Raw genomic sequence first — 71,133 nt, forward strand, 5'->3', positions numbered from 1 at the left:
GAAAACTAAAGCATAAGAAACTACCAATGAGGAGGAATCAGACCTGGAATATATCAGACAAAGACATTTTAAAAATGGTCCTAAATATGCTCAAATAAATAAAGACAAAGAATTTTTTTAAAATCAGGAAAATGACAAATGAACACAAAGAATATCAATAGAGACATGGAAATAATTAAAAGGAATCAAACATAGCTGAAGACAACAGTAACAGAAATTTAAAATTTCCTAGAGTGGTCCAACAGCAAATTGCAGCTGGCAGAAGAAAAGGATCAATAAACTTAAAGATAGGACAATGGAAATCATCCCATTTGAACCAGAAGGAAGAAAGAATGAAGAAAAGTGAACAAAGCCTGAGGACCCTGTGACTCTCCATTAAGCATACCAGTATACATATTATAGGAGTCACAGAGGAGAAGAAGAAAAGGACCAGGCAGAAAATGCAAAGAAATAGTGATATCCTACACTCAGTGTTCAGAAAATGGATTGAAAATAGATAAACAGGCATACATAGATAGATGGATAGAGTGATAGATAAAAATGATATAGCAAATGCAACAAAATGCTAAAACAGGTAGATTTTGTTTTCTTGGGGTATAAGAGAGGGTTGGCATTCTTTGAGTGGGGTTTGTATTGTTTTTGTAACTGTCCTGTTGGTTTAAAAACATTTCAAACTAAAAAGCTCTTAAAAATAGATGATTGCAAAGAAAAAGGAAAATAATGGTTGTCTCTGAGTATGATTAAGAATGATCTTTAGTTGCTTTTTTATCTTGTTTATTTTCCTCACTGACTATAATAAGCCCATATTATTTTTATAAAATTATCAAAACTAAAAAATTTAAGAAACTTCCACCATGTGACTTCAAGTATAAATAATAGATGACTTTTCATTCCTCATTTTATTTACATCCATGTCTCCATTTTCAAATACTATCCTGTTTCTAATACTTTCCATTCCTCTCTGTTGTCTCCTTGGAATGTTCTGTGAGCACTTGGCTCTCTCTGATTGCCTACCAATGGGGAAAAATCCCTGGAAATGTTCACATGCATTACTAGATTAAGACTTTAGTAAGCCAAGTAAGAATTTGATCTCCCAGCTATACCTAGAAGATAGTAATAGCCAATATATGTCTCCGTTTTAAATATATGACCTTTTATGACTATTTAGCTTATCTTTCTGTGATCCAACAGCAAAGAAGCAACAGCTTTAATACAAACCAATTCTATAAAAATTACCATTCTATGAGAAAATAAACCTGAAACCACTTTTCTTCCACATTCTAAATCTCTAGGAACAGCATATCTGATTGTGGTAAATAAATATGCAATAGAGGATGCAAGAATTTAAAATGAAGTAGGGGTTAGAAATTTGCTTCATATCAACCACTGTTAAGTTTAAATTACGTTAATGTCACCTTTTATCTTATGTGTTAGAGAAGTTAACATAGATCACACCTTGCCTTATCCCTGAAGCACACCCTGAATGCTCACCCATGGTGACCTCTTTAAATTATTGTAACCCCATCTGCAGTTGATACTCGCCTGACTCATGTGGACTACTTTGCACCAGTGAAAAAAATGTATGTAAACTATTTTCCCAGTCAATTGTGGGTTCTTCTTGCCATTTTTCAACTGCCTCTTGACATGCATGTTGGGTATTCAGCAAATATCTCTTGGCTGATTGATTTAAAGGACTTTTTCCAGAAAGTCTTTGGCCACTTTATCAATCTACTAGCCATGTTTACCTATGTTTAGACCCAGCTCTGCTATCATAGGTGGGAAGTTAGCTTGGAGAGTTTGAAAGTCCACCAAGGTGAGAGACAGGACATCAAAAGGGAAGGTTCCAGCTCTGCTAATCATTATCCAGTGCCCTTGGACAAGGAATTTCCCCCTCCTGAACTTTAGTTTCCCCATTTTTAAAAACAAAGTGTGAGACTTAAGTTTAAGGTCTAATCTGGCTTAAATGCTATGATCGTACATGTTCAGAACCCACCAGAATTGTCTAGATCTTCACTGTCCCATATGGTAGTCACTAGCTCACATGTGGATAATTATATTCTAATTTAGATTAACTAAAGTTAAATAAAATCCAAAATCCAGTTCCTCATTTGTACTACCACCATTTCAAGCTGCTCAATAACCACGTGTGACTAGTGGCTACTGTACTAGATAGCACAGATATGGAATATTCCCATTATTATAAAAAGCTTAATTGGACAGCCCCAGTCTAGAGCAATATCTTAAATATCATAGTTCTCCTCCTACTGGTTTACCAACAGATCTAATTTAACTGGCTAGCTCAGTTTGCTATTATGAAGTATATTACTCTCATTCCATTGCCAATTTAAATATTCATAATTCGCACATCACAAATATAACACATACCTGTTTAAAATAATCACTTACCAATTTTCCTTTTTTCTTGGAAAAAGTATAGCATGAAAAGTGTTGTGACAAGTGGCATAATTAGAGCACCAAGCTGAAAAGCAGGAGCCCCTAATCCACCATGCCCATTCCAATTCCCCAGCTTTAGCCACTCAACTCTGTTTGCCCTCCCCTCACTCTTGGCGATTTCCTATGTGTACACCTTTGCTTCTCATGTTTCTTCCACTTTGAGTGATTTCCCTTTCCTCCCAGGCCCCTTCCTAGGTCTACATTCTTAAAGTCTTTTCCACAGTTGTTCTGTGGAAACTCTGGAGAGAACTTTTCCGGATGCACCCATGGTGGTTAGCGATGGAGGTCCGATGGGTGGTAAAGAGGTCGTGCAAGGGAAATGCCTAGGCAGCTCAGTGCCATGCTGCCTTGCCTCAGTTTACAACTTTCAAAAATGGCAAAGTTCCATGGTGGACTTGCTTGAGACTGGGACTTCCTGAGAAGAGAGAAGCTATGCTCACCAAAGCACCTGCTGAAATAAGGGAATAAAATCAACCACAAAGTAAAAGATCTTCTGTACCTAGCAACAGGTGAGGCAATAGGCCTTTCACATGCTTCTAGAGAAACGCCAAAATCCTCTGCCCAACAGTCCACCCAGCTCAGATGGACAATATGGGGCCAGATTTCAAAAAAGTGTGAAGTATCAGCCCTAGTCCTGAGAAAGGTGAGCAACTGATAAGGACAGTGTGTTCCTTCAACAGTCATCCAATTACCAACTCCCGTCAATGTAGCCTATCTACTTCCTTTTGTTTTTGTTACTCCAATTGTCTTGTACTCCAGGACAAATACCCCTTCTCTCTCTTATCAATGGAAAGTAATATCTTCCTCCTTAGAACTGCCATTGCACTTTAGCTCTATCATTCTTGAGGCACTTAAAGCGCAATCTTTTATTGTATCCCATCCATTTTTTAATTCCCTGACAAGACTTGCTATGTATTTCTTATATTTTCCACAGTTTTAGCACAATGATTAAACTCATGTCCAATAAATATTGATTCTGGCAGGAATAGCTGGATCAGTGAATGGATTTATGAATAAATGAATACTCTATAGTGAATCTGACTGCTACAGCCCCCAAAATAACCCAGGTCTTACAGTTTGGCAGTTCTTTAGATAGCTAATTATAAAACTTCCATATGATCTTGCAATCCCACTTCTCAGTATATACCCAAAAGAATTGAAAGCAGGGACTCAAACAGATATTTGCACACCAAGGTTCATAGCAACATTATTCACAAAAGCCTAAAGATGAAAGCAAGCCAAGTGTCCATCAACTGATGAATGGGTAATGGAATATTATTTAGCAATAAAAAGGAGTGAACATTTCATACATGCAACAACATAGATGAAACCTGAAGACATCATATCATGTGAAATAAGCCAGACACAAAAAGACAAATATTGTATGATCTCATTTATATGAAATAATCAGAATAAACAAACTCATAGAGTCAGAATCTAGAATATGGATTATCAGGGTACGAGGCAGAGGTAAGTAATGGGAAGTTAATTGTACAGTTTCTATGTGGGTTGATGGTAAAGATCTGTTAATGGATGGTGGTGATGATAGTACAACAGTGTGAAAGTCATTAACAACAATGAATTACACATGTGAATGCTGTGAAAAGGAGAAATTTTAGGCTATATAAATGTTATTAGAGTAAAAATGTGAAAAAGCACAGGACTGTACAACGGTGAACCCTGTTGTAAATGATAGACTATAGTTAATAGCACAATTATAAAAATGTTTTCATGAATTATAACAAATGTACAATGCTTATACAAGGTGTTAATCTAGATTGAATGAGTACAGCTGTTTCATTCAATCTAGAATTTTCGGTATATAGGAACTCTACATATACACTGGCACTGATATAAGGTAACATGTATAGTGTTATTCACCACACCATTGTTTGTAAAAGTAAAAGACTGGAAACTCAATGTCCGTCAACAGAGGACTAGATAAATAAATTCAAGAACTAGCCATTTAAAGGAATAATATGCAACTGTTAGGGGGAGAAAATAATACACTTTTAATAATAATGCACTACAAAGTAATTCATTGCATTGTCATCTGTAATCACAACTATTAGAAACTATCTCAAGTCCATTGACCCTGGCCTAGTTAAATAAATTTTAGTACATTCATTCAGTGGAAAAATATGTAACTGAAAAAATGAGGCTACTCTCCATATACTTGGAAAGATCTCTGAGACATTAAGAACAACATGTACAGGGAAGCAGATATGGCTCAAGTGGTAAGGCCTCTGCCTACCATATGGGAGGACCCAGGTTCCAGCCCTGGGGCCTCCTGGTGATAAAGAAGAGAAAGCATCCCAGTGCCCGTGTGGTGACCTAAGTGCCCATGCAGCAAGCCCAGTGCCCATGCGGTAAGCCAGTGCCCACACAAGTGAGTCATGCAGCAAGATGACGATGCAGCAAAAGGGAGATGAAGGGGAGAGTCGAGGTGAGGCACAGCAGAAACCAGGAACTGAGGTGGTGCAAATGACAGGGAACCTCTATCCATATCACAGGTCCCCAGGATCGAATCCCAGTGACTCCTAGAGGAGAAAGACAAGAAGAAAAGACAAAAAGAGAAATAGATGCAGAAGATCACACCCCAAATGGGCACAGGCAGCAAAAACAGCAGGGTCAGGGAGGGGACAGGGGAAGAGAGAAAAAAAAGACCACAAATTTTTTTAAAATTTTATTTTTTTTTTTTTTTTTTTTTAAAGATTTATTTATTTATTTAATTCCCACCCCCCCCTCCCCTGGTTGTCTGTTCTTGGTGTCTATTTGCTGCGTCTTGTTTCTTTGTCGGCTTCTGTTGTCGTCAGCGGCACGGGAAGTGTGGGCGGTGCCATTCCTGGGCAGGCTGCTCTTTCTTTTCACGCTGGGCGGCTCTCCTGACGGGGTGCACTCCTTGCGCGTGGGGCTCCCCCACGTGGGGGACACCCTTGCGTGGCACGGCACTCCTTGCGCGCATCAGCACTGCGCATGGCCAGCTCCACACAGGTCAAGGAGGCCCGGGGTTTGAACCGCGGACCTCCCATATGGTAGACGGACGCCCTAACCACTGGGCCAAAGTCCGTTTCCCTAAAAATTTTAAAAGAAGAACAATGTGTACAGTGTTGCTATCTTTTGTGTCAAGAGTGGAGGGAGTAAGATTTATTTGCGTAAAGAAATTATGAAGAGTATACAAGAAATTATGAAGAGCATACAAGAAACTAATAAAAAGTGGCTATACAAGGAAGGCAGATTTGAGTACATATGGGAAGGTAAGGGAGCAAAATTTTTCATAATATACTATTTTATTTTTAGTCTTAACCTTATGAATGTATTACCTATTAAAAAAATTAATATATTTATATATTTCCACTATTATTGCTATAATCTTTTTTAATAAATAAATTGTAAAAGTCCCCAATATATTCTCCATTGTACTTTTAACAAATTTCCCTTCAGCATTCTGCCCACCTCCCAACATCAAATGCCTTTTTCGTTGTTCACAAAGACCCAGAGGAAAGAAACCACTGAGGAAGAACACTTTGGAATGGAGTTGGTTTGGGTTCAACATGAAAGCTAACAAGACATATAGCAGAGTAGTTTGAGGAACATGTAAGCCTATAAATGAAAGATGGAATGGATGGGCTGGGTAATGGCCAAAAATTTGAAAACAGAATTAATTATACCTGCTTTTCGCTAATATTTTAATGATATAATTATCAGAAAGTTTATTAAAAATGGCTAATTCTTCAATAAAAGTAACAATTATCAGCCACTCCCACTCCTTATTTCACATGCCTAAACAGATGTCAAGGAAAATGGAAAGTAACTGAATAGCCATACCAAGCTTTCTTTTTTTTTAATACTAAACCAACTTTTTAAATATTTAAGTCATTTATCTATATTTGGGAACTTTAAATTTGGTGTTCAAAGGGCCCTCTCACAAGAGGTAATAAAATGTCGACCTCATTTAAATGAGACGTTATTGACCCCCATTAGCAGGACACGTGCTTGGGTTGGCTTTTTCTAATGGTGGTGATGGATTTGCTCTTGTCCATCTACACACTCCTGCCCTGTCCTCTGATGACCTGGGGCAGACATATGCTAGACAGCTGCCTGGACCAGGTCCGTGGCCATTGAACAAAGCAAACCTTCCTGGCCCACACAAAGATTGAACCTGTGACCTTGTTCTCATTAGCCCAGTGCCCTTACCACCTGACCACCTGAACTAACCAGCCATCAAAAAAAAATGTACATTAAATGCTGTGAAGATAGATGCCTTTGTGTGAGTGTCAAAGCCAGATATAAAATAGGATATAGTAATGGGCATTAAGCTGGTGCTTAGATGTTAAAGAAGTATATTGTGTCACTAGCTCCCCCATGCCCCAATGAAATTCTCTGAGCTGAGAAACAAAAAGCTTTTTATTTCAGTTTTGAACCATAATTCAGTATCAAGAAATTGACCATTCATAGTTAACCAAAATGTATTAGAAAATTCCAGAAAGCATTGGATTCTAGATCTCATTTGAACTATGTTCTACTAGGCTTTGGACTAAAAAGGGAAGTAGAGATAAGAACAGTAGTTGATAGAGATGAGAACAAGAGTAAAAAACTTGTGACTAAAGGATGAAGAAGCTGTTTTTCCAGGCTGAGGTTCATGGGGAAAAAAAAAAAACAGTTGGCCTCAGTCCTTTGTTCTAGAATTTGGGATGAGCATCCAGTGTGTGTACATCACAGGACCCCTGGTTATAGAGAATTGTCTAACAGGGAGAAGATCTCCACTCGTAGAACACACCGTCATGGAAAGAATCACTGAAGTCTGTATTTCCAAATTTCTACTTAGCCCTGAACTAACCATTATTCTGATGCCAACTTCTACTTCTGATGCCTACTCTGACTGTAGGCCCAAAACAATACTCACTGAGTGTGAAAAATCCCAGATGATATGAGAAATCTAACGACAGTGCAGGGTGAGCAATTTCAATGCCAAGGTTTTACTTCAATAAATGAAATTATGTTCCACCCACAAGCCCATCCTCCTCATTCATATATGGGCTGTCACAGGAATAAACTACAACAGGATCCTGGTCACACTCCCAGACACATGAACCCCAACCACTATGGACAACACTTGAACTCATATCTTGGATAACAGGTTAACGATCCAAAAAATACCACTTTCAATAAAGTTGCAATAACTTACCTTGACATCCAAGACTTTCCACCAATAGAAGCTCAATGATTAGTCTTCTTTGTGTTTGCATCCCTTACTTAGCAGAAGGCTTCCCACTTAAAGGTGTTTAATAACTTACTGAATGATGATGCAAATGAATAAGTGAATCAGATCCTAATTTATCTTTCCACTTTATCTCCACTTCTCTTACATAATTCTTCTCTCTACTCTTAATAGTCTCCTCATTGCTCCATGAATATGGCTGACTCTCTCCTTCCTCCATTCTTATTCAAGATGTTCTCTCCAACTGAAAGGACCACCATTTATAGAGTGCTTATTATGTACCGCTTCATAAATGTTGTCTCAATTAAAAAATCAAAGTAGTTCCTCTAATACCCATTTTATTGAAGGCACTCAGAAAAGCAAGTACCGTTCCATGATTTCATAGCTAGAGAGTAATGGAACCAAGATTTGAACCCTTATCTGTCTGGATCCAAAACAAACTCTTCTTCCTTCTAGACCACTCTCCTCCCTCCACGTCCCCAAATTCTGTTTTTCCAAAATTGGCCTCTTCCTCAAGGTTTAGTGCAAGCTGTAAGGAGAAGAATTTTTTCTGTTCATTCCATAATGGTCTTTCATTCTTTTAACTTAGCCTTATTAACTCAGTGTCTCCTAACAATTAATCATGGACTGCCTCTATTGTTCCTGTCTAGTTTTCCTTTTAACTTTTCATTAATCCATTTCTTTTTAGCCTAACTAAATTAAGGGCAGACTCTACTTATAATTTTCTGTATCCCTTAACAAACCTAGAAGAGATTTCTGCATGTGGTGAGCACTCAGTGAATACATACTGACTGATAAATGTCAACCCCTTCATCCTCTCACTGATGAGATGTTTGGACCAACATCCAAACATTGGACCAAATGTTTGGACCAATTCCTCTTGTTATGAAGAAACACTCCATGAAGTATTTCTTTCCTAAAGTTATTATAATAAAGAGAAAAACTGGGAAACTTTGAAAATTAAACTAGCTCTGTTTTAAAAGGTAATTTAAAGTCTTTGATTATTAACTTTCTGGAGCATCTCCATTTCTGAAAAGTCTACCACCCAGTGTTAGTGAGATCATCTTGTTAAGATTTTCCTTATTTCCTTCAAATACCCTCTTTTTCAAAGGTTAATTACCTGGTTGTAAAAGTGCACTCCAGAATGAAATTTAACCTAGGAGTTCTCCATCTTGAGGTGAATATTCTTAACAGCTTTTTTTTTTTCCAAAAAATAAAAAAGCCATCTGTTTAACCAATTTAAATACATACTTATAGAAGAATAAAAAATAGGAAGCATAGATTTTTATGTACTTGTGAGTATTTGTAAAACACATTGTGACTTTGATGCTTGGAAAAAATATGAAGTGGTGCTTTCAACTATAAATCAGTACCGGCAAAAAAAGCCAGTCTAGAAGAGGGAATATCTTTAGGATAAAATTTTTTTGTTCATCCAAAATGTTGATCATTTTGGGCCAGAGAAAAGGAAAATATTGCTTTCTAATAGTTCAGTTTTTAGTAAGATAAAACATATAATTTGCGGGAACATCAAATGGAATGTGGTTCTAATTAATGTCACATAAGCCATCCTACAAAACTTTACCTTCTCTAACCTAGCTCCTATTAGAACCAAACTAACTGGGCCGCTCGTTCAGTATCACCTGACTAGCTTTCTTCATGAGCCAAATACATGGAGACAGGCTCTAATCTGCAGGGTTTAATCACACACAAGTGGCCAAACCACAGAACCCAGGTCCTAACCATCCAAGCCTTTACTCACAGGACTCACTGCATGCATTTATCTCCCTCCTATTGTGATTAATATGAATAAAACTTTGACTTATTTTACAACTAAGAAGAGGTTTGTGTCTGTGGTTTGATAAGTTCTCATAAAAATTAGGGAAGCGGATGTGGCTCAAGTGATTGGGCTTCTGTCTACCATATGGGAAGACCAGGGTTCAATCCAATATGGGGCACCTCCTGGTATAGGCGTGCCCAAGCGCTGTAGCAAGATGATGTAGCAACAAAAGAGAGACACAGGAGAAACCAGGAACTGAGGTGGCACGAGTGACAGGGAACTTCTCTCCCACATCAGAGGTCCCCAGGATTGAATCCCAGTGAAGACTAGAGGAGAAAAGAAGAAGAAAAGACCAAAAAAAGAAACAGACACAGACGATCACACAGCAAATGGACACAGAAAGCAAAACAGCAGGGTGGGGGACTAGGGAGTGGGGGAGAAAAAAATTATATTGCTTTAGGAAGCAGATGTAGCTCAAGTGGCTGAGCACCTGCTTCCCATATATGAGGTCCTGGATTTGATCCCCAGTACCTCCTAAAAACAAACAAACACAAAAAAACCAAGTCTCACTGGAGAGCAGGTGTACATCGTGGTTGAGTGCGTGATCCCATGTATCACGTCCTGGGTTCAATCCTTGGTACCTCCTTAAAAAAAAATTTATATTGTCTCATTGCCAAATGTTTTTACACATATTTGATTGTTTTGTATGTTTTAGAATTGAATGTTCTCCTCCAGGCCAGAATAAATCATCAATGCTTTACTGAAAAATCTTCAAATTTATTTCCTCTTTCATCCTGAATATGCATATGATTCTTACATTAACATTTTTATATTTTTAATATTTAAGAAAATCATAGCCTCCTGAGATCTTCAAATTTATTTCCTCTTTCATCCTGAATATGCATATGATTCTTACATTAACATTTTTATATTTTTAATATTTAAGAAAATCATAGCCTCCTGAGATCCCAAGTTTGCTTTTATCAAGGTCTTATACACAGTAGGAATTCTGTAAATGTTTATTGGAGAATGAATGAATGAATACCAGTCACCTGAACACAACCTATAATCAAAGTGGATCAAGCAGTTGAGAGCCTGCTTCCCACATGGGAGGTCCCAAGTTCAGTCTGTGGTGCCTCCTAAAAACAAAGGAGCAAGCAAACAAATGAAGAAACCAACTCAGAGGAGCCGATATGGCTCCGTGATTGAACTCTGGCTTCCCACATAAGAGGTCCAGGGCTCAGTTCCCTGCCCAGTACCTGGAAAAAAAAAAAAGTGAGGCTTGTACCTTAGAAGAAGTCCCAGATGAAATTCTAGATAAAAATGAAAAAAAAAAAAAGCTCAGATAGATTGCATGTGGTTGATTCCACTTAATTCTGAATTTAAATCCCAGGAAGAAATAGCCTTAAAGCTTCCAAAGGACTGGAGAGAATTAGGCAGGGATCAGGTAGACGTGACTACAAATTTAGAAGCAGCAGCTAAGACCTCTATTTGCATTAAAAAAGAGAGCCTTTGGAGCCACCTCTTATATCCTTCCAGAGACCATCTCGGACTTGGTGAAAACTCTTCCTGGGTCCTAATGCCCACGCAGTTTAAGATCAGCCCAACTCTCCTCCCTCCCTGCGGCCACTATTACCAGCACAGCCAGATCCTGGGAGATAATCTGCGCGCCTCTGTTCTGAGACACACATCAGAGAGCATAAAGGAGTGCGACAATGAAGGGTTCGCATGTCAGTGAGCCACCCTGCCCACTCGCTTGGATGGAGAGCAGAAGGAAGGGGCACAGTCCAGACGTGCTGGAAAGAAAGAATCAGGCTCCTATTTTTATGAAGTAGTTTATGTCAAAATCAACATGCCCTGCAAACATTGACTAAGACCTTTTCACATCAAGTTCTTTATACAGTAAAGAGCTGCCATTAGCCTTTATGCCCAAGAGGCTGTAAGCTCCAGAAGACGGAGACATCTATCTAGTCACTCGGGTATTGCCCATGCAGAGCCCAATGCCGGTCCTATCCTAGATGCTCAAGTAATATGTTACAAATGAGTGAATCATAGCAGTTAGCTGACTGTGCGACCCGGGGAAGCCAGGTAACGGCTTTGAGCCTCGACTTCTCATCTATAAAAATAAGGATAATGTTGTGGGTTGAATTGTGTCCCCTAAAAAAGATGTTCGAGTCCTATTCCCTGGTACCTGTGAATGTGACCTTACGTGGAAATAAGATCAGCAAATTAAGGTGAGGTTAGGATTAGGGTGAGTCCTAATCCGGTATGGCTCGTGTCCTTATAAGAAAGTCATGTGAAGACACAGGAGCACACAGACCCACGAGAAGAATGCCAAGTGATGACGGGGGCAGACATTGGAGAGACGTGTCTACAAGCCAAGGAATCGTCAGCAACTGCCAGAAGTTGGGAGAGGTGAGGCAGGAGACCCCCTCCTGCAGACACCTTAATTTTGGACTTCATGTGGCAGCATAAATTTGTGCTTAATAAAGACACTCAGTTGGGGTCATTTGTTCCAGTAGCCTTAGGAAGCAAATATCAACCAGGCTAGTATCTTGATGGGTATCAGGAAAATCAATGAGTTAATATGGGAAAAGAACTTAGAAGAGGGTCTGACACATAGTAAGTGCCAGTAATAAAAAATATTATTACGATCATCATCATGGCTACTGCTATTGAGGAAATTCCAGTTCCTCAAGGGGGGAGAAGAACCTTGACTGACTTCATGCAATCCTAGAGGTGTTCATCATCCTCTGAGAATATTCACCCCTGTAATAAATTATCCTCCTTTTATAAGTGAGAAAGCAAAGCTCACCACTCAATAAAATGAACTCTCCAAGAGCCAAAGATTTTCAAGGTTCAAAAAGATCCTCCAAAGTGCAAAACTTATCACCATTCTTGCCCATAAGTACCAAAAAAAAAAGTTGTAGCCAAGTTACTCTCCAAGCTCCCTTGCTATTAAACATAAAAATAACTTCACCGCAAAGTGTACAATTTATGCAAAATGCCATCAGTGCAAATGTGACAGGTACAAGGAGACGCCCAATGTTGCTAATTGTTCGCCGGGCTTACGCTCAGACAATGACTCGGCTAAATGCTGTATTGGGTTTCATCGATTCCATTTACCTCGCCCCTGCAGTAATTCCCTGACAGGTTTACAGTTATCGAGAGTCCCGGCAAGCCTGGGTGTGTGCACTCGGGTCACTGTGGAGGGCTGGGAGAGGGGAACAGGAATGGGTCATCTTAAAATGAAACAGCCGCGTCAAAGGTGTTCAAGCCCTGGGTACAATATGATAGCTCCATTAAAGCCCACTTGGAGTTTCTCTTGACTTTGATGATCTCTTTCTTCCTCTCAGAAGTTCATCATTTTCCCTGACCTCAAGTCAACCTCACAAAATCAGACCAGTTACTTGTTTGGGTTTGTGTTGAAGTGTTTGTTGTGTTCTTATTGGTTTGGGAATTTTGATGTTTTTTCCTGCTTTTGTTTTCGATTGGTCTTCTTAGTCAGGGAAGACTGACGTGAAGTGAGCCAGTCACGCTCATGTCTCCCAGAGGGATCTGGAACTAGGAGTGTCTTTCCCCAGTGACCACTTGTTCCACTGCGCCCTGCCACCCTGTCGTGGCACTTGCTCTTGTAAGCCGGAAGTGCCCGCCTGTGCCGTGGGTTTTGTTGTGTGGTTTTCTTCAGGCTCTGTGTACTAGTCTTCCTTCCTGGCATCTTTCTTTCCATTGTGAGCTAGTTGAGTGAAAAGGCTTCATTTCAGCATCAGCAACCGGCATCCTTCAATGAAGTTCATTGTTCACTATTATAAGAGAATAGGAGCTTAAATTTAATTCTTTTTTATTCTCACATCAATGAATTTAATGCACTTTAAGTTTCTGGGAAATGTGAGTAATATTCATGCAAACAATGACAGAAATTGGTGAGATTAGAAAGAAGCAGTTCTAGGGCTTTCCAACCCCACTAAGAGAGAAATCATTTAAAAGAACTCTTGGGAAGCGGATGTGCCTCAGGCAACTGGTCTACTGCCTACTACATGGGAGGTTGCTGTTTCTGATCCCAGTGCTTCCTAAAGAAAACAACAAGATGACACAACAAGAGACATGGGGAGGAAAAACATAATGAGAGACCCAATAAAGCCAGGGAGCGGAGGTGGCTCAAGCAATTAGGCACCTCCCTCTCACATCAGAGGTCCTGGGTTCAGCTCCTGGTGCCTCCTAAAGAAAACAAAGAAGACGAACAGACTCAGCAAGTGAAAAACAACAGGGGATTGGGGAGAAATAAATAAATATTTTTTAAAATAAAAGAACTCTCAAAATTGTGTTCTTAGATTAGCATACCTGAATTCCACCCTGTATTTAGCACAGTCTTTTCTAGGGGTTATAATTAATAAACCAGCATTTAAAGACCAGCTAATGAGGCAGAAATGAAGCCTAAACTTAGCCAAATCCCTGGGACCTTTTCCAGCTCCCAAGGACCACCTGGGATTCATCTCAGTTCTCTGATTCTGCATTTCAAATCAGCCACTCAAAGATACTATTTGCTGTCAGCAAGTCCCCTGATTTATTTAATCCTTCCCAAAATACATCTTGAAATTCTCGCAATTTAACCCCTATTTGTCATGACGGCAGCTCCTCTGCAAAGATTAAATCACCCTCTGGCATTGTCAGGTGTTTGCCCAGGACTCTGTGACTACGCTGGTGGCCCAGAAAAGTGAGACCAAACCTCTGTGGCTGTTGCTTTATCGTCCAACAAATCATCAATAAGTGTTTTCAAATAATACTTACAATCGCCATTCCACGTCTCCAAAAATAAGAATACCTGAGCACACTGCAAGCATATGATATGTGGAGACTTGATATATTTCTCTATTTCTCATTTTAAGAATGACATTACTAATTCAACCTACATGTACACACTGCTGTTTTATAGATAAAGTGATACAATAGGGGGAAACATGGTTCAAATGGAATGAGGTAAGAAAAGAAGAAATAGAAAAGAAAGAGAAAAGAAAGATAAAGACTCTTCTCGTATCTACTTTCAAAAGAGGTTGTGGCAATCAGATCTAATGTACCCTGGTTTTATCTTCTAATATGCAAATTAGTAAGCTAGTGGATTGAAAGTCACCATGGTTTGCAGGGCAGAAGTCCTATGAAAGAGAGGTCACCCAAAATAGCGGTAAAAAATGCACAAAACCCCATAATAAAAATCAGAAGGAAAAAAATTCAGAAGAGATTGGAGAATGTGCTGAAAACCATTCTTAAAGTTTACAACCCCTTTTTGCAATCCCATCCTTCCCCTACTTTCGGGTCAGTTTTGAACAATATAGAACTGCACTCACTGGAAGTCAGTGGACTTTTTTTAAGCTTTTTCTTTTGAGATCACTGTAAGTTAGCATGCAGTTGTAAGACATAATACAGGAAAAACCCCACGTACCTCTACGTGGTTCCCCCAGTGGGGAAACTAGAGCGGCTTCCCCAGCCAGCACGTGGACAAGGATACGGCCACGGCCACGGTCAGAACGTTTCCCATCACCACAGGCGTCCTCAGCTGCCTTTTTACAACCCATCTGCTTCCCTCCCACCCTCTCTCTATCCTTAATCCCCGGTAACCACTAATCTTTTCTCCATTTCTATAATTTTACCATTTCAAGAATGTTGTATACTGTGTGTTTGCAGTTTATAGTGACATAATGGACATAAGCTTTAGGGATGGGCTTTGTTTGCTCAGCAAAATTCTGTAGAGATTCAGAGATATAAGTATCAGTTACTGTTCCTTTCAATTGATGAGTTGTATTCCATGGCATGGCTGTACCATGGTTAACAGTACATGGTTAGATTTTAACATAATGGTTAAAAGCATGTTTATCCATTCAGCCATTTAATGACATCTAGTTATTTCCAGTTTGGGGCTAATAAGAATAAAGCTGCTATAAGCATTCATGCACAGGTTTCCATGTGAATTTAAGTCTTCATTTCTCTAAGATAAATACCCAGGAGTGCAATTTCTGGGTCATATGGTAGTTGCATGTTTAGGTTTTAAAGAAATTGCCAAACTGTGTTCCAGAGTGGCTGGACCACTTTACATTCCCACCAGTAGTGTACTGATGATTCATTTTCTCCCCATCCTCAGCCCAATTTGGTGTTGACAATTAGTTTTTAGCCAATACCAGAGATTCAATTTAGGAAGCTGGCAGCATGACGTTCTAATTTAGTATATCTTGTTATTTTAACATTACCTGAAGACTTCAAAAAATGTTTTAATGTCAGCACCTTTTGTGAAAAACTCCACCATTTAAAAGCTGTGCACTTTAGACAAATTATTTAACATCTCTGAACCTCAATTTCTTTATATGTAAAACCTACTCCCTCCAAATTAAGAACTTCACAAAAAGGATATAAGAATTATATTAAAGAAATAATGCATCTAAATAGGTAGGAAATAATAGGTGTTCATTAAATGCTAATTCCCTTCTGCCTTATCACACTCCACTTGCTCCTACATACTCTAATACATAGACACACTTTCTTAACCCATGTCCAGCGACAGCTGGAGCCATCACTGTTTAATTTTATAACACTGCTTCCCTTCAGTCCAGATGAATCTGAAAATTGTTTTTAAAAACTCAGTTAATGCCGGATTGTATACTTTAAAATGGTTAAAATGGTGAGTGTCGTTATGTGAATTTTGCCTCAATTAATTTTTTAAAAAGAAACTCAAGATGACAGAACAGGAACAGCATGATCTTGCTTCCAGAAAACAAGTTTAGGCCCCGCTCTACCAACCACCAGCACACAAACTTGGGCAATTACTTCACATCTCCTGTCAAAGCCACTGATGTTTCAGTTCTTCCATCTTTTGTGGAGTTTTTCGGTTTTTGTTTTTATTTATTTCTCTTCCATCCCCCCCACCAGCTTGTCTACTCTCTGTGTCCATTTGCTGTGTGTTCTTCTGTGTCCACTTGCATTCCTTTCAGTGGCACCGGGAATCTGTGTCTCCTTTTTTGTTGCGTCATCCTGCTGCATCAGCTCTCCAAGTGTGCAGCGCTATTCCTGGGTAGGCTGTGTTTTTTTCACATGGAGCTGCTCTCCTGCAGGGCACACTCTTTGCACGTGGGGCTCCCCTACAAGGGGAACACTCTGTGTGGCACAGCACTCCTTGCGTGCATCAGCACTGTGCATGGGCCAGTCTCACCACACGGGTCAGGAGGCCCTGGGTTTGAACGCTGGACCTCCTATGTGATAGGCAGATGCTCTATCAGTTGAGCCAAATTCGCTTCCCTCTTCCATCTTTTGAATGGACAGAATCAGACCTGCTTTACCTGCCTCACAGAGATGCTGAGTTCAAATGAAAGAAAGACATCAAAGTGACATGTGAGCAATAAAGAACTTTACAGCACACCTGTGTGGAAATTCAGTTAGACAAGTTATAGAAAACAAAGTCCAACACACCTCAGTGTTTTATGCATTCCACCAAAGAACATCGACTTAGAGAAACAAGAACTGCAATGACTTCTGAGTGGAGGACAGTGGTACCCCCCAATGACTGGGATACAGGAAGGCTATGTTAGAAATTCCCTTTATATTTATTTTTATATAAGCAACCAAAAATGAGTTTACTTAGTGAATGGTGGTGATCATAGCATAGGTAATTAATATCACTGAATTGGACACATGAGAGTGGTTAAAACAGGAAAATTTGTCTTGCATAGACGATACCACAATAATTTTTTTAAATAGGTTTACTAATATTTAATGTTCCAATGGCAGTAACACCCTCTCTTGGTGGAATGTCAAGAGTTATTTGGGGCACATGAGGTATCCTGACAGAAGCAGGGAGAGCTTGACTACAGAGGGTCCCTCATGAGCTAAGAGCTTCGCACATGCCAAGATATATTCCAGTTTATCTGGCTCAGTTAGGTGAAAGCAGATTATATAATCCAATTTTAACTGAACTAATGCTTACCAAGGGTTTTAAATAATTGCTGCAAAGAACCTTGGATTGAAGACAGTTCAAAGAATAGAGGAATAAAAAAGTCAAGATGAAACTGGTAGGACTCTCATAGAGTCAGAATGTAGAAGTAAGTTACCAGGGGATGGGGTGGGGATAGGGAAAGGCAAGTGAAGGCTGGAAATGTCCATGGTTCCTATGTGGAATGATGGAAATGTTTTGGTAATGGATGGTGGTGATGGTAGCGCAGCATTGTGAACTAAATGAGCAGCACTGAAACACCTATATCTGAGTGTGATTTAAAAGGGAAATGCGAGATTGTATATATGGTAACAGAATTTAAAATATTTAAAACATCCATGGAACTACACTACACAAACAGTGAGCTCGAAGCCAAACCATGGACTTTAGTTAACAGTATAATTATAAAAATACATTACCGTCAATTGTAGCAAGTGTTCCACCTCAAATCACATTGCTAATAATAAGGTGATATATGGGAATCCTGTAATTTATGCATGATTGTTCTGTGAACCCACAACTTCTCTAATAAAGAAAAAAAAAGTGTAACGGCAGAACTGACAGTGCTCCTTCAAGTAGCAAGAGCTTTGTCAGCCACCCACAAAGTAGAAACATGGACAAAATGAATCAGAGGTTATATCAACCAAAATATTTGTAAACGCCCAAGACTGTTTGAAATATGGCTTTCTATCCACTACCAATGATGCTGAACCTCACCTAAAATATCTAAACCTACCGTTCCATTCCTCGTTATTATTATTTAGCTTATATTTGTCATGACATGTCAATAAAGTAGTGCACATATAATTTGCAAATAAATGTACTTAGAGTTCAAAAATGTTGTACCACTGGTGCCCACTGAAAAAGGGTACTCTTATTTCTTTAAAATGTCATTTTTCCCAGGTTAGCGCTTTTAGACCACAATGCACAGGACAGAGATGGCATAAAGCTGGATTTCCACTTGCGGGCTGGCCAGCTGCTATCACTAGGACCATCGCCCACCCCCAGATAGTTCTAGAGCCTCAAAGATAGGTGGAAGCCCTTGCCTTTACCCTGTGTCAACTCAGAGGGTTGGAAGCTACTGCAGGCTTGTCACACAAAACAAAATGAGGTCCACAGGCTGTCAGTATCCCCGCGTTTAGTGGCTCTCAGGAAGGTAGCTGTGGCATGCCTCTGTAATGTTTTGAAGCTACGCCGAAGAAAATAGAATAGCTAACATTCTATTAATTATGCACTTAGTATGTGCCAGCGCCTCTGTTAAGACACTCATGTGAATCACCTCACTAAACGGTCATCATGACACTGTGACAGAGTCTACGATTATCAACCACCTTTTACAGATGTGGCAACTGAAGGAGAAAAAGTTTGGATAATTTTCCAGTTGTTACACTGATGACAAATGTTGCAGCCAAGATTCAAAACTGTATCTCTGATTTCAAAGACCCTGATCTCAAGACCTATGCTATGCTACTTCACACTCATAATAATAGCTTTACATGATATCGTGACTAACATTTCCTTAAAACATACTCGAAGTTAACTTTTAGAAGCTGCTGCATTCTCTATGTGATCATACCAAATAACATTGATTGTACACGTTGGATAAATTGTATGTTTTATTAATGTGTCAATAAAATGATTTGTTTTAAATAATAATAATAATTAATTAATTACCTCCTTTAAAATAAAGTTGCTGCCCTCCACACATGATATTTTCATCATGGGATTAAATAAGTTCCAGAACACATCAATGATTTCATTTTAAAAAAACATCAGAAGTAAATTACAATTGTATTTACAGGAATTATGTTTACAAACATATTTTGAAAAATCCACCTCACTAAATCCTTTTTGACATGAAGGAAGGCATAAGTAATAGACAACATGTATAGCGCTTACTGTCTACTCAGATATTTGAGGCTGTAAGTACTAAATCTAGCATCCAAGGCAAAGAGAAAAATTAGTAAACCAGATATTCCCAAATATTCAGATAGTTAACAACAAAAAGGAAAAACACAGGGACAGTTGAGCGGATTTTTTAATTGTTAATGTACCTATTTTCATATTATGTGGTATTAAGGTACATGAGGAAGGAGAGAAAAGCCTAATGAGTTGCAGCAACTCTGTTCTGTGAGTTTTCAGTTAAATACAGCAAGTGGAAGGAGGAAAAAAAGAAATGGCAATTTTAACCCAGAAATGCTTTTGAGGGCAATTTTCTTTATTGATTCTGTTTTCTTGGCTGTACAAGTTGTGAACTCTTGATTTTATCTTCCCAGATGTCCACATTTTAAATACCTAAGTCATGATTTTTAAAACACTACAATTTACAAAGCACAGTCCACAACACACAGACAGACTTAAAGGCCACTTTGTTATCATGACTATTTTATCTTTGATAAACCATCATATTTCTCTTTATAAACACTTTATTAAATAGCACTCTATCTGAAAAAGAAAAATTCAGCATTCAAACAACTCAGTTCAGCAGTCTAATAAAACATATAAATTTTGTAATAAAGTAAAAATAGTCATCCGATTAGATTTTGTAATTTTATTACTGACATCATCTTTACTTGAATAGCACAAGATACATAAACCTAACAATGTTTGGAAGAAGAGAAAGAATTACTAGGGATGTAAGGAGGCAGTCTCCTGCTTTATTTATCCCAAATTAATATCAGTTAATATTGCCTTGTTTCTTCTCAAAAAAGGCTTTTCTCACTTTTTCTCAGCAACTCAGTTTGTGGAAAACATTTCATGGATATATTTTATTATTCCAGTTTAATTCAATTTGATAAAGTCCAATGCTTTTGACATCAATTGCTAAACCGTACACTTTTTTAAAAAGAACAATGGCATTGTGAATTAAAGGTCCTTGTATTTTGACCTAATTATTTAAAATCACAGTAACTAATATTTTCCTATATGCAAGAATTTGCATGTACTTCCTTGATTGGGCTTCTTCGTGAAGTGAAATATCAATTTTAAAAATAACTAAATTGAAGTTAAAAAAAAAAAACTATTTGGCTATGTAGATCCAACCCCCACTTTCCTGATTTTAGACAAAGAGAGCCAGATCTTGCCTATGAAAGCTTTTTCAGATTTTGTGTTTCTGCTTTCCTTCTTTCTTAGTTTTTGCAGACTTCTTTAAGCCATCACTTTATAACTGCAGTTAGAGAAAACTCACTTATTTGCTCTATTTTCACATTTTAACAAAATTTTATTTAGATGGACCACAAGCAATCTCATAGAAAAAAAAAGAAACATTGTCTGGTAGCTTCTGCAGAGGGTAGGCAGTCTACCCAGCGTATTGTCTGTTTGTCACCCAGCACAAATAGGGAATCCTATTACCTACAAAAGTATTAGGAAAGTGCTCCCAGCTGAAAGCATTCATCCAATTCCCATTGTTGTTTGGAAGTTTAAAATACTAAGAGCAGTATTGTTCCAGGAGCTACTGTTTAAAACAATGCAAGGCCTGTTCAGAGTGAAAAATCAGCACTTGAAAATCTGCGTTGATTTAAAAAATAATAACTGTGCATCCAAAAAAGAATTTCTAGAGAGGCATTTATATGACAGACATGTGTTTTTAATTTTAATAACATCGGCTTATCTAAATGAATATGTAGAACCCAACGGTTGCTCTGTATGTTGTATTTTTGGATATTATTCTATTTTAATAAGCTTGCAAAGTTTTAATGAACAATGATGTAGAAAATTTATCTGTCAGTAGAAAGTTGCTGTCATAATGGACATTTCAAAATGCTGTGTTGAGAAAAATTCTGTTAAAAATTAAAAATTAGGGAGCGGATGTAGCTCTGTGATGGAGCATCTGCTCGGCATGTATGAGGCCCTGGGTTCAATCCCTGGTGCCTCCTAAAAAATAAAAAATTAAAAACTTGAAAACTGCTCTAATTTTTTTAAAATTAATGTAGCCATATCCTTATGGGCTAATGTCAAATAAAAAGTAATCATGCTCCTTCTGCAATTGTATTTGTTGGCATTTACATGAAAATACTAATGCTTTAAGATTATATTCATAGTAGTTCACTTAACGTGGGATTAACATCAAAATCTTCATAATTATCTCAGATCACCATTTGAAAGTGGTGTGGTGAAACATGCTAATGGTAAAGACACTCTAGCAGTTTTAATACTAAACAGATTAACACACATGAAAGTAATATTGTGACTTATGCACTGAATAATATGCAGACCAATTCTGGGGGTAAAGAGAGAATTCTTATGAAATGATACCCTTTCTAAGTACTGCTTCCTATTCCTTGAAATTCTGAAGTAACCAGTTACTTCAGAAAATTCTACAAGAAATACACATGGGTGTGCATGACTATGGACTTGAAATCATATTCTGTGGTTTTGCCATTGCACAATTCAACGAAACTATGATTTCTAAGGTTCACTTTAAAGTTGAGGACCAAAATATGACAACAGGAGGGTGTTCCAGAATAGTGAAGCTGCAGTCCTGCTGGGATTATAAACAATCATTTCTAAAGGGAGAGAGCGCTTATTGGCCATAATGGTCATGGTTTTATTTTATAACCTCCAGCAAACAAAATAGGTCCATAACTTACACATGTTCAAAGGATAAAGAAGCATATTTTAATATTTCTCCACCTCAACATTCCCACCTCCTTCAGAAGTCCACATAAGAAAAAAATGAATAGTCACTGCGAAATTAATAAGAATTATTAAAATAATGACCCAAGTCATGCCCCTCTTTCTTGAATCCTTGTGAAAAGTTGACTTCACATCCAAGACCTAATCATTTAATAATCCTTGTTACATATGGCTGTATGTGTCAGTGTGGGGTGCGAATCCTTGGAAACTAAATTGAATGTAATAAATGCAGGTGCCTGGCTGCAGGGACCAGTGAATGTGTATTAAAAGACAGTCTCTGTGTAACCTCAGCTGTGCCTGCAAAGTGTGGGGAGGGGGTCAGGGATTTACATCAGGTTGTCTCCACTCCAGCAAAGAGAATCCATAAAAAGAGATTGATTATCATATTTTCTTTTTGAAATGTAGTATTTGTTTTTTACTTTAAAAGCGCTCCTCGGCACTGAGCAGAGTAAATATTACAATTTTGCTAAGCAGCAGCCAAGATTTAATTGTCTGTGAAATATAAGGCTTGAGACCTGGCTTGAGTTAGCTACTGTTGCGCTGGTCCCCACGAGGACGTGCGCGGGGACGCGACGCACCAGGGCGGCTCTGCCCGGGAGAGGGGCCCCGCAGGGGAGAAGGTGGGCTGGGGGCAGCCTCGGGCCTGGCGAAGCCCGTGCCAAGGGCCGGACGCTGTGTTTTCGTGAATTAAAGTGAGTGTACAAAAGGGCAAACAGGAATAAGCACGTGAGGAAACGACAGCAAGTCACACTAGAAGGGGACACCCAGTGACTGCTGACAAAGACCGAAAGTAAAAACAAACCGACCAACAGACGTAGCCGGAATAGAGGAGAGGGGAGAGAGGAGAGGGAAGGGGCGCTGGGAAGGACGGGGCGCTGCGCTGCGTTTGAGCTGCGCGCTTTGCTCATCTACCCCGGGCTCAGCCTGACGCCCTCGGGGCGCGTCTCGCCGGCACTGCCCTGCGCGCCCCGGGCCCCGGCGCCCCTCCCCGTCACCTCCCCCTCCGGCCCCTTCTCCCCGCAGCGGCTTCGCGGGCCGCCGCCTTCGCCCGCTGAGGGTGCCGAGGCGACAGCGGGCGACCGCAGCGGGGCCCCGGCGGCAGCGCAGCCCCCGGCCCGCCCGCGATTGCAAAGCAAACAAGGCTGGAGCCCCGCGCCGGCCTCCAGCCGCCGCCACCGAGGTCCTGGCCGCGCGGCTGTCTGTGCCGCTCTGTTTAAAGGCGCTTGATTGAGGAAACGCGGAAAATAGCGGCGAGGGTTTCCCTAATGAGGAACCCTCATTAGGGAAAGCGGCGGCCTGCGCCCGGCCCCCGGGGGCGCGAGGGGGGTCGGCTGGGGGCGGTTAACCCCTTCCTGCCCGCCTCGGGCGAAGAGGCCCCAGGGGATGAGCTGGGGGTCACCCCGCCCCCGAGCCGTGACCCCCGGCGGCCTGACCCGAGAAGGGGGTGGGGATCCAACGGAGAATGTAACCAGGATGGCAGGGGCGCCCCAGCAGCCACCCAGGGGTGGGGGGCCGGCGGCCTAGATCTCGGGTGGCGCGGCCTCGCCCCCTGCGCCCAGCACGCCTGGGCAGGGCCCCGCATGTCCCTTGCCCGCGTCCGCCGTCGTGCGGGGCCTGAAAAGCTCCGGATCCCTGCGGAGCAGCCTGTTCGCGCAGCCGGTGGGGACGTGGGCACCGAGGCTGGGCGGTGCCCTCCGAAGTGAATGGGTGGGTGGCGGCGCGGAGAGGGCACCCTGGTCTAGCTGGCACCTATCGCTGCCGGGGTGAGTCTTCCGGAGGCTGGAACAGAGAAGGAAAGAAACCGCAGAGGTAGCAAGAGCAATTCCGTGAAAACGTATTGCGCGCAGCCTGTGTGCCCCGCGTCCCGAGCTTCCGTGCGCCGTGACGCTCCCTTAAGCTTTCCTGCACAACCCCGAGGTCGATGTCACTATCCCCATTGCTGAGAAGGGGAAACAAAGGCCTAGCGAGATGGAGAGTGCGCCCGGCGTCCCACGGCCAGGCCGCGCGTGTGCGGGAGTCTGTCCCGCCCCGCTCTTATTCCCGAGCTCAGACTGCTGGGAGGGGGTCCCCGAGGCGAACTGGCGGAGGCTGGTCTCCAGGGCTTGGCTGACGCGGACCCGGGCGAGCGCCAGGGATCTGGAGCAGGTTCTGCCAAAGGCTCGGGAGTGAAGCTCTGCTCCCTGGTGGACGGCTCTCGGGCTCTTCCACCCGCTCTTACAGCTTTCAAAACAAGGAAACTGCAACCCGATTGCAATAGAATTCACCAGATTTCTCTAAGTCATCCCTTTTACGCAGGCTGCTTAGCAGCCTACGGTGCGAGGCATTGATGGGAGCTTCGAGGAGCCCAAAGTTAGAGGAGTTGGAAGATGTGTGCTCAGAGATCTATGAGAGGGAATGTGAGCCGTGCATGAGGGAGGGGCTCAGAAGAGAAGCAAGAGGGGAAGCAACACCGGGAAAGGCTTCTTGGAGGACTGGAGCTGGGCCTTGAGGAACCAAACATGCCTGGGTTTTCTGAGATGGGAGAGAGAGGAGTTGTTGGAGAACCAAGTTGGCCAGTCAAGGAGTGCCAGACTCACAGGGTGGGACAATGTGGGCGTCACACTTTTGCCACCTGCTGCCATCTTCTGGCTGCCACTCTCACTTGGAGAGCTGGGAGCCAAGGCTCCTGTGGCTCCTAGGATTGAAAGTCTAGGATGTGGGGGTGACACCAATGTCTGCATGTTGGCCCCTCCTGGGCTCAAACTTGGGCCAGAGGGACCGGTGAGGGCAGGACAGGCATTGGGGAGATGCCCACTAGAGCTCATACCTCCTAGAGCCACACATTCTCCTGCTTATCCCAGCAGGATCTAGTCAGAGATGTACCTTGGCCAATCTGAAGTTTATCTCTCTTGGAATCACAGGCAGATGTAGACTCCGAAAGCGAAGACCCCCGGGGAAGAGAGGGAATGGGGTTGGGAGGAAGACTGGTTTCAGCTGTACTTTCCAGAAGAATGAACTGCGCCTTCTGTCAGCAAAACAAAAAAGCATCAGTCACACCAATTTAGTGAAGTTTCCAAATGTGTTCTGAATGGAATTCTGATCTTTTTTTTTTTTTAATGCAACCAATTCCTTCGTTTGAAGTTGGATGCTTTGCAAACAGAAAGCAATTCCATTTTTTGTTCCTCGGTTGGGCCTGTGTTAATTTTAGTGGGCACTCACACAAGTATTAAAAAGAAAACCATTCTCCTCTGTAAAGTGGAACAAAGTAGCGCCTCTCCAATCATGGTGCAGATATATAATCTGTAACAACAAATTAGCCTCCCAGTGCTGCGCATTTCCAGCAAGCATCCTGCCTTCTCTGTTTATATTATAACTTTTCTGCCTGCAATTATTTTTATTTTAATTTTCTGTCACTTTAACAGAAACCAGAGCCTTTTCTTTTAATGTTTTGTACACAACATGTTCATTTTGATAAGATGTTCTTTCCTATCCTCTTTTAGCTTGCCTTCCCTTGTTTAGAGTTCTCTATCAGGAGTTTCTAATATTTCTCCCTCTCCTTTTTTTAAAAGAACTTGTCCCTGTCTTGCTTTATTTGTTTGTGTGAAATTTAGTTTGAAAGGAGATCAGAGAGAGCAGGAGGGGTTTGTAATAAGAGAATGACCGAATGACCCAAAGGCTGATTATCTATCATTAACTGGAGACTCGGTGTACCCAAATTACCAAGGAGACCTCAGTCTGCCAGATCCTTACCAGGCAGGAGAGGCGAGCATGGAATGCACACACTGAAACAGCCTCGTGGCATTGCAACTGGGGACACTGTTCACACCAAATTTTCTTAAGGAGGTTTCCTTCAAAATTCTACTCTAGCTCAGTGGGCAAGTTTATGGGATTCTGTCAGGCTACACACAGGTAGAAATCTCTGCCAAAAGACTAACTGTAACATTTCTGTAACAAACTCTTTTGTGTTGTTTCATTGGGAGCAAAATTGCAGTTAATTGTCTAAGCTCCAGAGAATATTGAGAAATCAAGCCAAGCTGCTTTTGATCTGCTCGTGCTGCTAAACCCAAGCCTTGTAAAAATCGAGGTTTTCCATTAATATTGACAATAAAAGTGTTTCTTTTTGTTAACCTGAAACCTAACCATCCTGGCACAAGTCCCTTTTCTAGAAGCAAGAGTCCTAAGAGAACGTAGAAAAGGTTTGGAAGAAACTGCCAGACCTAAAGAAATACGTCTGCATGAGTTTGCAAAGGAAGCTGCAGAACATGACTTCCCAGGAATGTGAGCAACCCTGCAGTTATAACTAGGAATCATCTGCCGGGGCCCGACTCAGAAGAAAACTTTGCCTCACATAAATGCTCCTCCAAATAATGCTCTACATTTCAAGTTGTCATTTTTCTTTCCTATTGTACTTGGGAACCCAGACTGCAATCTAGTTGAAGCCTATTACTTACTGTTCCAAGGAGTGTATATGCAGACTCACAATTACTTCCCCAGCTTGGATGTTACATGATTTCCTCCTGCCTTGGAAAAAATCTTGCTAGTAGGTGGGTAATTTGCTAGAAACCAGAGTGTAGATGAGGATTTCACATAAATCCTGTGGGATGTATTTTCCTGTGCCACGTTTGCTCTGAATTCTACCAATATTTTTCTACAAAGTAGCAAAGATCGGATTTACAGTACCTCGTAGGCCCATTGTAACAGTGCTGGCACCACCACCCACATATACATCATGTTGCCTCTTGCTGCCTCTTGCGAGGCCCTTTCACCTGGAATTATCTGGAATTATCTTCAGTCTAAAAAAGCGTTTTAGTTTTTATAGTCAGACTTGAATGTCTCTCAAAGTATCTCGTGCTCCATTATCAATGAAAGCCTTCCAGAGCAGCAGCATATCTACCATCCACTGGCTAATCTGGGGATCTGGCCATTGGTTATTTGGGGGAGGGGCATGTAAATGCCTGTAAATCTGGATATTAAGATCTTTCCTGAAAAACTTAAAGATGAACCGGTGTCTCATTCTTCCTCTCTAGTCTCAGGTTCAGTGACACCAAAAACCTTGTCCTGACAAACATTGCTGAAGGGCAAATTGGGGCAGGAGGAGGAAGGGAGAGAGAGAGAAACTAAACGGATGGGGAGAAATGCACAGGCACCAAGCGAGCCCTGATTTTCTCCACTGACTTAAATCTTAAGTGTTTCCTAATCAAAAGTGGACCCGAGGATTCATAAGCAACAGCCCCTCCCACGGTCATCGTGCAGCCAGACCCGTCATCACCCATTTCCCAGAGCCCTACCGACCTGCTGTGGATGGGGAAAGATGAGGGAGGGCAACCACTCACCAAATACCCTGCCCCGGCCCCGCACTCCAGAAAGAAATGGCTCAAGAGAAATAAAAACCCCCTAAGAGCCAAGGGCAGCTTTTCCTGCCCTTCATTTTCAAAACAGGCATAAATGTCCAATCAAACTTGATTCTCCTTTACGGATGTGTACTTTGGGCAGCACCACATTTTTTGGAGCCACTGTCGCCTGCCATGTCCACAGACAAACTATTTCCCAGAAGGAAAACAAGAAAGGGAAGGACTACAAAACCCCAGTCTGAGGGCGACCCTTACCACCAACTCAGATGATATGCCTGTCCTGAACGCACTCCGGGTTCTAGGACTAAGCGGCTAACAAGTGACTCACTCCCACCCAGCACTACAGGAGCGTACAGCCACCTGGGGGGTGGAGGAGGCACCATCCTTGGCACCCGTGGGACTGGCTTTACATCTTCAGAGCAGCCCTGACTTCCTGTCGTCTTTTAGGTTTGATGCTCTTTCCGGGGTTCTCAGCACTTTCTGGGATTTACCTTCTACAAGAGCACTGTGACTATTTAAAAGAATACTCAGAGTCATTCTGCCATGTTGGTTAGGAAAACAAGGTAAAATGAGATTTGAAAAACGATGGAGGGAATTGAGCGGTCATTCCGGCAAACATGAAATGTGTGTTTATGGCCCTCCGGCCTGGTTCTTCTCAGGTCCAGTTTATTTTGAGTTCTCATGAGCAAAACACAAGATACACACTGCCCTTGCTTTTGAAATAATAAATACCTCGAAGAGATCTGTATTTTCCCTAAAAACAGACCGAAGTTTTAAAAAAATATATTCAGGTTAAACCAAATTGATTTTCAAAGTAATATCTCACAAGACCCAAAGGTTTGTCCGGGAGTCCGCGGCCTCTCGCGTGTTCTCGGACTGTTTTCCAGGGAAAAACGGTGGGAGGGGAGAGAAGACGCCGAGAGACATGGCGGAGAAGTAAATGTTTGCACGGGTCTCTGCGTGGCTGGAGGCAGGCGTAATGCGCGGCCGCGTTGGGCTACATCAGCTGCAACCAAGACCACAAACGTTCCCCCAAGCGCGGCTTGCCCTCCTGGCGAGGCGGCCCGGCCCGGGCGAAGGCTGGCTGTGGCTTGGCCAGGGCCTCGGAGCGCGGGTGCCGGCTGCCGGCTCCGGCTCGGGCTCTTCCCGCAAGCACCTGGCCAGCACCCTGGCCTTTCCCTGGGCCTCTTGAAGACTCTGAGCCTGTGCTCCTCGGGAAACAGCACCTAAGGACACGCTAAGGCATGCCAGCGGGGGGGAGCCCCAGGCTGACACCTAAGCAAGAGGCTGCAGCACCCTCCTTCCTGTCTCCCTCACACCGGCAGCTCCACCACCACCACCTCCCAGGAGATGCAGGCCACCTAAATCGAGGGCAAACCCTAGACGGCAACTTGGCCTCACTACCTTCCAGAGCGGTAGGCTGCCCCAGAGCCCTGGGATATCAGGGAGGCAAAATGCCATAGAGGACCCTAAAAGGATAAACTGCGCGCATTTAGGGTACACTTAGGGTGGGACTCATCTGGTCAAGGCCAGTCTGACCTCTCTACAGTGGCTGACACCACTAGAGCTGCCGGATTTGTCCCCCCTCTCCAAGCTGCCTAGAGGCCCTTCCCGGAGGCTGTAGCCTCTAAGTGTGGGTTTCTGAGATACCTGAAACCAAGGACCCTTGAACTGCAGTAATTAACAGATAATGACGCAGGCAGTGAGAACTGATGTTCAGGTTAGCCTCGTTTATGACTTTTTGCTGTGCCATGTTGTCCATTTCTTTTATCACTTGCCATGCTCTCTGGACGTAGGACTTGATTGGCCCTTTTTATATTATTATTATTTCAATTAAAAGAACACAAGAAGCGCTGTTGGTGGCAAGTTCTGACGTCTGCTCCGCTGAGGCCACTGTCCTCCTTGCACGCTGAGCACCCAACCACCAACCCTGCCCGCAGCCTCATCCCTTCCTCCTTCCTTCAGACCCAAAAGTCGGACGAGGGTTGAAAGCAGCGCACCAATTACTTTCCCTGAATTTTTACCTGTTCCCAGCTCAGGTGCAACCAACCTCTGACTTTGTCTACCTGCTTCAGAAGCCCAGGCACGTTTCTATAAACAGACTTCTTACTGGCTCAAATGTCAAAGGATTGAACTCGCATATTTACACATCCAGAGGGTGCCTTGCCGGTGAAGCTGTAAACAGATCCCCACCGCACTACCTGTGTTCTTTCCTGGAAGACCCACGTCTTAGGAAGGCTCTCCTTGGGCTCAGACCTGCAGATTCACGCAACTGCAGGGCGCTGTTTTGTTCCAAACCCGGGCACTCCCCACCTAGGGTCTCTGCCTTGGGACGCTCTGCGTCCGGGGAAAGTGGCCTTTTGCTGAGGGGATGGAATGGTCCCAGCACCCCCTCCCTGCCTGGGTTTTTACAGCCCCGGGAGTGCCCTCCCGCCTTCCACAGCGGAAGGAAAATCTAAAATCCATTTCTCAGGGCTGCCACCCTCCGAGGCCTCGCGGAGGACGGCGGGCGAGGCCGGGCCCTGAGTGCCCAGGCCCGCCACGGTTAGGGGCGCCCGCCCCGCGTATTCGCGCTGCCCTCGTCTTACACCCGCGGACCCGGCACGGGCGAGGGCGTGGGGAGTGGGGGGGGGGGGGGGGTGATGATAGAACTGTCCTATTCTCCGCGAACCTTTCAGGGTGAGGAAGCCGGCGCGCCCTTGGGGGCCCGGGGCCGGCTTCTGCCTGCCTCCAAAGGGCGATGCCCAAAATGGAGCCCGGGTCCCGCCCGGGCCAACCTCGCCTGCCCAGCGGCGAGCCCCAGAGGCGGCCCGAACGCCGCTCTCCCCGGCCACCCCGGCCCGGCTCCTCTGCCCTCTGCCCTCGACTCCCTCTAATTTACGGCCTGGGGGCTCCTGCTGACCCCCTTTTCCCGACCCAACTCCAGTGGGCCGAACCCCCCGTGGCCACCATTCCCGCCGCGCGTCTGGCGGCCCAGCCCTGAAGGTGGTTTCGGCTCCTGCCCCTGACCCCCGCGCCGCCCGCCCTGCAGCCGCTTGAGCCTTCCAAAGATGCTCGGGCCACGCGGGCGCCACGGCCCCCGGCCGCCCCGCGGCGCGGCGACTTACAAGTGGAGATCCGTTTTCCCTTCTAATGCGTTCAAGATCGCCAAGGCGAGCAGTCTAAACATGCACGAGCCGTCTTCCCGGCCTGCCTCTTAAAGTGGCGTTTAATGGGTCCCCTCCGCTAACTAAACCTCCTTTCCACAGATGCCCGCTTTTATGGGGGAGGCAGGAATGCAGAGATATATTTATATGTTTGTTCATAAAAAGCTGGAAAATAAGCTCGGAACACGCCGTAAAAAATATTCAGTTACTTACCAAAAGGCTAGTGAAACCAGAGGAAGACCGATACCCGCCACACCACAGCTTCGGGCAAACGAGGTGCCCGCGCGCCTCTGCTCTTTGTTGGGGTCGGTGTCCCTGCAGAATAAGGAAATAACATTTACGGTGGGCTTGCTCGCTCGCCCCCGGGTCGCAGCCATCATCAGCTCCAAGGTCATCGGCTACCCTAGACGGCCCAGGGTACCGGGGGTAGATAAGGGAAGAGCCACGGAGACGGGCGCTTGCAGCCTGCGCCCAAGTGCACCCTGTGCGCGCCGCGCGCGGGGCTCGCCCGGCGAGGAGCGGGCGCAGCTTTCCAGGCGCCCCTCCGCGGGGGCGCTCGCGGCCCCCCGCGCAAAGCCGCACAAGGCTGCCCGCGGCCCTTCTCGGTTACCTACCAAACGCTTCGAAAAGGAACCTCCGAATCCCGTTACCAAACACACACACACACACACACACACACACACAACAGCTAGAAAAGAGAGGGGAAGGGTACTGTACCTTGTGTATGATCCTTCAATATTTGCGACTTGTGCAAAAATATTTTAATAGCGAAGCATCTGTTAAACACTTGCATTAACCTCTGGCTGATAAAAAAGTTTTTTTAACCCTGCCCCCCCCCCCCCCCCCGTTTTAATTATCTTATGGTTATGAAAGGGCAGCCAATCCTGAAAGAGGACCTCCGCAATTAGCCACGGGAACATCAAAAAGTTTTATTGCCGAGAGCCAGAGGCACCGCCCCCGCCGCCGCGCGATTGGCGTGTGGCGCCTCTGACGACATATATTAACCCGAGCTGCCCTAAAGATGTAGCTGTACATGGATATCTTGCTGCGAAAATCCGCCGGCTCCCCTCGCGGCCTCCAGCCCAGAAGAACTGCCGCCGCAGCCACCCGGGAGCCCCCTCTGCCGTCGCACAGACCCTTCCGAGAGCCCGAGCCGTGGTCGCCGCGCCCCGAGGCGCCTGCAGGGTCCAAACCCGTACCCCGAAAGGAGAGGATCTGAGGAAATGGATGTGCTGAGATCTCTCTGAAAACCCTCCGAGAGAGGCCGGGAGGAGCGAGGACGCGTTTACTCGCAGCTAAAATCACATCCAAGGACCAAAACAACAACCAAAAAAAAAAAAAAAAAAAATTCATTAAAGCAATAAGCGTTCCAGAACCCAGATCAGGCTGGTGGGGGAAGGGGAAGGGGCGGGAAGGGGAGGGTCGCCCGGAGGTAGCTTCGCAGTGAGCAGTCGACCCCGGCGCCTCCCCGCAGGGCCGGGCCTTCTCCTCCCGCCGCGGCCGGGACTCGCCGCGGGACTCCGGCTTCGCTTCGGCGCTGGGAGCCCTGCCGGGGCGCGGTGGCCCGCAAGCCCGAGAAGCCAGCGCCTCGCGGGAGCCCGGGCGCCTTTGCATGAGCACGAGAGGATTCTGCCTCCCCGCAGCAGCCCGCGAAGCAGGAGCCGGCGCCGGCAGCTGCGAGCCAAGGGGGAGCCGGCGACTGGGGGCGCACGGCGCGGGCACCGGCTCGCCGCCCCCCATGGGGAGCCGGCGGCCACAGCGCTGCTGAGGCGGGCCAGGCGCGGGGCCGGGGCCCGGGCTGCTGCAGCCCCCTCTGCGGCTGCCGGCTCGGCCCGGGCGCCCGGGGGCTGGGGGGTGGGGCAGGTCGCCGAGTGCCCGAGCGGGGGCCCGGGCCGAGGGCGCGGCGGGGCTGCGCGCGCGCTGGGGCACGCGGAGGGGTGCGGAGGGCGAGATGAGTCTGGTGGGGGGCTTCCCCCACCACCCCGTGGTGCACCATGAGGGCTACCCGTTCGCCGCCGCCGCCGCCGCTGCCGCCGCCGCCGCCGCCAGCCGCTGCAGCCACGAGGAGAACCCTTACTTCCACGGCTGGCTCATTGGCCACCCCGAGATGTCGCCCCCCGACTACAGCATGGCCCTGTCCTACAGCCCGGAGTACGCCAGCGGCGCCGCCGCCTTGGACCACTCCCATTACGGGGGGGTGCCGCCCGGCGCCGGGCCCCCGGGCCTGGGGGGGCCGCGCCCCGTGAAGCGCCGGGGCACCGCCAACCGCAAGGAGCGGCGCAGGACTCAGAGCATCAACAGCGCCTTCGCCGAGCTGCGGGAGTGCATCCCCAACGTGCCCGCAGACACCAAACTCTCCAAGATCAAGACGCTGCGCCTGGCCACCAGCTACATCGCCTACCTCATGGACCTCCTGGCCAAGGACGACCAGAACGGCGAGGCGGAGGCCTTCAAGGCGGAGATCAAGAAGACAGACGTGAAGGAGGAGAAGAGGAAGAAGGAGCTGGTCAGTACCCGGGGACGCGGCGGGGCAGGGTGGTTCGGGGGGCTCCCGGCTGGCCCCTCTCCCCCAGAGGGGAGCAGCCCGCCTTCCTTGGCCGCGGCGCGCGCCAAGGTGGTTTGCTCCGGGTTGTTGTAGGGATCGTTTCCTGCCTAAGCGGAGGAGATGGGGGGAGGGTGTCAGTGAGGAGGAGGAGGGTGAGAGGGCCGTTCTCTTGGGTAACATTCCCTCCGAGTCCTCGTTGCTTCCCCAGGCATTGAGGGCCGATGGCGCGATCGGTCTCTCGGTCACACTGGCTCAGACTCCTCACTCGGGCGGGTTAGAGCCTTCTTTTGGCTTTCGATCCCATCTTGCTTTCAGAGAGATCTAAAATAAGTCGCCCAGACGCGCTGCCTTCCGATTATTTCCCCGAGATGGCATTTGCCGCGCCTGAGAACGCGGCTGCCCCTGATTCTGAACCCTGAGAGAGTTTTGTGATTGTGTGCTTTACTGCGCTCGGAAGGCGTAATGGTAAACGTAAAATAAAACTTCTGACTTCAAAATGCAGCTCCAGTTTTTCTTTGGCAATGAGGTTAAAATGTAATTTCCCAGATGAGTAAAATGCACAGGTATTTCTAGTTTTATTTGCAATAGCCTGTACGTTTTAAGGCAAAAAAAAAAAAAAAAAAAAAGGAACTATTACTACGGTCGTTGTTACTGAGCCATTGAAAGTTTCCCCAGGTTCCTGCCAAGCCTCATGGCCCCAAAGGGCCTGGAAAATAATTCCATTTGTTGCATTTTGCTTTTGGAGGGCCTGCCATCCTTTTGGTGGCTGCATAGTCAAGGGACTTCCGATATGCCCCGGGATTTCAGAGGCCTGGGAGGCGAGGCCCTGCCGAGCCGGAGGCTGAGCGCCGCGGGCCGGGAGGCCCAGGCCCGGGCCTGAGGGGCCTTGGCCGGGTTTTACCCAGAGCGTAGATCTGGCCTTCGCGATTGAAAACAGAATCAGATCTGACGCCGGCCCTCGCTCCCGCCCCTACATCCTGAGTCAGAGAAACGGCCCCCAAGCTGCTGCGTAAACGACGGGAACACGGGCGGTTGTTTATAAACTCGCCGGGCCGGTAGTTGAGCTTTGCAGGCGCGAGGAGGCCGCGGGGTAGCTGGGGCCACGCAGACCTGGTTTCTCGGCGGAGGTGGGAGCTCGGAACCCTCCCCCCCCCTCATGCCCTCCTCCTCCTCTCCCCGGCGGCTCAGGCCGGGCCAGCGTTGGAGAGGCGTGCAATAAGGGCTCCTTCTTAATTTCTCTTTCCACTTTTCTCGCCCTCGCCTCCCCCCCCCTGCCCAGAATGAAATCTTGAAAAGCACAGTCAGCAGCAACGACAAGAAAACCAAAGGCCGGACGGGCTGGCCGCAGCACGTCTGGGCTCTGGAGCTCAAGCAGTGAGGAGGAGGAGGAGGAGGAGGAGGAGGCGCGAGCAACCCAGGGCCGAGGCGCCGGCTGCAGACCCGGACTCCGACCAGCCCTCCGCTCCCTGCGCAGAGGACTTCTTGCATTTGGAATCATTCGGTTTATTTATGTGCAATTTCCCTCCCCTCTCTCGTCCCCTCTAAGGCCGCCATTCCCCACCCCCTCCCCTCCCCAACAAAAAGTGGATATTTGAAGAAAAGCATTCCATATTTTAATATGAAGAGGACACTCCCGCGTGGTAAGGGACCCCGTCGTCTCGTAGATTCTGTGTGAATGTGCCCTCCTTGCTGTGTAGACACCAGCGTTGCCCGCTCCCCACCTGCCCAGCCCTTACCTGCTTAAGAGTGGACCATAGTGCGTATGTGAAGTGTCTCTTTAACACTTGGCCTTTTGGATATAAATATTCCTGGGAATTGTAAAGTTTTATTTCAAAGCAGAAAACGGGGCCGCTAACATTTCCATTGGGGTCGATATCTAGTGCTAACGTTTCATCTGTGGTCGTTCCCTCTTCGAGATGTTTCCAACAGCTTGTTTTGTGCACTTCTGTCCTCTAAAAAACAAGTGGAAGTTAATTAATATTGAAGGTGTAAACGTTGTAAGTATTCAATAAACCACTGTGTGTTTTTTTTACAAAAACCCCAATCTTTTAATGGTTGATACCTCAAAAGTTTTGACAACAAAGCTGTTATATTTGTTTCCGTAATATTTAAAATATTCAGAAGTAAACTAAATTATCATCACTGCCTCTAACTTTATTTGAAAGAGTCAGCGGTTTCACCCAATCATCACCGTGACCTTCCGTCCACTCAGGGCGAAGAGGTGCCCTTAAGGAAAAGTGTCCTCGGTGAAAAGCCGGCCAAAGGGCCTGGGGCTCTATCCGAGTCGTGTCTCTCCCTCCCTCCCCACCCGGGAGGACGCCGAGAGTCTCTGGCAGGAAGGGTCTAGGCTGGAGAGCGGCCTGGGCTCTGTGCTCGGAAGGTGGAAGGGAAGTCAAGCAGATGCCACTTGGTGGTGGCTTCGGTTTTTGTTGCGGGAATGCGCTTTCCAGTGGAGGAGGTGTGCGGAGGCTTCCAGGCATTGCTGCAGCCGCAGAAGCGAGTCCGGAGTGTTACCTTCAAAATAAAGGGCTTTCATCCAAGACGCAGGGAAAAGGAAAGAAGAAGAGGGAGGCTTTTGCTGGTAGTCTCCATCGCGGGGATTCGCGTCTGAGCAGGCTCAGGGGCTTGGGCATGGAGTGAGGCGAGACATGCCCACGAGGAGGGAGCCAGGAATTTTCACCTCGAGTAAGAAATCGAGAACCAGACCAGGGACTTAAAGGGCTGGGATGAGGGGACCTCGATTTACAGGGAGCCGCAGGGAACTCAGGATTGGCAGTGCAGGGTCTGGGCCAGAGCCGGGACCAGCTCAGCGCCCGAGTCGTGCTCCCGCTCGCTGCTCGCGCGCCCGCCCGCCGCCGGGGACCTCACCCCGGCGCCTTCACGTCCCGGGAGAGAAGCTCCTGCGTGCTCCTTTCCCCGGGGGGCTGGGCTCGAGCCCGGATTTCTGCTCGAGGAGCCAGAGGACGCGGCCGCCGGGGAGTGCAGGAGAGCCGCGCGGGTGCGGGGAAGAAAGGCGCGGTGTCCTGAGAGCGCTGGGTTGCGGGGACCCTGCGCGCGTAGAGGAATCTGGTGCCGGGGAGGCTGCCAGAGGATTTCCATCTTGGATGCTGTCCTCGGGCTGCTGTTCGCACCTCGGCGGCGGGCACAGGCCCGCCCCCGCCGTCCCCGGGGTTCCCACGCCTCTCCGCTGCCCCCTCCGAGTCTGCCGCCCGCACTGGGCCCCGCCAAGTCGGGCGGGGATGGAGGCGGGGGGGGGGGGGGGGGGGGAGAGGACTTCGCAAGTCCTCGGGGAGAGGGAAGCGCGGGGGGCTCTGCGGGCTCCTTCTGCGGGCGCCTGAAGACGCGAGGGCGAGGGGTTAGAACAACTCGACCAAAGCGATCTGAACTTTCTCCCCTCGGGTCAGCCGGCGCTGGGCCGAGCCGGGGGGCGCGGGGCTGTGTTTACAGACACTTGCCTTTGTTTATAGCACTGGGGGGGGGGGGGGGGGGGGGGGAGACGCGCCCTGATTTTCTGTTCCTCTCCGGATCCCTGTCGGTTTGACCGAGTGGCTCTCTCGCTCTCCTGCCTCCAGCCGCTCTCTGCGTCTTCACTTTCATTCCGTTTGCAGGAGGAAGGCGCCAGGCCCCGGGGGTGGAAGCAAGGTGTCTGCAGGGGGGGGGGTGTGGAGGATGGCGGGGGGGGGGGGGGTTTCAATCAGGAACACCGGGGGAGCCGTCTGCGCCGCGCACGGGTGCCCGTGCTTTCCTTGCGTGGCCGGTCCTCTGCGACCTAGGCCTTAACACATACTGCGGGTTGAGCACACATTCTCTGGTTTGTTCAACAACAGCCAAGGGGAACCAGCTCGCGGGCTTAGAAAGTCGCGCTCCCCCAATCCGGCCTCTTTGTCTGGCTGGGGCAGGAGGTGGTCGCCCCCTCTCCCGCCTGCTGCGCCTCCGGGCAAAGGGGGCATTGCGCCCCGACACCGCCGCCTCCGCGACACTGCAACCCCCTGGACAACACAACTGGCACAATCCACCAGGCGGTCGAACCCCCTAACTGGCAGGACCCCCTCGACCAGCGAGACAGCCCAAACTACTTGTGACCCCAGCTGCCCCAAAGCTCTCAGACTCCCAGCACCCCTGCCGCACGGTGGCAATCCCTGAGGAAGAGAGCGGTGTGAGGGCAGGCGTTTGTTATTGTTGTTTTTCTGGGCTTCCATACTTTTCTCTCCTACACACTTTTCTCTTGACTCCCTTTCTTCTTTACTTCTTAAAAAAAAAAAAAAATGAGGTTTCCAAGCTCCCGCCTTGCGCCCCCGGCTCCAAGGCCCCTCTTTTAATTGCTCGGATAATGTGGTTGCTGCCATTTTGTTAAAAGCAATCACTCCTCAGCGAAATCACAAGCGCTCTAGACAGGCCGGAGCCGACAAAAATGTAGGATTTGACGTTAAAAGCTAAATGGGAAGCCGGGGCGGCGGAAGGTAAATTGATGGTAGATCTGGCTGTCAGGGCCGGGGGCCCAGACCGCCGCGTAAGCCGAGCGCCTGATAACCCCGGAGCCCCCGCGGGGCGGGGACCTGGCCCCTGAAGGGCGAGTGTGTGTGTATTTGTGTGTGTGCGCGAGTGTATTTTCCTGCAGACCCATTTTCAGCTGCACTTGGGGAGGAGTTGGGGAGAGCCAGCAGAGCGTGGCCCGGAGCACACTCTACTGCCGGTCGCAATTTTCCAGGACTTTCCTCCCCCACCTGGGGTTCTGACGGCAGCTTTAAGGGTTTTGCCAGGCACAGCAGCCTAGAAGATGGCAGCAAAGTCCCTTGGGGGTCTGCTCCCTTCTAAATCCCGGGACCTCCCTCCCTCTGGGGCTCAGCGGGGAGCGCCAGCCCCGGGGCGGATGATACCGAAGGCCCCGGGCGCCCACCCTGGGCCCTTTGGCTGAGGTCGCTCTCCTCAGGTGGAAGCAGTCGTCCTGGTTGTCTCCGCGAGGAGGTGGGTGCAGTCGTGCAACAGGGGAAGGCCGTTTTGGGGGTCCCTAGGTAAACGCGTGTGCGTGCAAGAGTCAGGGTGCGGGGCGCTCCCGATTGAGGGCCCAGCGCCCTGCACCTCTGCGCGCCGCCCCTTCGTGGAGCTAGTCTCCCACCCGGTTTGTGAAGGCCGCGGGAGGGAGGGAGGGTGAGTCTGACGCACGCGGAATTCGCCGGAAAGGGTGCGGGAGGGGGAGAAGGCGAGGGGGCGCAAATGCAAAAGCCACAGGAAGCAGAAAGCGGTCTGGGGGCGCCCTCGCAGCTTTGCAGTTAGATCACCGGCCGATGGCCAGGGCCCGAGGTGTGTGTGCAGGGGCCACCGAACTGGGCCTGCGTTTGCAGCGCGAGTCTACAAAACGCGGGAAACCGCTGACGTATTCCCCGGGCTTTAAAGCAACTCTGCGTCTCACTCTGGGGCTCGGCTCGGGGTTTTTCCTTCCATAGCCGGGGAAGCCCCTGTGCTTCTCGCTGCTGGCAAGTCCCACCCACGCTCCTGGATTTGGAGAAGGGACTGGCTTGTGGGTGCCAAGCGGAGATGGTCTGGAAAGAGGTTTGCGGGGTGCCCCCCACCCCGCCCCGTACATGGCTGAATCCGGAACCTGGGCACTGCCTGTTTACCTGGGTCTGTGCGTCCTGGAGGGAACCCAGTTCCTCCAGCCAACTCAGCTCCTACAGCCCAGAGGTGGGTGCGGTTGGGGGATGCCAACGACTGTCCAGCACGCACTGGACTCCCGGCCTCTCCAAGCCTTTTGCAGAGAATCTTTTGCAGAGAAACCCTGGAGCGCCCCAAGACTTCGACCCCAGGCGCCCCCTCCCTAAGGAAGCTCAGCTGCGCTCTGAGCTGCTACTGTAGGGAGTATGTCTGGGAAGGGGGGCGCTGTGGACTGGAGGCCACATATTTTCAACTGTTTAGGGAAGGGGCGAAAAAGAGGGGGGTAACTCCAGGAGAGGGGGATCCACATTTCCTGTGAGCTGCGCCGTACCACCCAGCCTTTGCGCAGGGCGCCTCTTCCCATTCAGCAATTGTCTTTGCCTAGCTGGTTGGGCCTGTAACAGCTCAGCGGCTGAGGCCTGCAGGACCCAGGGAGGTTAAAGCGCCCTCGGGATCTGCCTCACAGGCGCACAGAAGTTACCCAAGTCTCCCCCAGTTCTCCCGGTTCCACCTTGGCAGAAGTCACTTCCCTTAGAGGAGCGCGCGCCCCGCCCCTTCCACAAACCCCCCTCCCTTCACCCTCACCTCGCCACCCCACCCCCGCGTGCGCGCGGGCGCGCACACACACACACACACACACACACACACACACATGCCCTCCAAATTCTCTCGGCCTTTGGGCCGCTTTGATGATCAGATGGTAGAGCCTTGATTACAAATTTATTCCCGGGCGCTCTGTCCGTCTTTATCTCCGCTATTAGGGACATCTGGGAGTGATTAGCGCCGCGCCCGCGCCCCGCGGCTCTCGCCTATCTCGCCGCCGCCGGGCCCCGAACCTCGCTGACGTCAGGGCAGACGGCCCGGAGCCATCCCAGCCGAGCTGGGTGTAATCGGCGGCCGCGCGGCCAAGTCTTCCCCGCGCCAGGCCGGCAGCTGCGCCGCGCCGCCCGCCTGCGTCCAGGGACTTTCTAAATAGGTCTTTTTAGCCAAGAAGACGCTTTTGTTTTCCCTGTTCGGGGTGTGGCGAGGCGGGTCAACCTCCCTACCACCCCTTTGCCACTTTAGATTTCCCAGCAGATAAAGGCCCTGACCGCCGGGCACTCTCCGAGCTCTGCCCTCCCGGCGCGGGGGCGCTGCTCTCTGGGCACCCACGGCGGTGGCGGGGCGGGTGCAGGCGGGGGAAGGGGGCAGAGGCGGAGATCAGCTCTTGGGACCGCCCGCTCGCCCCCCGCCCCCCGCCCTGCGCTGGCGCCCCCTGGCCCTCTAGCCCTCGGGCCTAAAGGGTAGGGGGTTCTGGGCGGCCGTACCACGCGGCAGACGCCGGTGACAGAACGCCAGGTCTTTTCCGGGCTCCAGGCGCGGCGCCCGCGTTTGCACCTGCCATTGAAGCTTAATGGAGCTAATCCCGCCCAGGCCTTAGATGCTCATCCCCCGCCCCGTAGCCTCGGGAGTTAACCTTGGCGCAAACACTGACAAAAACTCGCCCTCGAGGGCCAGGGTGGCTGGCTACGGATGTGTTCCCTCCTGTGTCCCAGGGCCCCAAAGCAGAGGGGCCTGGTAGAAATAATTACTGGACCGACTGACAGATCCCGGACCCAGAAGTTCCTGCGGGGTAGGCCCGGGCTCTCGCGTCGTAAGGGGTGCGGGGATGAAACCAGCGCCTGAGCGCTGTGGATTCAGCCTCTCACATCTGGCTGGTGATCAGAAGCCACTGGGGAACGTTACAGAGTTACAACATTTAGCCCCCATTTCACCCCACCTTCAGTAGAAATTCTGATTCAGCAGGTCAGGGACGGGACCCAGAGTCTGCAATTTTCAAAAGCTCGCACAGGCGACTCGGGAACCGCTGCCTGAAGCCACACCCACCCCTGGCAGCCGGCCCACTCGACGGCGGATGGAACATTGGGCCGTTGGGTTGGGATTTTCTTGATTAAGGATGGAGGTGGGGGTGGGGCGAGGCCTGCGGTATTTAAAGTCTCTACCGGGAGACGATCCCCCACAGCATGGGTCAGCTCTGCACCTCCATTCAATTGGGCAAGGCAAGGATTCCGAGCAGCACTGAAAATGCTGTTTGCGTCCTCCCGGGCTGCAAAGGACGAGCTGAGAATTAACCAAAGGCGACAGTGAATTTAGCTAGAGAGAGGGAAAGAAGACATGGCCCGTGATTTTAATGGAGTGACAAGAAGATCTACTTTGGGGGCCAAGGGTAAAAAAATAAAAAGAGGAAATCCAATCAAGCAAACTTCCCAAATGGTCTCCCCTCTTCAATCCTTTGTGTCAACTCAATATACAATGACTCCAGAAGGGTCTTCATGTGATCTCGAACGGAAAATGGCCATTTTCTCCCTAAGTCAAGGAAAACGTCATGCTGAGAGCTACCCCCCCTCCCCACTCCCCCCTCTCCTATCCCCAGTCTAGGTGGAAGAAACATTGAACCCTATGGTTTGGGGCATAGAGATGGGAAATGAGGCTTTTAGTCCATTTCATCAGGACTTGATGAAACCTGAAATACTGAAAAGATATGCACCACCAGAATGGAGAGGCAGGCCGTGAATGAACAGGGCTAGAAAATGGATCCCCCCATGATCTGCCTTTATGGTGGTGTCTATTCAGGCAAATAACCAATCTTTGGAATCATTCAGACAACTCCAAAACAAACAACAATAATAAAAAAACAAACAAGAAAAAAAACAGAAAATAAAAATTTAAATTCACTGGCTTTTTCTTTCAGGCTCACGGCATAAAAGAATTTTCCTTAAATTAGATGGGATGAAAAAAGAAGGACCATGGGCCCAGAGAGTCCCATTTTATATTTCCAAACAAATGAGAGAGACTTGTAGGCATCTAAGCCATTTATGTAAAGGGCCATTGTGTGCTCACTGGCCAGATAGCCCAAATAACAGCCTGGTTGTTTTTAATGCCCCACCAATCATCAGCAACCAGATGTAGCCAATGCTTCCCTGGGGTGGATAAATTGTTTTAAAATAGCAATCTTTGTTGTAGCACCAAATTGCCTTTCAATCCAGTGATAAACATGAACTAAAGAATCAGGTATACCTGCAGATTCTCTTGTAAGGGGTTGGGTCCATTGCTGCCCCATAAGCTGAAACGATTTAGAACAAACGATGCACTTGCCCAGGAATGGAAAGAGTTTTCAACCATTATTATAAGTACATTTGTCCAAGAGAAGAGGCCAGAAGAGATATTCTACATTAAGATGGCAGTAAATCCCTCCTTTGTAAAAAGAGGGAAGTCAATGGCCACTGACGCCATTGCAAGGTAGCCTTCAATTTAAAATTGTTGTTGACCCTGCCTTGAGCTGACATTGTTGTCTTTGGGGTAAGGCACAAATGCAGGAAAATCAAAATGCTCTTGTTTTCATTTTTAGAAGAAAAAAACCTGAAAATGCTACCTAAGCCTGCAACTAGGACTGGTAGAAGAAGGAGAGCTGGTGGGGTGTAATGGGAGAAAGTGGCCGTCAGGCCGCCTGACCGTAGCCTTCGCGCTGCAAATCTGGTTTTCATATTCTCGCTCAGTAATCACCCAAAGCCGTAACTGTCTCTGAAATTATTCATTAAAGTCATTTTCAGGGGTTCTCGCAGGGCGACTCTTTCACATTTATGATCTCCTGAGAGCTATGACAAGCCTCTGTCTTTTTCCCCCCTTTAATTGATGTGCTGGGAAGAGGAGAGGGGCAGTGGCTGCGTACGTGGGGAGGGGGCGGGGACGGGGGTGGAATCCGCGGGCCGGTCTGCTCCTGGCCGGGTCAGCTGAGCTCCGGCGCGCAGACATCCTTTGATTAAGGAGGGTATTTCGAGGAGTGCAGGCTGTGCAGAAGATCACGGCTGTGCCCTGTGGTGCTGTCAGCAGTGACAGATCCCAGATGGGGCCGCTACTGTATGGCAGATTGAGTTTCTCAGCAGAAAACTAGCCCTCCCTCCTAAACGTCTTCAAAAACCTTCTCCAGATCCTCCAGGTCGCTTCGTGTGAACTGAAAAATTCCAACCCCCAAGTTGGTTTGGCGTGCCTGTGTGAATGTTAGGTTTTGGTTTTTTTTAAATCTCCCCTTCTTTTTTCCCTGCACATCCTCCGCCTCTGAGCATCTTCGCCCTGCAGGGCTATCCGGCTGCAAAGAGCGCAGCTTTGCGGGCCTGGGGGATCTCTTCGCCCGCCCCGCAGCGCCGACGACCCTGCATCGAGGGGCCGCGAAGGCAATCCGGTGGGTAGGGGCGCGGTGGCCGGGACGCGGGGCTAACCCTGGCAGCGGGGATGGACTGCGGTGCGCGAACATTCCCCATTCAGGGAGCGGGAGAAGGGGGAGGGCGGCGCGTAAAGGCGGAAGCAGAGAATCCTCTGGCTTGGCTTCCTCGTCTTCCCTTCTTTTTCCTGGGATAACGCCGCCCTGCCCGCCTGGGCGCTCTCGAGGGGCAGCGCGGAGCCTGAGAATGGAGGGGGAGGGGGGGTTGTTATCTGCCGGGATCCGGAAGCTGCGAGAAGGCAAGTCTCCAGGCTCAGCGGGCCCCCAGCACCGTCCCTGCTGGAGGCCGGAGGGTGGGGGGCAGGGAGAACGGGGCTGCGGGGCTCCCCACCGCAGCCCCAACTGGGAGGCTGGACTGGGGCCTCTCCACGGTGAGAGGGAGCGCATCGAAACTCGGCTTTCTGCAGAAGAAAATATTCTCCCACTTGGGGGTGAGCAGTCTGGGTCCCGAGCGTCATTCCTGGTTGAAAAGTCCGTTCCAGAAACATCCGGACTTATTTTAAGCCATCCTTTTCAACTTAAATAACTTCAAAACAGCTCCTCTCGGGCACCCGAGATCCTCCGCCTCCCCCCCCTCACTCCTCCCCGCCCTCCTCCCCCAAGTGCGCCCAGGCACCCGGGAAACTGCAGTGGCTGGGAAAGGCGGGATAAGAGACCGAGAGGAAAGCTCTGTGCACCCCGAGTCTAAGCGGATCGCAAGGCCCCCGCCTAACGCTGCGCCACGGTCCTCGGGGCTGTGGAACGTGGCATGCTCCGTGGCCGCGCGCCGGGGACAAGGGAGGGAAAGACCAGGAGTTCGCGACCTTCGAGTTTTGTTTAGTTTTATTTTCAAGGCAAGCACTTTTTTTTTTTCTTCTTAAAAAATACCTTGCAACCGCGTCTACCCTCTACCCCCTGCCGGCGAGAGCAGCTTGGCGAGGCTGGCAAAGGGGTCTCTAGAGAACAGAAAAAGAGCGCAGCCCCGAGGCCGAGGGTTTGGGAGAAGCCTCTCGCCCCACCCACCCCAGCCCCTCGGCGAAGGGCGCTATCCTCCGCCCAGGGGCCCGCTCGGCCTGGGGCGCTTTCCTTCGAGCCCAGAGGCGGCCCCCGGGTGAGGCCGGGCCTTCTCTGCCGGGTGTCACGGCTCTTCTGCGGCCGAGCAGGTCCATCTCAGAGAAGCCCTTCGGCCCGATCTCTGGTAAAATCCGATGCTACACTCTTTAACATTTCCCCCCTCTGTCCCCTCCGCCGATTCGTTGTTGTTGTTTTCCTAAAGAAAAGAGGTGGGACGAGTGTACCTTATTTTATGTCTGAAACAGGCTGGTCGCTCCCTGTCTTCTCCCCGGGTTGGTGCAATGAGCGACACAGGTCGATGCACTTGCAGGGACACACGCGGATTTGGGGGAAATCTGTGGAACCCGCATTACAACGTTCTTCCGGAATAAAAACCAAATCTAGGCGCCTTTTCCGATACTAGGTCCCCCTCGGTGATCCGGCCAAACCGCCACATCCTATACAAAAGCCAAACACACACCGAGCTTTCAAAACTCCCGCTCGCCCCCCTCTAGAAGGCCGCTTTTATTTTCACTGTCCACGCTGGATGAAAGTGGTTTATTTTGATTTTTTTTTTTTTTTCGTAGTACCCACATGCCTTGTAAAAGGTTCCTGAGCAGCGGCCTGGCCCCTCTCCGGTGACCGCAGGGCCTGGCTTCCAGACGGCAGCCCGCGTCACTGGGGTTTTAAGTCCTCGCCCGGAGCCGAGGTGTAATTGCGACCCCGCCCGAGCCGCCCGGGGGGTGGGGGGCACCGCGCGCCGCGCAGCGCCGGGGCCGGGACCTCCCAAGTGGCGGGTCGGGGCGCCGGGGCCGCGCGCGCCTCTCCCTCCCCGCCTCCCCCCCCTCCCCCGCGGGCTCTGCGCCTTCGCTCCCGGCTCTCCCGCTGACACCGCGCCTTCCTCTTTTCCTCAACTTTTTGGGTTTTCTCTTGCCCTTTTCTTCTCCAGCACCGATTTCTTTTGAAGTCTTTACTTTTTCCATTTTTACCGCTCTCTCCGTCGCCTTCACGTTGAAATCCCAGAGCCAGGGTTGCAAAGGAGGGCCGTTTCAGAATCGGGGGGCCAAGAACCCGGAGCCTCTCGCCCCCTCGGCGCCGCGGCCGAGTCGCAACCCGGGGAGCCTCTGCGGAGCTAATTTACCTTCCCCGGGCGTCTGTCAATATGACTAATTTCCACTGGGGTCAAAAAGCCTTTGTCCCGCAGTTGGTCTTGCAGCGCTCTCTTACGCAGCAGACGGGTCGGTTGTTTTGCTTCCAGCCCTGGAAGGAAATACTCTTGGGGGCGTCCCTGCCAGGGCAGCCCGAGACGAGCAGGGAATATGCACGATGTCAATTGAAGGCAGTTTTCCTTGAACTAGCAATTGTGATTGGGTTTACATGACAGCTGCCTTTGCAGGCGCATTACCTAACTCGTCCTTGATACCAAAGCTTTGTTTAGAAGCAGGGAATTTTTTTTTTTTAAAAAAGGAAATAACGATTGCTTCAGTCTTTCCCGTCGCGTGCGGATTTCTACGGAAGTGTTTTCTTCGCATTTCAGGCCGTAATTTAAGCATCGACTATGCGCGCGTCTTGCTGATCTGGCCTAGACAGATAATACATCATCCGGGTGGTACTTTCACAATCCTATTTTAAACTGCAACCAATGCCTAAGTGTGAATCAGTGCTGTGAATCTAAACATTCTCTGGTACCGGTGAAGCTGGTTGTGTAACGCGGCCTCACTTTGTGAAATGCGCGGAAAGAAGCCAACGTGCCCCCCGGAGACAGGGCGACTCAGTGGGCGCAAAGTCCTCTGTTGTCTGGCCCAGGGAGCAGGGCGAGGAAGGGCATTCAATCGGGCCCTCCGGGTGTTGCCTCCTGTAAACCTCTCCAGCCGGGGAACTAGGGTCCAGCGGAGAAGTGAAAGCTGCAAAATAACCTATTTGCCTCCCACCCAGGCTCAGGCACGGAGGCCCCAACTCATAAACGTCCCCGAGTATAAAAATTTAACAAACCATCTGGAAAAACATAAAACAAAAAACATGCCTGTCGTTTCATCCGTCTTGTAGGTAAGCACAAGGCTGGACTTTAGGCAGCGTAAAACTGTCGGTGGAAGCCGCGGTGAAAAGTAACAACGGAAAAGGCGAAGCCAAAGCCCTAAGCCCGCGCGCTCCTTGGCAAGCCTCGCCGGGGGCAAACTCGACTCACTGTCCCTGCTTTCCGCCCGCAGGGATGAGGGGACACACCTCGCCCCGCCAGGTCCCCACCTGACCCGCTCACCCGGGCCCCGACACTGGCAGCGCGCGAGCACAACACACATACCTCTCTTTCTTTTATCTGTTGGAGTATTTATGACCTAAAGGAAGTATCTCCTTTGGAAGACTGTCTTTAAAACGTGAAATATGAAGAACCGGTCTGAATATCCCCGCTCCAAGCCTGGCCCGATCTCGAAGGGTACGTTTAACACGAAAACCTTGACTCCTTCTGTTGCCTCCATGATCACCCTGTGATTTTTACCAAATGATGAGAATTGGTTCTAAGTGACATCTGCTTATTCCTTGTGGAAGGAGCAAACGTCTCCAACCGGAAGGTTTATCTTTATTTGGAAGCAGGCATGACTTTGGAAAACGCTGGCACCGCACATTTCAATGTCTGTAAACAGCTGGACAAAAACAAGGGATGGTTGGAGTAGAGTCTCTTTCCTCCTTGCATTTCCCCCCAGTTGACACATTGGCCCATTTGTTCTCCTGGTTGCTCTTCTGAAATCCCTCCCAGATTCCAATAACTGAATGTTCCTTGGAAATCGGATAGTTAACCACCTGCCTTTAGGGGAAAAGGCCAGCTGATTTGTGCTTCAGGGGAGGATCTGTTTATTAACACAAATGGGTAGACTCCGAGATTATTCGCCAAGTCGTTTTCTATATACCATACCTTTAATAAGACACAGTTTTTAACATCTTTCATTTTGCAATTTGACCTTCACAACGTGGGCAGTTTGAGTTGTTTACTAGCAGACTATGCAGGAAGAAAAGCTCTAGTAGAGGTAAACATCACTGTAAGTCAGAGTTGCACCCTTCGGTGGGGTGGATTCATTTGTTTATTTCACTACTTCTTGAAGAGCACAGCAATTCTAACTTAAGGTCTTTTGGGCAGGCGAGCATCCACTCCACGACCTGGGTGTGGAACGGGGAGGATTATTCAACTCTCTTCTTAGTTTATCTCTTTTGTTTTGGAGTTTACATCACTAAGTGAGCTTTTTACCTCCCTTTATCACTGAGATTTAAAACATTCACTTTCCTGAGTAGGATTTGCCTAACAGGAACTTTTACACCTGGTTAAAGTCTTGGGAAAGGGGCAGAGCTCTGGAGGTTAGGTATCCAGCCCACCGAGAGAGCGGGGAGAGGGTGTGTCTGCGGGCCGTGGGGGCAGTGCTCTCAGAGCAGCCATTTGCAGGGCAGTCCTGTTCTCCTTGTGAAAGCCAGTGTCCATTTTCAAACATCCATTTAAAAAATGTCACTCCTTTTCGGTTGTGTTCTGGCTTGGCCTCTAGAGTTGAGACAACTTGGCTAGCCCTGGAAGTCTGTTTTTCCCACTGACTTGACTTAACTGGAGGAGCAAAGGAAAACCGGCAAGCCTCCCCCATTTGGGAAGTAGATGAGGGAGGAGAGGGCTGTGCATTTTCTTTATCTCCTGTCTTACACTTCTACAGTGTAAGTATTATTTTCTAGTCACGTTTCCAACTTATGACCCACCGAGAAACAAGAAAAAAAAATTTGTTATATGTTTTAAACTCCAGATAGTACATAATCTTTAAATTTGCCTCAACATGATTCTATAAAAAAATATAAAATACAAGATGTCTAACTATATTTAGCATATAATAGCTCTCATGTATATATGTATATGTGTATATTTAAATCCCGATTAGCTTAACTTCTAATGCATAGCCAAACTTTCTCATGGTTAAAAATATACAAAAATGTACATGTGGAAAGTCTTTCAATATCTGCGCAGTTGCCCTCACTAAATGTTATTTATTTCTTGTGCATATTTCCATAGCTTCCTAATGCATAGTAAAGCAAGTACAACTATAATCTCTATGGTTCTAGAATGATGCAAATTACTCCAGTTGTATCTGTTGATCAGGAGGAGAGGGAGAAATCCCTGGAAGTTTTGAAGGACTTCAAAAGGCTCACACAAAACACAACCTGATCAGGGCATGGGAAGCCCTCTGGAAATATCTGAGCGAGACAGGGGCCATTGCAGAACAAACAATCCCCCAAGCTCCCAAATGGGTGGTGTGTCTTTTCTCTATGATTGAAGCCAAAAAAATAAGGGAAAAGGGAACAAGTGAAGGAAGAAAAGTGAGCAGCAAGAACTACGTTATCAAATTCTAGAAAGGGGAATCTCTCTCTCTCCCTCTCTGCGTCTCTTCTATGATATGCCCCCTCCTGCCAACTCAAATTGATAAAGACTAAATTGTTGTGCATCAAATAAGTTACAAATAACTTTTCTCCTGCTATAAGAGAGGTTTTTGACATGTTCTAGCCTGTTCATATTTTGTATAGATTATAAATGGGGAGGGGAGTGTACATTTATACAAAACAACTAAGATGATAACTTCCGTAGTGATATGTGCATTTGTGTAGACTTGATAGATTTCAGGCATTTTGCCCTTTGCAATTCAACAAGATAAAGCAAGAGTTGCTCACTCCCAATACAGAGCAGGTAACACCTTTAGTTAAATCAGTGCAGCCCTCTGAGGCTACCTGGGTCAGACTCTGACCATCCTCCAGCTAGGTGTCAGATGTGTATGGAGAAGAGAGAAGAGGATGCACACACCTTGCAGAGAAAGTGCCCTGCACAGGGCCCTTTGCCACGGGTGGGGTCTTTCTGCTTGCTGGGGTGTTTTGCGTCTTTCTTGTACCTGGTCAGCATGGGTGATTGTTAGGTTGACCTTAGTCCAGGCTCCTTCTCACCACCCCTTTCTTTATCCTTGCAAGCATGCATGCCTGCTTATGCTCGTGATGGGGTAGGATTGCAACTATGCTTTCCATTAATGGTAAATTTTTAAAAATCTCTTCTTTCACTTTGGACTTCTCCCACCCTCTCCCATAATAAAACTAGTGCAATACGAACAATAGAAACTCACTGCTGATTCTCTTTCTCCTTTGACAGATTCTTGCCCGCCTCTCTTGGGAAAATCACCCACAGCCAGGTTTTAGCCTTAGTCACTGCAATCAAGGTACCCCTCTGAAGGAGGGTAGCCTTGAGATCACCCACTGCACTCAATTGATGCCCTGGTCCGACCAAAGGTTGAAAATGACCCCACACCCTCTGTCCCCTGCAGCCCTGGAGCAGTTCATCAGACTAGAAACCAAAGACTCACATAACTCTGATTAATGTGTGCATATGTTGGCCAGCTTCTTTGGCTGGTTTTATGGGGTTTCACTGGCAGTGCTTGAATCTGCAGGGTCAGAGAGTCTGATGCTAGCACTCTGATGAGGATTAAGAGTCTTAATGAATCATGTGACCAAGAGTGGACTTGGTTGGTGGCTGTGTTAGGCAAACCCACCACTGGTGCTCTGCACTCTGAGACTATCTTTCCTGGCCAGAAGGAGGGCTGGTCAGGGAGGAGTCAACCAAAGAGGACACCCTCCAACGTTTAAAATGTCCTCATAAGCATCTTGGCACAGAACAATCCTAGATATGTCTTTACTGGTTCAGGAATATAGAAGAAAAAATTTGTCATAAAAAGTATTGACTGTAAGAGTGGAAATGGGCTTTCAAGTTCATCTGGCCCAATTCACTTCTTAACAGATGAGAGGGCTCAAGTCCAAAGAAACTGATGGACTTGCTGCCAAAAGTTAGTGAAGCTGGGAACGGAGGATTTCTCTCTGTCCCCGCCCCCCACACCCGTAGGTAGTTATTTATAAGGATGCCTTTTTTGAGGAAGATACAAGCATAAGTAAAGAAGAAGCCAAGTAGGAAACGATATGAAGAAAACAAAACAAAATGGAGCAGAGGGCCAGGGGGGAGAAGTGGCAGCCAGAGAACGGACACCCTGGGGGTAGTCCTATCTCCACCATTTTCTGAAACGTCCTAGCTCCAAGACAGCAATTAGAGGCTGATGCTTTCAAAGCCTAGATACTTTGTCTTCGTTACTATTTTTTTAAAGTCAGCCCATAGAATAGAGTCTCCTCCCCTGGGGAGAAGGCAAGCTGTTTCCAAAAGGGAAGCGGAGCTCATCAAAAGCGCTCGTGGATCCGTGGCCGTTACTAAGAGCCTTGAGAGGGCCGCGCGGCGGGCGGAGGTGGGCTGGGGGACCACGTGGCCGCGGCGGCACGCGCCGCGCGCGCCCGGTACCGGTTCCGAGTGGGCTGCGTCCCGGCCAGCCGGGCAGGCTGTGTCCCGGCCAGCCACTGGCGCCGATTCACAGGGAATTGTCGGGGCTGGTAGGTCACCGAATTGGAAAAAGACGAAATGGGGTTCCTTGCTTTAAACATAGCCTCTCTTCAGAGTAGCTAGATCCGATCCGCGGCCTGGGCTGAACGCACTGCCTTCGCTGGTCGTGCCTCCCTCCGTGATAGGCAACCCCTGGAGAGGCTCTGGGTTTTGTACGAATTCACGCTTAGGAGGGAAAAAAAGAATTTACTTCTTTGGAGTGTGTCTCAGCCCGGTATGAGGCTAAGGGCGCCGGGGCGGGACACCGAGGGGCCTCGAAGACATGGGCTCTTTCCTTAAGGCGCAGAAACAGAACACAACAAAATTCAATATCAGCCAAGGGAACCAAACAACAGCCCCACAGTCTTCCTTGCTTCGCTGAGGAATGACGTTCTGGCCTCAGCGCACGGGCTCAAAACCTGAATAAACGTCGCTGTATCAAGCCCGGCACAGTGTTTTAATGTGTATGGAAAATATGCTTGTAATAATCACGTGTAGGTCCTGCAGGCGCCACTAGACGTGGGCGTTATGAAGGAACGAGAGGCGCATTACCAGCCGATTAAATCCACTCCTGTTGGTAACTCTCCTCTGCCGCTGCCGACTTTAAACCGCGAGATTACTTTTCAAAGTGCCCGAATTAAACAACAACAACAAAAGAGGAAAACTAAAGTGACAACCAAAGGGAAAGGGGGCGGGGTAGAGGAAAGGAAGGAAGGATGGACGGACGGCAGGAAAGAAGGAAGGAAAGAGCGCCGCCGACGGCCGGGCTCTCGTCCGGGAGGGGCCGAGGTGACCCCCCTGGCTGCAGCCCCCGCCTCCCGGCGCCCGGGAGGAAAGAAAACGCCGCGCTGCGGGCGGGGCTCCGGGGGTGACAGCGACAGGAAGCCGTTTCCTTTCTTTCCCCCAGTTTCGGCTTGCCCTTCCCCCACTGGCGCAATCGCTCGGCAACCGGACGTCACCCCAAGAAGGAGGACCCTTGGGGCGCGCGGCGCCCCGAGTCCAGCCCTCAGGGCTGCCGCGGCCCGGCCTGGAGCGGATTCCGGCGGCGGCGAGGGAGCGGCGCGGGGAGGAAGTGAGCTCACGGGGGAAGGAAGGAAGGCAGGCCGGCCAGGAGAGGAGGCTCGCCGGCCGCGGGGGCCGGGGCGCGGGGCTGGGAGCGCGCGCGCCCGGGGAGGGGCCCTGGAGGCCGAGGGGCCAGCGCTCAGCGGGATCGCGGGCTCGGGGACCCGCTCCAGACGCGCGCTCGGTCTTGGGCGCCCGGCGAGGGTCAGGCCTGCAGGGCAGAAGCCGGAGGCTGGTGACTCGCGAGGACTTTTTTGCCCCCTGCTGCCCCCAGGGCGAGGGCTCCGCCACCCTCGTTCGCTGGAGCGCTGGTTTCTGCCCCTCCTACACACACCTACACGCACAACGCGCTCACACCTCCCCTCCCCTTCCATCAGCGCGCTGCGCGAGAGCAGGTCCTGGGGTTTTGATGTTTTTTTATTAGAGTGTTGCTGTTTACCCAGGAAACCCGGGGAGATCGCGACCACCCATTCTTGAACACTCGTTAGTACTTGAGATGTAGAATATTTGGCTGTGGGATCAGTTTCCAAATCGGGAATGCACCGCCGCGGGGCTGCTTCCGAGCAGCCTGGAGAGGGAAGCGGAGACCTCGGCGCTGGGGGCTGTAGCAGGAGATGCAGGGGCGCCGAAAGAGACCTTTCCAGACCCGCAACCCGCCGAAGGAACGCGGGCACACCTGGCTCGTGTGCGGCTTTCGCAGCCCCGGCCGGGGTCTGCAGTCTTCCCTCTGGCGGCCGCAGAGCGTGTGCTTGACTCCAGGAGAGGCGGGGAGGGTCGCGAACCCCGCGCGAGGCACGGAAACTGGGAGGCGGGTGTGTGTGTGTGTGTGCGCGCGGCAGGGTCGGGGGGCCTCTCTGCTGCCCCCGGAGTGATCTGGACCCTAAGCCTTCTCTCGTGTCCTCCTGGGGGGCTGCCCGGGCCGGAGAAGCGGTCTCTTGGGCACCCCGGGCGCGCGGCCGGCGGTGTGGCTCCCCCTGTTGCCGGCCTGTGGTTCGGGCGTCCGGCCCCTCGCTCTCCGTGGCCCGGAAGCTGGAAAAGTCCCGAAGCTTCCGAGGGCCCGTGGAGGCGGGGGGGGGGGGGGGGGGGGGTGATTGTCAGGCCGCGGGGAGGGGGCCTGGTCTTCTGCGCACCGAGTGGGCGTGTCTGCCCAGTCCGCGCGCTTTCAATCTGGACGCACTGGAGAAACTTGCATCCATCCAGGACATCGTCCTTCACCCCCGCCCCGCCCAGCCCGCCCGGAAGAACCCGCGGACCTCCTGCCATCTCTTCCCAGGGGATTAGGAAGCTGCTTCATCAAATTAGTAAAACCTTGTTTTTACTTGCAACATGGACGGTATCTGTTTTTCGACCCACGTTTTGCTCTGTGCTTTCAGGGTCGAGGTGGGGAAGTGCTTGGAATCTGCCTCGTGCCAACCTCAGCAGCCAGGGGCTGGGACCCGCAGGGCTTTACTGTGGTTTCTCGCCTGCGCTGCTGGCCTGGCCCCCCCTTCCCCACCTCCACCCCACCTGCCACCCCCCAGGTTTCCTCGACAGTCCTGGCCGCGAGCAGCGCCTCCTGGCGCCACGCACAGGGCAGCAGGGACCCTAGGCCTGCCTCGCTGACTGCTTTGGAAACGCTCCACTTCCCCACAGGATTTCACGTTCATATTACTTTTCACACCCTGTTAGGCAGTAATGACATTGAACCTGTTAAATACTTCCATGCACCAAGCCAGCCCTCCCGCTACGGCTCCAGACCCGCCTGCTTCCTGGTGATACGAAGAAGATGGCTCTCATCCTGCAAGGTTCTTATGCTTCTTTTTTTCTCCTCGGGTCTGAGGCCAGAGCTTTGTCAGGTGGTCCTGGGGGAGACCGCAGGTGTGGAGGAGACCTTAGTGCTCCTCTTCCCGCAGGTCTTGGAGAGGGCGGAGGCGGCGTTGTGGGAAGAAGAGCTGCAGACAGGTCTGGCTTTTGGCAACGGTGTGAGGCTAGACTGGAGATGTTTTCAAGAGCAAGGTCTCGCTCCCGGCCTTGAGCAAGGAGAGAGGCCTGGGCTTCCTAATGTGCACCGCTTCCTGGCTTTCCTTTCTGGGGCACCAAACCAGGCGTGCAGCATTTAGCACTAATGGACCTGGAGGCAGCCGAGCGCACGGCCTCCTTATCTTCTTACCTGCGGCCTCCCAGCAGCTGGGAGCGCTCGGGACAGCTGGATAAACAGGACAGAAAAGGGTTAGAGTGTGACTGAAGGGGGGGTGTTGCTTCAGCGCAGAGGAGAAAGTCAAAGTCTGGAGACGGGCCAGTCGCTTGCCCTCGGGCTGTCTAGGGGCCTCGAGTCACCTGCTCCCGGATCTGCGCCTGCTGGATTCGCAGAGCGCCCAGTTAACAGCGGTCTGGTCCTGAATGGCGCGGTAGGCACTGACTCCAGGAGGGTGCCACCACTGCAGGACTAGGTCTCGTGGCTGTGAGGTTTGAATCCGAGAAGTCAGAGAGAAGTTAGAGATATTCTTCTCTTGCTCCTTCACGACCTGCACCTCCGTTTTTCCATCAAGAAAAGGGGAATGACAAAATCTACCCGTCCCCTTACCTCCAGCACATGGGTAAAGAAACCAAATTTAATGAGCACCTATTAATCGCAAGGCATCTTAGAGGCTGCATATTGTTTGATATTCACACACTGTAATGAGAATATTTCCAAACCCAGCATGCCTGCAAGGAAGCAGGTGCAGAGAGGACAGACCTGGCTAGAGCCCAAGATCTGAGCAAACCCCAGTTCTCTGCGTTACCACTTGCTGGATTCTGTGCTTCTAGCAACCCCTTGGGGGTTGATGGCACTCTGAGTTGTCCTGTAGCCTGGGCCCGATATCCTGGTGATCTGTCAGAAGGTGGGCTACCATCCATGAGCTTCTAACATATATTCTGGAAAGCGATTTGGGTGGAGGGGAAATCTAGTTCTAAGGACTTGAGTTACAGTTTTAGGCAGCAGAATGCACTTCAAAATGTCCATGGGAACGTCATAGTTACCAGGACACTCTTTCTTAATCATAGGATCCCAGAGTCTACTGCAAATATGTCCCTCAGTGTACTCTTCTTGCCCCATCCCCCCTTGGTTTGAAATGATATTCATCGGACCTTAGTTTCTGCTCATACCACTAACATCCAAACTGAGGCCAAGTCTCTCCACTTCTGCCTGGCGTGGGCACAGGTCCAGTTTAGGAGTTTGGGGTAGCCTCGGAGGGGATTAGCAGTGACTTGGCTCCTAACTACCAAGGGCTGCCCCAGCCATTTCTCCTCCTGTCAGGCCCAGAGTTTGTCTAGTGAGCAGAGGGGACCACTCACCCCTGAGCCGAGGGAAGACTTGAGTGTGAGGCTCTGGACATCTGGTCTCCCCTTGTCTTTGATTCAAATGGTGCTGGGTCAACATTTGGAAGGGAAACTCTACCTCCCAAACTCTGTCATTTGTGCATCCACCTCCCAGCTCTTGTCGGGTAGTTGCTTGATGAACTTCCTTTTCATCCGCAGAGAGGGTGTCTGGTGACTGCTGCTTCCACTAGAGAAAATGCTTTAGGTTTTGGGTTTGAGGGGTTTGCTGAAGGTAGGAGGGTGAGACAGAACAGCCAAAGGCAGGAAGTAAGGAAAGCCTGTGGGGTAGAGGTCATTGTGATTTGGAAGTTGCTTGGGAGATTTTTTGTCTCCTCTCTTACAAAGACACGGTCCCAGCACAGATCCTCTGCATTGCCTCTCTCTCCCTTTTTCTGCACTCTCCCCATGCTGAATTTGAGCAAGAAGATGAACCCCGCATCCTTCTCTTTTGGGCAGTCTACTGCACAGGCATGGACTCCATGGGGGCAAATTATTGTAAAGGGTTCCCTTTCCCATTACCTTTCTTAGACATGGACGAATGCCCTTCCTTGTCCCTAAAGTCACACCCTGTCACATCATCTCTTTCCTTTTGGGGTATGGAGGGGTGTGGGGTATGGGTGGGGCTATCCGTTCCACTTCCTGAATTTCTGTTTAATTTAAGTCTCTGGGTCCTAACCCCACCTGAAGCACTATTCCAAACCTGGAAAGAGCAAAACGAATGGTCATTCCAAGGGATTTAAAAAACCCTACCAGGAAATATTCATTTCACAGTTGGGGCGGTGGGAGAGGGAAGACAATGGTGATTTCCTAAAGCCTAACTAGTCCTGCTCCCTCCACTGTAAAATGTCATCTTCCTCAGTTACAAAGTTATTGATGATCGAACTCTGTGATGACAAATCAGGCTGACAGGCAAGTGAAACCCAAGTTCAGAAAGTGTCATTGCATTCTTGTTTGTCTCTCTCCTCCTCACCATCATCTTCTGCCATAGTTTCCGCTGCTTCCTGGGGCTGGTGGAGCCGATCTGGCCAATTGGAGCATGAAGCCGAAGAGGCTGCCCACGCGAGGCCGGCGGGTCGTAGGGCTGGGCTTAGATCACCAATTCGAGGTGACCCCCCCTCAGAAAAGGATGTGCGTGAATTGGGAGTAACGTCTCCTGGCGATACTCCCGGACCCTCTTAGAAATAAAGAAATTCAATGTGTGTGTGTGTGTGTGGGGGGGTGGGACTTAAAAGAAGGAAGAGAAACTGTAGGAAGAGAAGGAAAGAAAGAGAAGAAAAATAATTGCACACCGAATTTGCAGGACGCTTTGGAACGCTGGTTGGGTTTCTCTATTTGGACAGAGCGTTTTTGTTGGCCCTTCACTTGATTTCCCCACTTGGTTTCTGCAGCCCAGTTCCCTCCGTCAGTTTCCCTGGGGGTCTTTTCCTAGGAACAGCCATTTGCAGACGAGCGGGTGGCGTAGTCACCTCCAGGGCTCTCATTGGCAGTGGGTAGGAAAGTTGACAGCGACCGGCCGCGGCAGCGGGGAGAGCGAGTGGGTTCCCTCGGGGACCCGGGGGGCCAGTCGCGTGGTGGCGGTCGCGCATCCCCAGTACCGGAGGCGCGCCCCGCCCCCGCCTCCCCGCGGATGCGCCGGGGCTCCTCGCCGCCCCCCCTCGAGTGAATCGGGCCTGATCTTATTACAGCTATTAATGACCAGAGTGGTTTCTTATACCAAGACCCTAAAGAAATGGATCCGAATAAGAAAACCCGTGCAGCTCCAGCTCGGCGCCACAGCTGACCGCAGCCGCTTCTTGGGGATCCCCTGGACGCTGGGGGAGGTGGTGCCCCGGCTTGGGCTCTGCGCTGGGAGTTTCCTGTTGTACGGAGCTGGAAGGCAAGTGCTTGAAACGACTCGACTAGGCGGTGGGTGCTTTTGATCGGAGGGCAATGGAGGCCACTAACAGGCTACTTTAGAAAAATTACCGCCCTGCCCACTCTCCCGCAGCAGGTTGAGGGCAAGTCTCTCCTTTGCGGTGCCTGAAAGTCCCTCAGAAGCCGCCAGGGATGTGGTCAGCTCAGGGACTCGTAGAATAGGGACGGCGGCGAGAATCCCCTTGGAGGTGCTGGTCAGAGGCCGAGTGGCAAGTCCTTAACGTAATTCGGAGCCAGGCGCACCGGATTGGGTCTTGTTCCTGAATTTACTGGCTTTGTGATCTAGAGCCAGCATCTTGACCTCTCTGAATTTGTTTTCACGTTTGCAAAACGGGAACATTTGCCTGATAAGGGTCTGAAAGCGCCGCTCCTCGCTCTTGGCGGTCCTCAGCGCTGTGCGCTCCCTGACGTTTTCGGGAAAATCCCCTCATCTTCTTGCTAGAAACGACAGGGACGTGACTTCATTTCCCCCTCCTACCACGAGACGTGACTCCCCGGCCCGCGGCCCCCTGAGCCACCCCGCGAATGCCACTTGCTTCCTTCGGCCTCGAATCCCGCCAGCGCGTTCCTAGACGTGATCGAGTGTGCTATTCTCTGGCTCTCGTGGGCGAGATCTGATTCAAGCGCTCTCGCAATTGTTCTTCAGCCAGTTTCGACGACCCTCCCTCTGCACGTCCGGGAAGCCCGCATCCTACCGCCCCGGGGGCTGAGGCATCGAATTGGGCCGGAGCGGGCGCAAAAACTGAGATCCACGGACTCAGATGGAGTCCCGGCCTCGCACGGACCACCAGCCGCGCGAGCCAGTGCGCGGTGCTTGACCAGCGTGCCTGGAAGTGTGGCGGCGACACGGGGCCCAGTTGGTGACCATACCCGAAAGCAGGGGTCCCGGCCGGCCGTGGAAAGTGGAATGGGCCTGGGCTTGGCCGCCACTCCCCGCCACCACAGGAACCCAGAGGGGTTCACGGTCCCGCGGGGGTGCGGTTGGCCCAGAGCGCGCTTGCTGCGCAGCGCCCCTTTCCAGGACAGCCCCGTCGTCCATGCCGGATACTCTTGAGTTGTTGTGTGTGTGTGGTTTTTTGTTGTTGTTGTTTGTGTTTTTCAGTAAACGTCATGCATAAAGACCAGATCCTAATTATGCAAGCTCGTCGTGCCAGACTCAGCTGAATCGCGCCGAGGGCGCGGGAGACGCCGAGGACGTTTGGAACTTATAGAGAACGCTTAGTTTGGACCCTTTGAAGAGGGACAGGAACAGACAAGTTGGTCGCTGGAAAGAGGACGCCTGAGTTCCCCATTCCAAAAGTGGCGGCCTAGGATTCACCTTGCGAAGGCGGAGCCGCCAGGACTCCTCCCTCAGCTCACAGGCGACCCGCCGCCCTCCTGCTGCGTCCCAGTAAAATCTCTTCAACTGGCAGATTTAGAGAAAGAGGAAGGGAACCAGGCAACGGAATTGCGGAAACATTCTCTCGGTCACGTGAACTTTGTTGCAGATCAGAAAGTTATGTAACAGCTGCCAAAAATCTTCCCGCTCCAGGGTTCCAAATGTTGACTGCTTCTGACACCTCACCACCCGGCACGGAATCTGCTGCCTTCGGGGTTATTCAGATTTCCTATTTTCTTTCAGCTTCGATCTGATCTTCCCCCACCTGCCTGGTTTTATTTGAAGACGTTTTTCCTTTTTTGCATTTGCGAGACCATGTGGCTCCCATACTTACCTGGGCTGGCTGTTCCCCCCGCCCGCCCCCCACCCCCTTTTTGGAAATTCTTAATCACCTCCTGAGGAGGGAAAGTCGGGTTGAGGAAGGGTTAGAAAAAGGAAGTCGAGCCCAGGCTCCAGGCCTGCGATGTTATATCCCCGCCCCGCCCCCCCAAGGGGTGCCTTTCATTCATTCCAGGAAAAAAAAAGTGCAGCGGGAGAAGTCATTTTAGTGGGTCCCCTTCTTTCCCGCCACTAACAATGCGTCAATTCTCAGTCCTGAGTCAGGTTCACAGGCAGGTCTTCGACGATCTTGTATCTCACAACGATCTGAGCACACAGTAGGCGCCCAGACAATACATCCTCGCTGACCGAATAGATGCTCTGATAGAGAAGGGGGAACTGTGTGGGAGCAGTTGGAAGTAAAGGCGCGCGCATACGAGTTCTGTGCCTCTCTGGTCAATTTCAGGCCCACACACGAGATTCCCCTAAGGGGATCCGCTCCACTCAACTCCACAGACTGGAACACAGCGCGCTTCCTCCTGCCAACCTGGGCCTGGGCGATGAAGGAGACAGCTCCAGCTGACCTGGTTAACACAAGCAGCACATCACTGGGACCTCTACCCCACCGGGCTCCTTTCCTGCCCCTCGAGGGCGAAGTTGAGCTGAACCCACCCGACCAAGTCCAGATCGCTCCAGATCGCCAGGAGCAGAGCCATCTCGGAGGTCCGAGATCAGAGAGGCGGATCCTCATGCTCCGGGTGAATTAATTCTGGGCAAAGGGGCGGCTTTGGGTCGTGCCTGGTCCGCGTGACCACGGGCAGGGCCGGGAGGCTGAGTCTTGGCGGCTCGCGGGGGCTCCCCCACGTGGAATCCCCCTTCCCCAAAGTGCCTTAGCCCTGGGGCTGGACGACAGCTAGAGCGGATCGGGGGGTCGCCCACCCGGCGGTGTTACGGCCGCAGGCGTGACTCTTTCCCCTGACTGCATGGAATTATCCATAGGCACAGAGACCTGCCGCGTGGCGCGCGCCCGGGCGTCGCCGGCCTAGGAGCTGCGGGAGCTCGGCTCTGCCACCCCAGGGGGGAGCCCTGCGTGGCGCCGCCCGCCCGGCGTCACTCCTCTTCCCGCCCGCTCGTCGGGGCTTTCCCGCTTCTGGGTTCCCTCCCTGTTCTCGGGAGGGAAAAGCCGTTCCCGGGGGGGACCCGAGTCCTTCATTCCGCTCGTTCAGGCCGCTGTGGGTCCCGCGGTGGATACCAGGAAGCAAAGGCAAGAAGGAATTTACAATCGGCGAGTGAGTGACTATTTAATAAACTCCTCAAAGATTAGGGTGTAAATTTACTAGGGGCCTTCGGTGGTGATTCATAATTCTGCGGGTAATAAAATGCCCCCCCCCCTCCCACTTTATTTTCCGCTTTGCGGGCCTCTCCGGCTGCGAGCCGGGTGGGAGCGAACCCGGGGAGCGAGGAGGCCCGGGGCGTACCCCGCAGCTCGCCGGGGAGCCGGGCTCGCGGGCGCCGCGCGGGCCCACTGACCCGCCGGGCGAGAATGCTTCAGAGCCAACCTGGGCTCGTTTTCGGTAACGCAGGAAACATCTGGGGGAGTTTTCGCGGGCGTTTGGAAAAATACTTCCGACCGTGGAGCTAAGGTGTCCTAGAATCCAGGCAAATCTAGGCCTTTCAGGGGGTCGGGGCCGGGAAGGGTATAGCAGCTCTGCCAGCTGCCAGGGTGCAAACCGGGGAGCTAACTGGTGGCGAGCATTTGGGTGAAGGACGAATTAAACACTTAGAGCCCGGCCCGCACGTTCTGGGCTCATTATTTTAATGTCTGTAATATTTAGACACAGTTTGAGAAAGAATAATGCCTTTACATTCAGAAAAACATCAAAGACCAGGGCTGCTCAATATGGAGCACATATGGTAGGCTCCGAAGGCCTTGCCTGCCAAAACATGTTTCCCAGTATTTTACTCCTTTCTTTTAGATCCCCCCTCCCCCGCCTCCATTCCCCCCCAGGGGGAGGGAGCTGCAGGCTCAGGTTTCCTTGGGCGTCCTGCCTGCCTGTGGGGCTGCTGGTGGCTGTACAGGCGATCAACGCGGCCTTTCAGGAGCACATCTAGCCCAGGAAGGGACTCTGAAGATGGACCGGCTGCGGGGGGTGGACACTTGCCCAGGACAGAGCCGCCTGTGACAGAGTTGAGGCTCTAGGTCAGATTCAGGTGCCCTAGGTTGCTTTTAGCACTATCCCTGCAAAAAACACTACCCTGCTGGTCCGTGCCTCTGTTCTACTGTAGTCAAGGTACATCCGCTGTTTCTCCAGGCTCCCTTGGTACAGCAGGGGAAACTCATAAGTATTTATGGAATGAACATTGAACAAACTGAATGAAGGTAATAATTGGGTAAACCACCTTTGACTTTAGCCTAAACAAAATTTAGTTGCAAAGCTCCTGTTTTTCCCTATTAACTATCATCATCATCATCATCATCTAGATCACTGTTCCAGTTTCTAAAATTGTCTAGCAGAGAGAGACAGAACAGTTGGCTAAAAGTTTAGGCAGTTTGCTTCAGGAATTCCTCAGGATGAAATCTCAGAATGTTAGGGGTCATTCAAATGGATCTCATTTCTGAATTTCTCCCAAAGTCTTGAAACTCAAAGAGGTAAAGTCACTTGGCCAGAAACGCAGCTATAACGGTTGGCGGGAAGCCCCCTCTTTCCCATATAGAATGCTGTCTGGGCTCACCACCCCACATTGCCCTCAGCTGAAGGACAGACTGGGTAATTTTCTTTCTTTTAGCTTCTTCAAATAACGGACTCCTTTCATCACCTCTGAAAAATAATCTCAGGGTATTATCTTTCAGCAAATTTTCACGCAAAATAGTTTGTAACAAATGTTTCGCAACAATGTCAGGTGATGGTGGAGGGGTGATATATGGGACCCCTGTATGATGTTATGTATTTTTATTTTGTAAGTTCACACCTTTTACTATACTCTTATGTTTATGTATGTTCATGTATGAATGATGTATTTCAATAAATTATATTTAAAAGTTTACATGCAAAGTTAATAGTAGAGTCAAAAGTAAATTCTTGGGACTTCCACTTTAAAGAAGATGCATGCTTTGCTGGAACATGAGGCTATTTATATAGCACAATATTGATGATGGTGTGGAAAGGAAGTACACCACACATGGTGTTGATTAAACATGGATCTTATCAAACCTTCCAGTGTTGTGGTGACTTACATGACGTACAAAGATACCAGGGCAGGAAGTTACCTGACAAGTAGTTAGAAAACCTGGACTTGTCTTGACCAAAGTCAGTTTCTTTGGGTCTCCTTTCTCTCTCCCTCCCTCCCATTCTCCCTCTCTTCTTCCCCCCCTTCCACCTCCTCCTCCTCCTTTTTCTTCTCTCTCTCTCTTTCTCTCAACACACATACACACAAACCCATATATGGTATATTGTCAATTTTAATCTAGGTGATGTGTTTGCTTCCTAAATCCAATTTCTATTCTCAGATTCTCTGATGGTATAACATGCAACAACATATCATGAATCTCTTAGCCAAACCAGCTGGGGAAGCAGCAAATCAGCACCTATACCCAGCTTATTCTTGAATTACGTAATTAGAGAATGTTACACTGGAAAAGTGCTTTAGAGATCTTCATCTTACAGATGAGTACATGTAGGCCCAGAGAGGTGATTTACCCAGTGCTGGGGAGCCCAAGTGGCTTCCTGCTCAGTGCCAAACTCCTCCAAGAAAGCTATTGCAAAGAAGGGGTCCACCAGTCTCAGGGACAGGTTTAGGTGAGGATCAAGTCTTCAAGATACCTTCTTCTACCACCCCAGCCATCCCCCACTCCTCATCTTACTTTCTCATTCAGGCTAGGAATATTTGGGCCAGAATATAAAAGTCCTGGTTCGGGGGGTAAGAATTTAAAGCAATACTCAAAGTCAGTACCATGCTACCCAGGAGATGCTTTTTTTCCTCCCAACTTATCAGCTCTACACTGTGTGACTTTGAGTCTGCAAGAGCTATTGGGACAAGGCGATTTCTCTAATGAGGAGCATGGCAGCAAATCCAACATAGGACAGACAAAATACCTTGTTAAACTTAGCTATGAGGCACACACACACAAAAAGACATTGTTCAGAATAATATTCAACTGATCCTGACACTTCCTCCCCCCCCCACAACAAACCCCAAAATGACTGTTGTTGGGGGCAGATTAGGGAACACCTTCTTGATTGAGAAAGTGACTTGGGGAAATTGTCTGCCATGCTGAAAATTAAGTCTAGAACACTTCCTCCCTCCTGCCTGCCTGGCCTCAGTTGACCTTGCGTAGCCCGACTGATGCTTCCTGGCCGGAATCCAAAGTGTTTCAGAGGAACAGTTGTGATATGTTTTCCCTGTAGCATAACAAGCAGTTTCTCTGCACCAGAGCAGTTTTTTTTTTTTCTCTATTGCCTTTAGACTGGGACACCGTGATGACCTCGGAGCTGAAAGAACCACACATTCAAGCCAGTTCTTTTGGGATCGCTCTTAGCAAGCCCCTTAGGCATTGTGGAAATGGGCTGCCCAGCCCAGCTAATCCCCTCCAGGATTCTTTCCTGGGCAGAAATGAAGCAAGGTTGGAGCTGAGAAGTAAGAAGGTAGTCATGTAGCCTTCTGTACTTAAATTGGCATGATTGTGTCAATGGTTTTCTGCAGCTATATCTGTGTGCAATATATTAGGAAGAGCTCTCCCACCATTCCTCAGAGTCATGTCTTGGTCCTTTTCTGATATGAATTCCTCTCTGAGGGCAACACTTAATTGTAATACTTACTTTGTGAGGTCATTGTGCAGATGAAATGAGATTATCCATTCAGTGCTTTGCACAGTGCCGGATACTCAGTAATGGCAAATACTGCTCTTTTTTTTTTTTTCGGTCCCATCATTCCACCATTTCTCTTGTCAGTGTCCTCTAGCCAGAGTGATCTTTATGCAGTGCAATTTGAACATACCATTTCCTTCTTTTTCAAATCTTTCGTTCACTCCCTCATGAACTTCATGATAACACCAATTGCTGAGCTCTTAAATGTCCTTTATACTCTCCTTTCCCCCCACCCTCTCTGAATACCCTGGCTCTGCTGAACTTTATTGAACTCTCTAGTTTCTTTGGCCTCCACAACTTCGCACACGCTGTCCTTGCGCCTTCCTCATCCAGCAGGGTATGGACCACTTGCCGCTCAAGATTCATCCTAGGCATCTCTTCTTAAGAAGCCGTCACTTACCCCCCAAGTTGGTTACAGAGCCTGTGTTCCATCGCATGGCGAGTTCTCTCTTTTCTCCGCTAGGTGAGTTCCTTTCGGGCAATGGAATATGTCTGTGATATCTGTGGCCACAGTGCTTAAGTGTTTGGCACAAGTAGGTGTCCATCACAGGTTCACTGAATGAGAATGGCCCAGAATTGGGAGAATTCTACTTTCACATCTGTAGCAAGGAGATCCTGTTTTTTCCTTTTCTTCCTTTCTTCCTTTTCCCGGGAGACGGGAGAGTAATTGCCACTCTTTGAGCAGCGCAGCGCGCTGGGGGCTTTGAAGTGGAAGGCGCACACGTCCTTCTTCCCACCTGTTCCAGGCCACGGTGGGTAGGAGAGCGCGGGCCACTGTTCAACCTTACCTGCCTCCTGCCTCCTGTTCTTCTTCAAAAAGCCAGATGGCGCCAACTCTCAGCCGCTAAGGGTTTCCCTGCCTGCGCTAAGGGAAGCGGAGTGGTAGGGGGATGGAGAAGCACAGCGCGGACTTAGCGTTTTCTTTCCGCCCTTTGGAAAAGTGGATGTGCTTTTTTTTTTTCCATGCTCCTCCGAGGATGATGAACAGCCTAAAGGGAAACGGGGTGTCCTGTGTGCCACGTGGAGCTCGGGGAAAGGAAATGATTAAAACCGCGAGGTTTCCTGGCTCTTCGCGGGGTTTACGGTGGATTTTGATTTGCGGAAAGAGTGAGGACAGGTTCAGGCCGGTTTCAATCTACCAGCATCCTGTATCTGTCTGTGCTGCAGATGACATGTGGGGGCGGGCAGTCACGCGCGCCCCACTGTGCACCCACATACCTATGGGTGCAGGAGCATGGCTCCGTGCCGTGCGTGTGGTGGGCTCTTCCTAATAGACAGAGTGCATGCCTGTTTGCAAAGAAGCAGAAATCCTCCCAGCTGTAAAAGGAGGGCTTTGAGCATCCCTCCCCTGACAGCTGCAGGTCTGAGCCTATTCTGGAAGGCACACATTTCAGTTTTCAAACCCCATAATTTATTCTTGATAAGGTTCCGGTCTTTGAACTACTATAACTTAACAGGGAGAAGGGAGAAACCCCGTTAAAGTATATCCATCAACTTGACTAAAAGCAAATTTCACTGATCAAAAATGTTTGTTGGAATTTGGAAAATAATTGTACTACTCTGGTAGTGAACATTTAGCCATCCACTTGTGCTGCTGTTGCGAATCATCACCGAATCCGGTTAAGATGAAATCAGTAAAAGTAATTCTTACATATTCATTGCAAGGTTAAGAGAATAGAGTTGGCATTATGGCCTACAGCAATTTTAAGGTTTTAAGTGAAATGACAGTAGCACACACACGAACACATAGAGTGCCCAGTAAGTAATGGTGACAGCGTGCTATGAATACCGCTTTTTATATAGTGCTGGCAGTGTCTTTATTACTGTATGCACTTTAGAGCAGTGTTTTTCAAACTACAGGTTAACAACCATTGGTAATTCATGAAAGCAATAATGTGGGTTTTTGACCAGCATTTAAAAAATAGAATAGGATAGAAAATGTCAGAAGGATGGTGAAGATACGTATTCTTTCATGAATCATATATATATCTACACACACACATATATATACATGTATATGTATACTGGGTTGCAGTGACCAATGTATTTCTTATTGTGGTTTCCATTTTTGAAGTCTATGGCTTTAGAAAACTCTTATGTTTCCATAACAAGGTTACAATCAGATTTTGCTCTCCAAGTTTGGGCTGCAAGGCTGAGGCCCCTGCTACCCGGAGGTGTTCTATCCTGACCTACACTTTCCCCCATGGCAGAATTGACGCTGAGCAGGGCCCTCAATGAAATAAGTTTAAGAGGCAAGCACTCTTTTTTTTTAATCTATTATTTTAATTTTCAAATAGCAGTGTTTTTTTTCCCTCATAAAAAAGCAATACAGGGCTGGAGATCACACTGGGCTTCAGGCCCCTGGGAGAGGACTGGCAAGAAAGAATGTCCTGGAGCCGCAGGCTCATGAGAGGACTGGTGACAATAGGAAGATTGCTAGAATAGGAACCAGGGGTAAAGACCAGAGCAAAGGGCTGAGGACTCAAACTTGGTAAGGGAAGGTGGTGAGAGGCGTGCCTGACACCAGGAATTTTGGAAAGGGAACCCATTTTCTTAACGGGGCCAAGTAGAATAGTCTTGAAGGATGGAAGCAGTTTAGTTCAGTGACTGATGTTGGGCGTGAGGAATGCTTCTGCGCCTTCTTCCTCTGCTCTAGCGAGCAAGAGGTGCCAACTACTTTCGTTGTTTCAGTTTCAAGACACTGATCCATACTGTATTAAAAGGTGATGGATCCATTTGCTCTCTTTCTCCTGCTTCCTAGTAAGTACCTGCTAAGGCTTTCCTTCAGGGAAGCCCAGCCTCTCCCTCTTTTGCCCACTTTAGATGCCGGGCTTGGTTAGCTGTGCTGAGACCCTGCTTGGGTGACTTCCTTCTATCTCTACACTTAAAAATGTGCTGATCGTGGCTTTGGGTTCTTGTACTGTATTAGTCAGGGTTCTCTAGGGAAACAGAATCAATAAGAGATAACTCTCAATAGTATACGATTCTGTAAGTCTCTCACACAACTGTGGGAATGCACAAGTCCGGGTTCCGCAGGCAGGCTGCAACCAGGAGCTGCAATGAAAGTCCAGTGAAGGTTCTTGATGAGTTCTGGGCAATACTGGCTGTCCAAAGATGAGCTGGGAAATTCTCTTTCAATGCTGGAATCACTTCCCCTTTTAAGGCATTCCACTGATTGGGTTAAGTGTAACTCATTGCTGATGGCAATCTCCCTGATTGATGTAATTATAACCAGCTATCTATGATTTACCACTGTAGTAAAGTCAGTGGTGACCAAAGTTCACAAATGCCCCTGCATCACAGCCGGCCCAGTGCTTGCCCAACCAAACCACTGGGCACTATCACCCAGCTGAGTTGAAACAATAGCCTAACCATCACCGCCCACCCCTTGTTAATTCGGCAACCATACACATTACCTTAAACCATACTTAGTCTCTAACTAAAAACAATAACAGACATGCATACATATATATTTCTGCCTAACAATGTTCAACTCTCCTGCGTACAACCAGAAATGTGTTAACTCCATACAGAATAGGGTGCAAGTTCTTGGGTAATATTCACTCTCAAACTTGACATCCTCAAATATTATGACATGAAATGGATATAACTTGTTATATGATAAGGGAAAAGTTTGGGGAAGAAGACAAAGAAATTCATTTTGTGTACACAGACAATCATTATCATAATGAAACAAGGAAGAAAGATTCATGACCATTATAGTCCTGTAACTGATTATGTGGTCGAAGTTCCACGTTTCTATTACCCTCAGCAAGCACTTCAGCTGGCTGTGGTTCTTTGCCTGGTGGGGTGACCCAAACTTTCATTCCTGAAGATTCTGGGCCATTGTTAGTCCCGCTTGGATTGGATTGTTGCAATCATAGGACATGGCAGTATTAGGAGATGCCCTAGAGGATCTCTTGTATTCCAGGAAAACTCTTCTTTAACCCCATTATGTAGATGCAGTCCTATTTCCCCTTGATAGTCAGGATCAATCACCTCAGCCAGTGCAGTAATTCCCTTCTTTGACTGTTGATTCAGAGCTAAGAGGAGCCCAAAGTGACCAGGTGACAGTTTAACTTCCAGGTCAATGGAATCATTGTTGTGTTCCCTGGTGACAGTGCTTCTCCTTTTGGTATTAAAACCTGTAGACCAGCAGAGTTTGAGGTTGCAGGGACAGGAAGCAAAACTTTTCCTAGTGGGTCACTAGGGGTAATAGTGAGTGGTGCCACTCCCATTTCCACCCCGTCATTCCTGGACCCATGGATCCTGATTGTGGGAGAAACAGCACCATAGAGTGGATGCTGATTTAGAGCACACACAGTCTCCTGGAAAACATTGCCCCAGCCCTGCAAGGGATTGTCACCTAGTTGGCACTGTAATTGAATCTTCAAAGGCCACTCCACTGTTCTATCAATCCAGCTGCTTCAGGGTTATGGGCAACATGGTAAGACCAATGAATTCCATGAGCATGCGCCCATTCCTGCACATCATTTGCTGTGAAATGGGTTCCTTGATCAGAAGCAATGCTGTGTGGAATGCCATGGCAGTAGATAAGACATTTGTTAAGTCCACAGATGGTAGTTTTGGAAGAAGCATTACATGCAGGAAATGCAAACCCATATCCAGAGTATGTGTCTATTCCAGTGAAAACAAATCACTGCCCCTTCCATGGTGGACATGGTCCAATGTAGTCAACCTGCCACCAGGTAGCAGGCTGATCACCTCAAGGAATGGTACCATATCAGTGGCTGGGTGTGGGTCTCAGGTGCTGGCAGACTGGGCACTCGGCAGTGGCTGTAGCCAAGTCAGGCTTGGTAAGGGAAGGTCCATGCTGCTGAGGCCATGCATAACCTCCATCCCTACCTCCATGGCCACTTTTTTCATGAGTCCACTGGGCAATGACAGGAGTGGCTGGGGAAAGAGGCTGAGCATTAGCCACTGAGCAGCTCATCTTATCCACTTGATTATTAAAATCTTCCTCTGCTGAAGTCACCCTCTGGTGAGCTTTCACATGGGACACAAAAATTTTCCTTCTTTGCCCACTCAAAAAGGTCAATCCACATATCTCTTCCCCAGACCCCTTTGTCACCAATTTTCTAATCATGTTCCTTCCAAGTCCCTGACCATCCAGCCAACCCATTGGTAATAGCCCATGAAGCAGTGTACAAACACCTCTGGCCATTTCTTCTTCCAAGCAAAATGAACAACCAGGTGCCCTGCTTGAAGTTCTGCCCAATGGGAGGATTTGCCCTCACCACTGTTCTTCAGGGATGCCCCAGAAAGGGGCTGCAGTGCTGCAGCTATCCACTTTTGCTGATACCTGCATATCATGCAGAACCATCTGTAAACTAGGCCCGAATTTTCTCTTCCTCGGTCAACTGATTGTAAGGGACTCCCTAAGAGGCCAAAGAAGTGGGCTGGGAAAGAGAAGGTAACATGGCAGAGGTGGTGACCACGGGCATTTGGGCTACTTCCTCATGTAACTTACTTGTGCCTTCAGGACCTGCTCAGGTCCTATCTCATATATACCACTTACATTTTATTATGGAGTGCTGCTGTGCAGGCCCAACTTTATGGCTTGAGGGGTCAGACAATACCCAGCTCATGATAGGCAATGCAGGTCTCATGGTAACTTGATGGCCCATAGTTAAGCATTCAGTCTCTACTAAGGCCCAGTAGCAGGCCAAAAGCTGTTTCTCAAAAGGGGAGTAGTTATCTGCAGAGGATGGCAGGGCTTTGCTCCAAAATCCTAAGGGTCTGCATTGTGATTCTCCTATACGGGCCTGCCAAAGGCTCGAGACAGCATCTCTATTTGCCACTGAAACTCCCAGCACCATTGGATCTACTGGATCATATGGCCCAAGAGGTAGTGCAGCTTGCCCAGCAGCCTGGACCTGAGGCAGTCTCTTCTTGTTTTAGTCCCCAATCAAAACTAACAGCTTTTCTGATCACCCAGTAAATGGGCCAGAGGAGCACACCCAAATGAGGAATGTGTTGCCTCCAAAATCCAAAGAGACCAACTAAGTGTTGTGCCTCTTTTTTGGCCATAGGAGGAGCCAGATGCAACAGCTTATTATTCACTTTGGAAGGGATATCTTGACAGGCCCCACACCATTGGACATCTAGAAATTTCACCATGGTGGAAGGACCTTGTATTTTAGTTGGATTTTCTCCCATCCACTCTCCCACAAATGCCTTACTAATAAGTCTAGAGTCTTTGCTGCTTCTTGCTCACTAGGTCCTATCAACATGATATCATCAATATAATGGACCAGTGTGATGTCTTGTGGGAGGCAGAGACAGTCAAGATCCCTGTGGACAATATTATGACATAGGGCTGGAGTGTTGATATATCCCTGAGGCAGGACAGTGAAGGTATACTGTTGGCCTTGCCAGCTGAAAGCAAACTGTTTCTGATGGTCCTTACTAATAGCAATTGAGAAAAAAGCATTTGCCAAATCAACAGCTGCAGACCAGGTACAAGGGGACATGTTAAATTTGCTCAAGCAATGACACCACATCTGGGGCAGCAGCTGCAATTGGAGTCACTACCTGGTTAAGTTTACAATAATCTACTGTCATCCTCCAAGATCCATCTGTTTTTAGTACAGACCAAATAGGAGAAATGAATGGGGATGTGGTGGGAATCACCACCCCTGCATCCTTCAAATCATTGATGGTGGCACTAATTTCTGCAATCCCTCCAGGAATCCAGTATTGCTTTTGGTTTAGTATTTTGCTAGGTAGGGACAGTTCTAGTGGCTTCTATTTGGCCTTTCCAACCATAGTAGCCCTCACTCCACAAGTCAGGGATCCAATGTGGGGATTCTACCAAGTACTGAGTATGTCTATTCCAATTATGCATTCTGGAACGGGGGAAATAACCACAGAACGGGTCTGGGGACCCACTGGACCAACTATGAGACAGATCTGAGCTAAAACTCTGTTAACCACCTGACCTCCATAAGCCCCTACTCTGACTGGTGGACCACAGTGATGTTTTGGGTCTCCTGGAATTAATGTCACTTCTAAGCCGGTGTCTAATAATCCCTGAAATGTTTGATCATTTTTTTTTCTCCAATGCACCATTACTCTGGTAAAAGGCCATAGATTTACTTGGGGAAAGGTGGGAGGAAGATTAATAGTATAAATTTTGGGCAGTTTAACAGGATCCTTCCCAAGGAGACCTGGCCTCCTCCTCATTCAAGGGGTTCTGGGTCTGTAACCTGTCTCAAGTCTGGGAATGGATTAAGGGGCCGTAATTCTCTGCATCTGTAATTTGAATTAGGGTTTTGTTCACTTGACCTAGAACTCTTCTGTTTATACAGATCCAGAAGAAATTTAGTAGACTGCCCATCTATTTCACTGCTAGATATCCCATGATGTATTAGCCAATGCCATAACTCTACACACCTCAGACTATTTTGAGTGCTTTATTGAATCTTTCATTGTGGTAGCCATGCCCACTTTGACTTTGTTGATTAACTGCCAATACTTGACTTTTACCAGACTGATATCCAATCATCCCCATAATGTTTAAGGATTCTAATTCCATCACAGCCCTCCCTACAGTAATAGCTGGACTACAAGGGAAGAGCAATCACTGAGCTCCTTAGGGAAGATGAAGTTAGTCTTACAAATTTATTCCTCACAGTCCTGGTTAAAGGTGTTTCCTCTGGACATTCCTGGGATGGATAAATCCATTCTAGAGTTCCAATCTCCCTAAGCCTTTGAATTTCCTCTTCTACTGTGGACTAGGGCAAATCAGGCATCTCAGCCTTAGACATGCTACATCATCTTTTGGTCCATGT

General features: G+C 48.8%; 1 protein-coding gene and 1 long non-coding RNA gene across 3 annotated transcripts; one reads left to right on the plus strand and one right to left on the minus strand.

The window, feature by feature from the left end:
* Window positions 1-19,022: 19,022 nt before the first annotated feature.
* Window positions 19,023-33,027, minus strand: LOC111766442 (uncharacterized). 2 transcript variants are annotated; one of them, XR_002798494.3, is made up of 4 exons: window positions 32,937-33,027; window positions 30,749-30,850; window positions 24,922-25,063; window positions 19,023-23,838 (listed from the first exon to the last, which is right to left on the minus strand). It is a non-coding gene; the product is annotated as an uncharacterized lncRNA (long non-coding RNA). The 2 variants fall into 2 exon arrangements; XR_009188130.2 differs by lacking the exon at window positions 32,937-33,027 and adding an exon at window positions 31,253-31,365.
* Window positions 31,539-35,222, plus strand: HAND2 (heart and neural crest derivatives expressed 2). The gene is made up of 2 exons (XM_004468054.5): window positions 31,539-33,041; window positions 34,360-35,222. The coding sequence occupies exons 1-2, from the start codon at window positions 32,487-32,489 to the stop codon at window positions 34,456-34,458; spliced, it is 654 nt and encodes a 217-aa protein (XP_004468111.2). The 5' UTR covers window positions 31,539-32,486; the 3' UTR covers window positions 34,459-35,222.
* Window positions 35,223-71,133: the final 35,911 nt, after the last annotated feature.

The sequence above is a fragment of the Dasypus novemcinctus genome, chromosome 1, assembly GCF_030445035.2.
Source record: "Dasypus novemcinctus isolate mDasNov1 chromosome 1, mDasNov1.1.hap2, whole genome shotgun sequence".
NCBI classification, from domain to species: Eukaryota; Metazoa; Chordata; class Mammalia; order Cingulata; family Dasypodidae; genus Dasypus; species Dasypus novemcinctus.

Excerpts from the sequence above, each read along its gene's own strand:
- HAND2 (XM_004468054.5), top strand. The coding sequence starts at position 32,487 with ATGAGTCTGGTGGGGGGCTTCCCCCACCACCCCGTGGTGCACCATGAG. Across the intron at positions 33,042-34,359 it reads AGAAGAGGAAGAAGGAGCTG|AATGAAATCTTGAAAAGCAC; the intron begins GTCAGTACCCGG and ends CCCCCTGCCCAG.